Source organism: Gavia stellata, chromosome 28 (genome assembly GCF_030936135.1).
Source record: "Gavia stellata isolate bGavSte3 chromosome 28, bGavSte3.hap2, whole genome shotgun sequence".
Classification (NCBI taxonomy): domain Eukaryota; kingdom Metazoa; phylum Chordata; class Aves; order Gaviiformes; family Gaviidae; genus Gavia; species Gavia stellata.
In genome coordinates this window covers 8,811,304-8,883,240 of record NC_082621.1, presented here as the reverse complement: position 1 = coordinate 8,883,240, position 71,937 = coordinate 8,811,304, and the positions used below count along the sequence as shown (strand labels likewise).

General features: G+C 45.7%; 4 protein-coding genes and 1 pseudogene across 4 annotated transcripts; 3 read left to right on the top strand and 2 right to left on the bottom strand.

Moving 5' to 3' along the window:
• Positions 1–14,764: 14,764 nt before the first annotated feature.
• LOC104251785 (olfactory receptor 11A1-like) lies at positions 14,765–15,726 on the bottom strand (annotated as a pseudogene).
• Positions 15,727–20,964: 5,238 nt separating this feature from the next.
• Positions 20,965–30,661, top strand: LOC104253303 (von Willebrand factor A domain-containing protein 5A). The gene is given in 20 exon segments (XM_059830239.1): positions 20,965–21,201; positions 23,284–23,359; positions 23,721–23,924; positions 23,927–23,964; positions 24,070–24,292; positions 24,654–24,796; positions 24,936–25,050; positions 25,492–25,619; positions 25,892–25,980; positions 26,432–26,576; positions 26,892–26,971; positions 27,486–27,594; positions 27,945–28,109; positions 28,255–28,358; positions 28,718–28,899; positions 29,079–29,194; positions 29,196–29,289; positions 29,789–30,012; positions 30,221–30,347; positions 30,552–30,661. Coding segments are annotated over 20 exon segments (2,709 nt in total).
• Positions 30,662–42,318: 11,657 nt separating this feature from the next.
• LOC132319450 (olfactory receptor 6X1-like) lies at positions 42,319–43,229 on the top strand. The gene is given in 3 exon segments (XM_059830238.1): positions 42,319–42,455; positions 42,457–42,726; positions 42,728–43,229. Coding segments are annotated over 3 exon segments (909 nt in total).
• Positions 43,230–53,182: 9,953 nt separating this feature from the next.
• LOC104263636 (olfactory receptor 6E1-like) lies at positions 53,183–54,145 on the top strand. Its single transcript, XM_009820413.2, has one exon. It carries the CDS (start codon positions 53,183–53,185, stop codon positions 54,143–54,145), a length of 963 nt encoding a protein of 320 aa, XP_009818715.2.
• A 12,606-nt stretch (positions 54,146–66,751) lies between these two features.
• Positions 66,752–67,727, bottom strand: LOC132319449 (olfactory receptor 10A4-like). The gene is given in 2 exon segments (XM_059830236.1): positions 66,752–66,871; positions 66,873–67,727. Coding segments are annotated over 2 exon segments (975 nt in total).
• Positions 67,728–71,937: the final 4,210 nt, after the last annotated feature.

Below are 71,937 nucleotides of genomic sequence, written 5' to 3'. Positions count from 1 at the left end.
AACAGGCAGACAACAAAGTAAGGATACCTGATAGGAATAATAAAAGACATTGATTCATTTATTTGCCTTATCTTTAAAGATGAGAGTAAGAGCACCAAACTGTCACCTTCATCCACCCAAGGGTGCTGAGGGAGCTGGCGGAGGAGCTTGCCAAGCCGCTCTCCATCATTTATCAACAGTCCTGGTCAACGGGTGAAGTCCCGGACGACTGGAAGATTGCCAGTGTGACACCCATCTACAAGAAGGGCCGGAAGGAGGATCCGGGGAACTCCAGGCCTGTCAGCCTGACCTCGGTGCCGGGGAAGGTTATGGAGAGGCTCATCTTGAGGGCGCTCACAGGACACGTGCAGGATAACCAAGGGATCAGGCCCAGCCAGCACGGGTTCATGAAGGGCAGGTCCTGCTTGACCAACCTGATATCTTTCTATGACCAGGTGACCCGCCTAGTGGATGAGGGAAAGGCTGTTGATGTTGTCTACCTGGACTTCAGCAAAGCCTTTGACACTGTTCCCCACAGTATTCTCCTGGAGACGCTGGCGACTTGTGGTTTAGACAGGTGCACTCTTCGCTGGGTTAAAAACTGGCTGGATGGCCGAGCCCAGGGAGTTGTAGTGAATGGGGTGAAATCCAGCTGGCGGCCGGTCACAAGCGGAGTCCCCCAGGGCTCAGTTTTGGGGCCGGTCTTGTTTAATATCTTTATCGATGACCTGGGTGAGGGGATCGAGTGCACCCTCAGCAAGTTTGCAGATGACACCAAGTTGGGCGGGAGTGTCGATCTGCTGGAGGGTAGGAAGGCTCTGCAGAGGGATCTGGACAGGCTGGATCGATGGGCTGAGGCCAATTGTATGAGGTTCAATAAGGCCAAGTGCCGCGTTCTACACTTTGGCCACAACAACCCCAGACAACGCTACAGGCTTGGGGACGAGTGGCTGGAAAGCTCCCCTGCAGAAAAGGACCTGGGGCTGTTGATTGACAGCCGGCTGAATATGAGCCAGCAGTGTGCCCAGGTGGCCAAGAAGGCTAACAGCATCCTGGCCTGTATCAGAAACAGTCTGGCCAGCAGGAGTAGGGAGGTGATCGTGCCCCTGTACTCAGTGCTGGTGAGGCCGCACCTCGAGTACTGTGTTCAGTTTTGGGCCCCTCACTACAAGAAGGACATTGAGGTGCTGGAGCGTGTCCAGAGAAGGGCGATGAAGCTGGTGAGGGGTCTGGAGCACAAGTCTTATGAGGAGCAGCTGAGGGAGCTGGGGTTGTTCAGTCTGGAGAAGAGGAAGCTGAGGGGAGACTCTCTATAACTACCTGAAAGGAGGATGCAGAGAGGTGGGTGTTGGCCTCTTCTCCCAAGTGGCTAGTGACAGGACTAGAGGAAATGGCCTCAAGTTGCGTCAGGGGAGGTTCAGGTTGGATATTAGGAAAAAGTTCTTTACTGAGAGAGTAGTGAAACATTGGAACAGGCTGCCCAGGGAGGTGGTAGAGTCACCCTCTCTGGAGGAGCGTGTGGATGTGGCATTGTGGGATGTGGCTTGGTGGGCATGGTGCTGTGTGGTGTGGGTGGGTTGTTTTGGTGTGGGTTGTGGTGTATTTTGTGGTTTGTGGGTGGGTTGTTGTTTGGGTTTTTTTTGTTGTTGTTGTTGGTTTTTTTTTCTTTTATGGTTGGACTTGATGATCTTACAGGTCTTTTCCAACCTTAGTGATTCTGTGATTCTGTGATTCTGTTGTTGTTTCCAGCACTTCTTCAAGAGCTTCTTGGCTCTGTCCTAGGATTCTGAAGAGTGGCCAGCTTTTCACAGAATCACAGAGTCACAGAATCATTAAGGTTGGAAAAGACCTGTAAGATCATCAAGTCCAACCATCAACTAACACCACCATACCCATTAAACCATATCCCACAATGCCTCGTCCACACGTTCCTTGAACACCTCCAGTGAGGATGACTCCACCACTTCCCTGGGCAGCCTGTTCCAGTGTCTCACCACTCTCTCAGAAAAGAAATTTTTCCTAATATCCAGCCTAAACCTTCCCTGGCGTAACTTGAGGCCATTTGCTCTTGTTCTGTCACTCGTCACTTGGGAAAACAGACCAACACCCGCCTCCATGCAACCTCCTTTCAGGTCGTTGTAGAGAGCAATGAGGTCTCCCCTCAGCCTCCTCTTCTCCAGGCTAAACAACCCCAGTTCCCTCAGCCGCTCCTCATCAGACTTGTGCTCCAGACCCCTCACCAGCTTCATCGCCCTTCTCTGGACATGCTCCAGCACCACAATGTCCTTCTTATAGTGAGGGGCCCAAAACTGAACACAGTATTCGAGGTGTGGCCTCACCAGCACTGAGTACAGGGGCACGATCACCTCCCAACACCTGCTGGCCAGACTGTTTCTGATACAGGCCAGGATGCTGTTAGCCTTCTTGGCCACCTGGGCACACTGCTGGCTCATATTCAGCCGGCTGTCAATCAACACTCCCAGGTCCTTTTCTACTGGGCAGCTTTCCAGCCACTCTTCCCCAAGCCTGTAGCATTGCACAGGGTTGTTGTGACCCCAGTGCAGGACCCGGCACTTGGCCTTGCTGAATCTCATACAATTGGCCTCAGCCCATCGATCCAGCCTGTCCAGATCCCTCTGCAGAGCCTTCCGACCCTCCAGCAGATCGACACTCCCGCCCAACTTGGTGTCGTCTGCAAACTTGCTGAGGGAGCACTCTATCCCCTCATCCAGATCATCAATAAATGTATTAAAGAAGACCAGCCCCAAAACTGAGCCCTGGGGGACTCCATTTGTGACCAGCCACCAACTGGATTTCGCTCCATTCACCACGACTCTCTGGGCTCGGCCATCCAGCCAGTTTTTTACCCAGCGAAGAGTGTACCTGTCTAAGCCACGATTTGCCAGCTTCTCCAGGAGAATTCTGTGGGAGACAGTGTCAAAGGCTTTACTGAAGTCCAGGTAGACAACGTCAACAGCCTTTCCCTCATCCACTAGGCGAGTCACCTGGTTATAGAAGGAGATTAGGTTGGTCAAGCAGGACCTGCCCTTCATGAATCCGTGCTGGCTGGGCCTGATCCCTTGGTTGTCCTGCATGTGCCCTGTGAGCACCCTCAAGATGAACTTCTCCATAATCTTCCCCGGCACCGAGGTCAGGCTGACAGGCCTGTAGTTCCCTGGATCCTCCTTCCGGCCCTTCTTGTAGATGGGCGTCATGTTGGCAATCCTCCAGTCGTCCAGGACCTCCCCCATTAACCAGGACTGTTGATAAATGATGGAGAGCAGCTTGGCGAGCTTCTCCACCACCTCCCTCAGCACCCTTGGGTGGATGCCATCAGGCCCCATAGACTTGCGAGTGTCCAGGTGGCATAGCAGGTCGTTAACTGCTTCCTCCTGGATCATGGGGAGTTTATTTTATATCCTTGTCTCCCAGCTCAGGGAGCTGGTCACCTTGAGGATACCTGGTCTGGCTATTAAAGACTGAGGCAAAGAAGGCATTAAGTCACTCCTTCGTGACAATGTTCCACCCACCCCCCCCCTCCCCAGCATCCAGTAAAGAATGGAGATTCTCCTTGGCTCTCTTTTTGATGTTAATGTATTTGTAAAAACATTTTTTGTTATCCCTTATGCCCGTGGCCAGATTGAGCTCCAGCTGGGCTTTTGCCTTTCTAATTCCCTCTCTGCATGACCTAACGAGATCCTTGTACTCTTCTTCAGTTGCCTGCCCCTTCTTCCAAAGGTGATAAACTCTCCTTTTTTTCCTGAGTCTCAGCAAAAGCTCCTTGTCAGCCAGGCCGGTCGTCTTCCCCACCGGCTCTTCTTACGGTACATGGGGGCTGCCTGCTCCTGCACCTTTAAGATTTCCTTCTTGAAGAAGGTCCAGCCTTCCTGGACCCCTTTGCCCTTCAGGACCATCTCCCAAGGGACCCTCTCAACCAGTGTCCTGAACAGGCCAAAGTCTGCCCTCCGGAAGTCCATTGTAGTGGTATTGCTGGCCCCCCTCCTTACTTCACCAAGAATTGAGAATTCTATCATTTCATGGTCACTAAGCCCAAGACGGCCTCCGACCATCACTTCTCCCACCAGACCCTCTCTGTTTGTAAACAGCAGGTCAAGCAGGGCACCTCCCCTGGTAGGCTCGCTTACCAGCTGCGTCAGGAATTTACCTTCCACACATTCCAGGAACCTCCGGGACTGTTTCCTCTCAGCTGTGTTATACTTCCAGCAGACGTCTCATAAGTTGAAGTCCCCCACAAGAACTTTGAGACTTCTGCCAGTCGCTTGTAGAATGCTTTGTCGGCTTCTTTGTCCTGGTTGGGTGGTCTATAACAGACACCCAGCAGGATATCCGCCTTGTTAGCCTTCCCCCTCATCGTTTCCCATAAGCATTCAACCTTGTCATCACAATCATTGAGCTCTATACAATCAAAACAATCCGTAACATATAGAGCCACCCCACTGCCTCTCCTTCCTTGCCCTCCTGAAGAGCTTATAGCCCTCCATTGCAGCACTCTAGTCATGTGAGTCATCCCACTGTGCTTCTGTGATGGCGACTACGCCATAACTGTCCTGCTGCACAATGGCTTCCAGCTCGTCCTGTTTGATGCCCATGCTGCATGCATTGGAATAGACGCACTTGAGCTGGGCTATCAATTTCGCCCCCAACATTGGCATGCCACCCCTAGGCTCATCTCTAGGGAGCCTGGTTTCATGCCCTTCCCCCTTCAAATCTAGTTTAAAGCCCTCTCCATGAGGCTCGCCAACTCATGAGCGAGAATCTTTTTCCCCCTTGACAATTTTGCTTTGACATCATTTGGTGTCCCCTAACTCTACATCTATTTTTCTCCAGAATGGATTAGCTAGTTTCTACTCTGCCTTTTCAAAGTCAGTATTCTTTTTCAGATTAAGAAAATTCCGAGAGCAGAACCAACAAGCTCGTTAGAAGTTAAGCTGTTCAACCACCAGGCTGGGAGCAATATAAGTGCCCAAACAGAGTCATCTGGCGACATTTTAATGCCTATGGCCGTCCCATTTGGCCTACAGCCACCACTCCAGAAGGGCACGTTTCTGCTAGATCATAGGTCATAACTGCCAGCCCTATGCAGATGTTTTCAATACCCTAAAATATTGTTCAAGACCTATGTTTAGGGACTAAAATGTCACTCCAGCCATGCCTAATGTGGTGTGGGTGCCTAAACTCCCCTTCTGGTCATGGGAGAGCTTCAAAACATAGTCACTGCAGCTGAGAGTTGTTCAGCACTGCCCAAGCAGACAACGTCTGGCTGGATGGACTGTTCTCTGAACTCGGCCATGGCAGTGACTAAATCCCCACTGATGACATTGTGAATTCAGATTCGGTGGCCCCCATGGAGAGTCTCTCACGAAATGTGCGCATTTGGATGTCCTCACCCAGTGCTAAATGCTACCGAAGACACTGCAGTGTCTTTGTTGGAATGAACTTTGGGATTGTGACTCACTCAATAGTTATGAGATGGAAAAGACTTTCTGCTGAGGGCAACTGGGTGACCTCTGGTACTCTTAGGTTCTCTGGGTGTTGGAGAGATGGTCCTGATTCTTGACGCAGAGTTGTAGGGCTCTTTCCCAAAGTCTTTCGGGAACTCTCAGTACCCCCCAATGTTCTTAAGTGCCCCTCGATATAGGATTGTGTAGGAAATACCTTGTTGATGAGTAGTCCATTCCAATTGCACTGCCATTTTCTGATTTGCTGTCACCATTTTTGGCACTCCCAAGGAGCTTGATACAGACAGGCAACATCATTGAATTATGCCGCTTCTTGTGGCATTTTAGACACAGGGAGTGTCCTGCCTAGCCTTCAGCCGCTGTTCTGTATGGGTACAATTTTACTCTGAACCCTGCGATGTATGTGCCAGCTCCATGCTGTTAACCATGGCCATCTCAAATGGTTCCAGTTATTTGTGTTTCAGCAAATGACATTTACCTGGCCAGACTAGTGCAGAAGAGTTCAGAGACTGTAGAAACATGCCACCCAGTACCCAAGGGCTAGCCAGAGATTGCTCTCTGGAATTGATGCTTTTGTCTGTGTAGACAGAGGTTACAGTGTAGGCATCAGACTGGTGAGGCCACACCTGGAGTGCTGTGTCCAGTTCTGGGCTCCCCAGTACAAGAGACACATAGACATATGAGACAGAGAGAATCCAATGAAGGGTCATGGCGATGATCAAGGACTGGAGCAGCCTTCATCGTCTCTGAGGAAAGGCTGAGAGAGCTGGGGTCATTTAGCCTGGAGAAGAGAAGGCTCAGGGGGGGATCTTATCAATGTGTATAAACACCTGATGGGAGAAAATGAAAAAGACAGAGTGAGACTCTTATCAGTGGTGCCCAGCGACAGGACAAGAGGCAATGGGCACAAACTGAAACACAGGAGGTTCTCTCTGAACATCAGGAACATGTTCTTCAGCATGAAATTCCCTCAGCATGGCTGGCACAAGGCCTATGTCACATGCCCTTCTCATCTCAGTGTGATCTTCTTGTTCATTTCCACTAGAATCACTGTCTGTCATACCTATGTCCCCCCCACCCCATCACTTCTGGAACTCACTGTGAATGTTCTCTATTCTGTGCTACCTCCAGTGATGAATCCAGTCATTTACAGCATGAGAAACAAAGAGATGAAGGGTGCCACAAGGAAACTGATTGTCTAGGAGTTTTTTCTCCAAAACAAGTGTTCAGCTTTTTGTTATGACTATGACTTAATGAAAATTTTCTGCATAATAATAGAAATCTGATGGCATTTTGTCTTTGAAAATAATGTGTAGAAATTCCTCCCACCAGTATGAGTTTACACCAGTTAAAAATCATTACGCTTATAATCAGAAGTCAATAGCAGTCCTCCCAGTTAGCACCATTAAAGTAAAATTAAAATCTGCCTCTTTAAATATCATGCTTTTACCCAACCAGTCATTTGCAAACTAGCTAAGGCTAATTTCGTATAAAACATCTACAGCACCACAGGATAATGAGTGTTGGAAAGGACCTCCAGGAGTTCTAGTCCAGCTGCCTGCTCAAAGTGGGGTCAGCTATGAGATCTGGTCGCTCAGGACTTTATCCAGTTGGAACTTAAAACTCTCAAAGGATGGAGATTTGCACAACCTCTCCGGGAAAACAGCTCCGATGCTTCAGTCTCCACAGGGTGAAAATACTACCTTGTAATCATTCAGAACCTCTTTAATTTCAGCTATGCTCATTGTCTTTCATCCTCCCACCATGCACCACTGTAAAGAACCTGGCTATATTTTCTTCATTGCAACTCTCTGGGTACTGCAAAGCTACTATCAGACTTCTCCTCTCCAGGCTGAACAATCCCAGTTTCCTCAATTTCTCCTCATAGCACATGTGCTCAAGCTCCCTGATCTTCTTGATGGCACTGTGCTCAACTCAGCCTAGTTTCTTGGTGTCTTTACTGATTTTGGGACCCAAAACTGGATGCAGTAGTCTGGAAGTGGTCTAATGACTGCCAACTAGAGGGAGACAACCTCTTTCTTTCATCTACTGACTATGCTCCTGTTAACACAACCCAGAATGCTGTTGGCTTTCTTTGCTACCAGTGCACACTGCTGATTCATGTTCAGCTTGCTGTCTGCAAGGTCTCCAGGCACTGTGCTGCAGAGCTGCTCCCAAGACAATCAGTGTCCACTCTGTATTTTTGCCAAGGGTTATTCCTTGTTACATTTTGTGCGGCTCCTGTTGTCCCCATTCCTTCTGCCTGCCAAAACCCTAGCCTGATCTTCAAAGCTATCAACTGGTCTCCCCAGTTTTGTGTCATCTGCAAACTTTCCGGAAAAGTATTCTGCAACATCCTCCAGGTCAAGATGTTAAATAGGACGGGTCCTAGTGTAGATTCCTCCAGTACTCCACTTGTTATCAGCCTCCAGGTAGAGTATGACCAGTTAATTATTACCCTCCAAACCCAACCATCCAGCCAGACTTTTAGCAACCTAATTGTCCACCCACCCAGACCGTAACATCCTAATGCATATAGCAATGCTTTGGGAGACAATGTTGAAAGCCTTACTAAAGTTGAGGTAAATTACATCAATGTCCCTTGAAGGGATTAAAGAAATTCTGACTCTTATTATGTTTAAAGTCCATTTATTGTTACTTTTCTGTAGAGGCAGAAAAATTACAAATCAGAGCATGAAAGGTTTATGGATCTTGTTTTCTCTAGCAATGGGTTATTTTATTTCATATTTTTGCTTAGGTCTTGTTCTGATGGGAACCAGGGCTGGTGAGTGTTTTTTAGATGAATAGACAGTGTTGATAGGCATGGTGAGTGACTTTTCAGCTGTTGAACTTTTGTTTCTCAGCTGGCCTTTTGATGACATATGCACTATATTTTAAACTACTTAGGAGAGTCTCACCCTCTGGAAGAACATCTTTCCCCACTGATTTAAGGAAGATGTAGACAGGCTGTTAAAAAACAATTTAGGTGATGCGCACCAGGCTACACTTTGTGATATCTAAGATAGCTATCGTCTGAGTAAATGGAGACAGTCATAATACAGACACCTCCATATCTTCACTTCCCTCCTTGCTTCTTAGGAACTAAGGGAAAGGAACAGGGAGTGATGCATCTCACCCTAAACTAGATCTTTACAGTTAGTCAGGTGCCCTTGAAGTGCCTGTTTCTCCCCACTTACTACAAAGGGAGCTAGCAGATGTCAACACAAGCTGAGTCTATAGCATAGAAACGTCGACTTGTCAGAGGAATCCCATCTCTAAAGTTTGCATCAGGTTGTTGAAAATGAAAAGTTTGGTAGTCCCCTAAAATACTAGAAAGACAAGAATCAGTTGCTCTATTCCACATCGAGCTGATATATATGACATAGTGTGGAATAATTGCTGGAGGTAATTTAGGAATTAAATTTATATTAAAGGTACAGCATTGAAGAAATCTTCAGGGTGGAGTGTGGTGAATATGCAAGGGATCCATCCCACAGAAGTTCCCTAGGCAACCTTAGATGTTGGCAACACCAGGGGAGCTTGGTGCACTGACTCTAAGATAAGCTACACGGAGGGTGGAGCGGAGTGAAGACACCATGGCCAGGCTCTGTGATAAGACGGGAACTGGAAGGCACTATGGAAATGACAAGCTGCATATTTACTACCCTGAGCTGCATATTTACCACCCTGAGCCAACAATCTGTCATTTTTTGACAAAATACTATCCTTTGGGTGAACTTTGCTCATTATAATCTCATTATAATACCAAAAAACACACCTCCATCCCAAAGCTGCCCACCTCCAAGGTGCGACCACCCCTCGCCAAGCTTACGCTCTGGATTTTTCTTAGTCTATACCTTGAAAAGCAGAACGAGAAGCTTTTACACCAATTACAATAGAGGTATGTATGACTAGAGTCACTCAAGCTCCACCTGTAAGGACAAATAATATAAAAATGGCTTAAGAGAGGGGGGATGCCAGGGAAGATATCATCACAGACCACCTTGGACACCTGGGATCAGTCGATGGGCTGAGCCTCTCTTCCTCCCCCATAGGGATGCCTTTGGGTAAAATTCGAACACTTGGTTATACCGAGTGCTTCCCCGGGAAACTTAGAAATCTCTGTAGAGTTGCTTTATAACTTAACGCGTTTGTAGCTAGGCTGTATTACTCATATTCTTGGTATTTGCACATGCTTTGCAGGCAGTAATTTTATCACCAGCAATCCAAAAGAACTTGTGAATCTGTTGCTTCAATAAACTGCACTATTCACTAATCTAGCCGTGAGAGTTCTCATTGAACGCCACCAAATCCCTTAAGTGTGGCCGTGCTAGTTCATGGAACGCAACTAGACTGAAAGTGTATGTTGTTCTGAGTGTATCCGTAATTGTGAGAGTTCAATACATTGAACGCGACTGGACTTGTAACAGGGAGAACTAGGCATCACTCAGAATCTAAGCCTAGCCGCCCCCAGCCCCTCTGATATCTGAGGACAAGCTGGAACGCAAGGGGGTTTATTTTCTGCCAGATTGCCTTGCCCTTTAATGAGACACATAGAAACTAAAAAATGCTGTTATGGCATCTGAAAGTAAGGTGGGATTCCCAAGAGTAGCAGATATTTAGCACCAGATATTTATGTGTTTGCAGCTGTACCCCACATTCCTAGTCAACAAACCCATTGAGGTTGAGGTGACACAAGCATTATCTCTCCACATCTCCAGGAGGGTACTGTTTTCTTATGTTAATCTTCTTGCCCTGTGTGGTTGCCTCTGACATCCTCAGGCATCTTAGGTGGAATTAGATGCCTGTGTTTGGGTAACTTTCTACCCAGTGGAGGGTGGAGAGCTTTCACAGTTGCTCTGAAGTAGAAACTTCTAATTCATCAGATGAGTCAGTCTCCAGAGTGATTGTATTGTATTTAGGTCCTTTGGCTCAAAAAGAAAAAGGTTTAATTTCCCAGCACACAGGGAAATACCTCACATGGAAATACCTTCATTATAGACACCTACATTTATGCATTTATATGTTTGTTTGAACTTAAATCTGGGTTCAGAGCTGGTCAAATGAATCACAGCCTTTAACTGATCATTTATTTCCTCTGACTATAAAGGGAGGCTTCACAATCCCACATTATGAATTTCTAAAATAAGCTGAATCACTACCAAAAAGACCACAGGGAAGCGAAGAAAGCAAGTGAAAAAGACCTCACTGACACAGTTCAGAGGGGATTCTCAATATCAAGGAGACTACAGGGACATTACTCCTGAAACAAATGCAGAGGAGAAGATTTAACATTCACCATGTATCAACAGAAATACCAAGTCTAAGACATATTTTGGGATAAGGGACCTTTGCAGCCATGCAGAGATGAATATCCATGTTTCCTCTTTGAAGTCTTGTACAAGTGTGTAATGTTGAACTGAGAAGTGCGGGACATCACACAACCACTAGAAGGAAGCAAGCGATGCTGAACACCTCACCTACTTTTATACATCTACAGCAAGACTGGGATTGAGCTGCCTAAATACAGGCAGCCATGCCATTTGAGATGCACCAGGGTATACATCTATGTAATGTGGTTAGATAGGGTACAGGACCTACAGAAAAAATAGGGCCCTTTTGGATTAGCAGATGGAGGACATTTTAGATATCATAGGGCAGCTAAAAGGGTGCTTGATACCTAAGTCTGGACAACTGTTTACCTCCATAAGTACTAGCTGAGTCCCATCCTCCACTGACTGCACTGAACAGGAACCCAGTTCAGTTCAATACGTGTATGTAGCTAGCATATCCACAACATCTGCATAGGACTGCCACATATATGATAAAATGGGACCTATTGGATTCCCACAACCATGTGGTGTGGCAACTGCAAACTCATAGTGGATTTCATCTCACTTATCTCTAGCCATCTTTGGGAAGACATCAGATCAAAATTAAGATGTCTCTGTGCAAAATCAAGGTGTGGTTGTGTGCGATGGCCATCTGACTGAACTCTTCTGACTCTAAATTCATGTCCTACATAATTGTGACTGACCAACACACCTCCACAATGGAAGAAGGCTCACTGAAGATGGGCAAGAGTGATGAGCTAAGGAAAGTATGTAAGGAATGACCAACCACTATTGTAAAGTAAGCTGAACTTTTCTCAACACAAGGGAGACTTTGTTTTAGACATACAGCTGTACCAGTGTGTCATCAGGTTGTATACATAGCCTTTCCCGACATAATTGGTAGAGCGTAATGATCTAGCCAGACCAGCATGGTGGGGGGATAAAGGGACTGTATGCATGGCTCAGCCCAACATAAACTGCAACAACTTGACAGATAATAAAATGAACTTTGAAGACTGTGATGGGCTTCAGCTGGCTTTAAACCATGTACTCCTTCCTGGCAACTGGGGATGCCCAGTATCGTGATGGTGAGCATAGGGGATTGGTAATGGGTATCACGTTTGTATTGTCATTCAACTGTATATCACAATTGTTATATTACGCTTGTGCTGTGATTTCGTTATATAGCTGTATTGCTCCGCTAAATTACAATCCCATGTAATGCCAAATATCTTCAAATAGGTGAACTTTATACTAAAATTTAAAATCTTCTCATGTGGAATATCTGAAAGAACCTGGTCAGAGAAGTGGGACTTTGACAATAATACAGTCAGTCAGGTCTGAAGAGCCAGGCAACCAAAGAGCTGGGTTCAATTTCCTAAACATAAGCACCTAAAACAATTTACACATGGCGGGAAGATACGACACAGGACTTTCTGGAGTACTAAATACTTCTGGAGTAGCATCTGGAAGGCAGGTAGAATACCTCAGAGCACAGCAAATACTGCTAGGCACCTTTGTGTTGGCAACTGATTTCTGGCTCCTCATTTCCTCCAGTATCAAATTTATCTGTCGCAGCTATTTTAATCTAAATCCTCTCAAAACGTCAGGTTTGTAGTCAAGGATGGGCCTTGGAAATACCTGGTTATATCCTTTAACTACAAATGGATTATAGGATAAGGAGCTTTACCTGAGAAATGTGAATTTGTTGTGTTCAAAGGAAGGTGAAATAATTTCCTTCATTAGATTTGATCCTAAGTTCCAGATTTAGGATGATAACCAAATTTTACATGCCATGGCATGTAAGGGACCTAATTATTCCATTTTATGTATTATAATTAATAAGGGCCCATGTATTTCTGTTGCAGGTGGTAGACTGTTGTGCAGAGCTCTGCAGAACAGTTACTCCTCAGTCTAATAGACTAATGAGCTATTCAGGTGTGCTGGTTTTGGCTGGGATAGAGTTAATTTTCTTCATAGTAGCTAGTATGGGGCCATGTTTTGGATTTGTGCTGAAAACAGTGTTGATACACAGGGATATTTTAGTTACTGCTGAGCAGGGCTTACAGAGAGTCAAGGCCTTTTCTGTTTCTCACACCACGCCACCAGCGAGTAGGCTGGGGATGCACAAGAAGTTGGGAGGGGACACAGCTGGGACAGCTGACCACAACTGACCAAAGGGATATTCCATACCATATGATGTCATGCTCACTATATAAACTAGGGGGAAAGCTGGCCAGGGGACCGCTGCTTGGGCTGGGCATCGGTCGGCGGTAAGCAATTGTTTTCATTTGCATCACTTGCCTTTTTTGTTTGTTGATGTTGTTATTTTCCTTTTCATTACGATTTTTATTATTATTATCATTATTATTATTTTTATTTTATTTCATTTCACTTATTAAACTGTTCTTATCTCAACCCGTGAGCTTTCTTACTTTTACTTTTCCTAGTCTCTCCCCCATCCCACTGGGGCAGGGGGGGAGTGAGCGAGTGACTGTGTGGTGCTTAGTTGCTAGCTGGGCTTAAACCACAACATCAGGTAAGAAGAAACAAAGGAACAATTCAAATGTACACAGACAGGCATCTGGTATCATTTTGGATCTTCTAGAGGATTTGAGATATACACAAAGGTACGTCTAAAGCTGGGCAGTCTTTTGGATATACAGTTGGAAGCCACACAGAATGACACAAACAATCTGAAAAGGTGCTAAGGAGAGACTCTGTTTCCTAAACATAGATGCCTAGTATCATTAGGTGCTGGGTGGTACCTTACCGGGCCTTCAGCTGTCAGTTCGTAAGGGTGTAGGCTTCCCTTATGTTCTGTGTTACATACGTAAGCTTCAGGCAGTTGACTTGGATACCCCAGGGTACCTGCAAAAGCAGTGGTTGTTTATGTTCAGGCAGTTAATTTACATACTAGATGATTTTGGTTATGCTTGTGGATTGTACCTTCAATGTCTGAAAGAGGTTAGCTGAGCCACGCCAACCATGTTTTTCTCCTCACCAACTCAAAGCAGAATCTCAGGGTGACTAGCTTCAGTGCAGGCTCTATTGGAGACACTTAGATTGCTTAGATGAGTCCTAGCCGCCAGGTAAAAAAAGCTTCAAGAAGATGACTACCCTAAGCCTTATGGGGTCTAAAAACCAATTCGAAGCACAAATTGTGGCAAAGTGGAAATTTCGACATTTTTAGAAATGTCAGCTTTGGAAAATCAGCAGAGGTCCTGTTACATGGAAAGACTGACTTCCCCACAGAACTTTGTAGACTCCTATGGTCATATTTTTCAGTGCATCAGGAAATATATGAAGGGAGTTACCCCAGCAATGCATCCTCCTTAAACATCTAAAGAAAATTGCTGCAGCAAATGTCTTTAAATAGTGATCTCAGGAAGAGTGAGTCAGCCCATCCTGCAATGAACTTCCAAGAATGGTCAAAGAAATCACCAGTTTGTGTAGATTTCTCTCTATTGATTCTTGAAGACTTCTAGGGTGACAAGCTGTGGCTTAGGCATCTAAACCATAGACATAAAATGTTAGAGGAATGTTAAAATCTTATGCTAAGTGCTGAAAAGCATTTGTAGTTACTGACATGAAAAGGTATGGGTGTCTTTCTGAGGAAAAAAGTTTAAGACAGTTCTTTCTTCAGCCATTTTTGCATTCCAAGTTATTCATGAAGAACTGACTCTATGGTTGTGGTTCACCTGCATCTCTGTAGAATGCGTGTTTACATTTGCCATCAGTGTTGAGTCTAGTAGAAAAAGCTTACGAAGTAAAATTACATAATAGCAGAAAACAGCTGAGATGACAATTACATATAAATATGAATACGAACTGTCTAAAAACGTATAACCAACTAAGAGTTACTAGTGTGTCTTTTTTTTTTTTTTTTAACATGCAAACTTACATGAAGAGACTCTTCCCTCAAATATCACAAGTTATTCTCTGTCATTGTCTTCTAGGGGAATAAAATGGTTAAAACTTTCTAACCTTTAGGAAATATTCACATTTCTTGACGACTTTACTCAGAGCGTCTTTCACCTCTCTATTTCTCAGACTGTAGATGAGGGGGTTGAGTAGAGGAGTCACAACAGTGTAGAAAACTGAAAAGACTTTATTCAGTGGTCTAAGACTCTTAGGTTTTGGCAGGACATAAACAATTATTAAGCTTCCATAAAAAACTGTAATAACAGTGAGGTGGGAAAAGCAAGTGGAAAAAGCCTTTTGCATCCCAGTGGTGGAAGACATTCTCAGGACAGTAGTGATGATACACGTGTAGGATGCCACGGTTAGTACGAAAGGGGGTAGTGTGCATACTGATGAGAGGATGAACACCAGCATTTCAGTCAGGCTGGTGTCACAGCAGGACAGTTTTATTACTGGAGTGAAATCACAAAAGAAATGATCGATAAACTTGGGACCACACATGGAATGTTGTGAAATCAGGAAGCAGCTTATGGCCATAACAAGGAAACCATTCATCCAAGACCAAGCTACAAGCTGCAGGCAATATCTGCTATTCATAACAGCTCTGTAGTGAAAGGGTTTGCATACTGCTAAATATCGATCATAGGACATCACCGGTAAAAGAAAATTTCCATGACAGCTAAGGAACCAAAGACATAAAATTGTGTGATGCAGCTACCAATCAAAATGCTCTTGTCCCCAGTCAGAAAGCTGGACAACATCCTAGGCAGGATGGTAGAGCTGTAGCAGGTCTCCAAGCAGGACAAGTTGCACAGGAAGAAGTACACGGCTTTGTGGAGGCGCCGATCAGCCACCACCAAAACAAAAATGAGAACATTGCCAATCACAGTCACAATGTAGATCACCGAGAAAAGGAAGAAGAGAAAAGATTGCATTTCTGGGATATCCCCAAATTCCAGGAGCAGAAATGTTGTGATGACTGTTTTATTTTTACATTCCCCATTTGCCATGTATCAAGCCAAGAGGAAATGCATCACAGCCTGGAAGAAAGCATCAAAAACTACATTTAATTATTGATCCATCATCACCAAGTAATTACAGAAGAAAGACGTTAATGTTGTATGGTTGTATTGTTTATTTTCTTTCTAAGCAGTTCTTGAACATTCGCCAGATAATAATTTATGAGAGAGATTATTGCATATTTTTAATTTTGTCTTATGCAAATTTTTTAACAAAATTTATTCCTTAGGTTTGGAAAGCATCACAGAGAACTGCAGCAGGATGTTTCGATGACCTAGACTATACCAGACCAATACAACCAGTGGACAACTGTCTAAGAACTGGACAGATTGGTGATTGTTTGTGGATACTGAACTTGATAAAAAAAATGAAATATCCAGAAAAATGTTAAGAAAATGTTGACAGGTATTGCTTATCCCACTTGGCAATATTTTTTGAAACCTGCAGGGTCAGAAAGTGATATTCCAGCCAACAGAAAAAAGCTATGATTTAGAAACCTTCTGTCAAAAGGAAAAAGGAAAAGAGGCATTCTTGGGTGGGTAACCATTTCATCACCCAAGACGACAAATACCATACCTAGGAAATATAACATACTGAAGGAAACCATGAGAAGAAATTTATTTTTTTATTTTAATGCACTGATATTTATTCAAACTGTCAGTTTAAAACTAGCATTAATACTATCAGATAGTTCTTCAAACTATCAGTTTCTCTTCTTTCTCTCCCTCTCTTCTCTCATCTCTCCTTTTTTTACTTTCTGTTTTTAGGTGTTGGGGGAATTTGTTAATTTTTTGGGTTCGGGTTTTTTGCGGGTTCTTTCTGTTAAAAAGTTCCTTCAGAAGCTAAAAGAACACAAGGCTGAGGAACAAGAAAGTGATCTGCCAGGGACCTGGTGTTACTTGTTAAATTAAATATTGTTGCACACACAATTAACTTCAGTGTAGACCCACATATCTGGACATAACAATCCCACAGTCACTGTTCAAAGTAATTGAGATGAACTATACTGTAAGAGGATTTCTCTCTCTCTCTCTGTCTCTTGACCACAGACTACTGTCTTAGTTCTGGACAATTATATTGAAATACCTTCATTTCATTCTGATAGAATATCCAGAAGAGTAACACTTTAAAAGAGAATAAAAAATATTCCTGTTTCACAAACCATATTTCAATAGAAAAGAACACAGGAAATTTTCCCACCTACCTTGCTGCAGGACAGTTTGCATCTGTAATTCTTACAGGCAGGCTGCTGAGGCTATCAGTAGAATTTCTGCCCTTCTTATCCCAAAATATATTGTACGAATGGAAAGCAAAAAAATACCTAAGGAAAATTGGTTACACCATGGTGAATATCTAGCAGATTGACAGATTGACACTTGGTTTTCTACCTATTCATCTTTCCTGCTGTAATTTTTCTTCCCATTCTGCGCAATAATGTCCACCCTAATATTTTCATCCTGGACCAATCTTAGAGGATAGAAGAGAGTTATGAAACAATCTTTCCTAATTTAATCAAAATTAATCTGATTTACCTCTTAGAGATGTGATTTCAGCCTAGTCTGATATGATGCACCCCCAATTGAAGCGCTTTCGCTCTGTAGCTGATTCAGGTCTTCCAGTGCATAAACCTTCTCCAGATGGCTGTGGCTCGGCTCTACCTGCCCATCTACTGCTGAAACATGAACCTCCATCTGGAACTGATATGAGATGGGTCAGTTGTCCCACTGCTTATTTTTCCTGCCGGAATAACAAGTGTCCCTTGGCATTACTGCATTTGGGAATTTACCATTAACAACCCAAAATACCTCATATGTTTTGCAGATTTTTCAGGCAATGACACAACTAGAACAGGGTGAAAACAGAATTTTCAGTCTGAAATAAGAACTTTCCATAGTAGTTCTCCTATTTGTCTTTATCATTTATTTTCTCTGATACTTTGTTTCCCACTATCAGTCAAAATTGCAAGAAAATGCTTATTTTTGTGCGACTATTATTAACACTAAAAGAATATATTTTTCCTAAACTGTGTTCTACAGATGCTGTATTGGGTCTGGCTGGGATGGAGGTATCTTTCCCCATACCAGCCCTCACAATGCTGTGCTTTGTACCCGTAGCTAGAAGGGCGTTGATCTGAATCTCCAACACCTACACCTCCCCACTGTCAAAGGCCAGTAGGCTGGTGGTGGGCAAGAGGTTGGGAGAGGACATAGCAAGGCCAGCTGACCCAAACTGACCAAAGAGATATTCTGTACAATATGACATCATGCTCAGCAATAAAAGCTAAAAGAAAAGAGGGGGAAAGGGACACATTTGTTATTAAGGTGTTTGTCTCCCACAGTATTCTCCTGGAGAAGCTGGTGAATCGTGGCTTAGACAGGTGCACTCTTCACTGGGTAAAAAACTGGCTGGATGGCCGAGCCCAGAGAGTCGTGGTGAATGGAGCGAAATCCAGTTGGTGGCTGGTCACAAATGGAGTCCCCCAGGGCTCAGTTTTGGGGCTGGTCTTCTTTAATACATTTATTGATGATCTGGATGAGGGGATCGAGTGCTCCCTCAGCAAGTTTGCAGACGACACCAAGTTGGGTGGGAATGTTGATCTGCTGAAGGGTAGGAAGGCTCTGCAGAGGGATCTGGGCAGGCTGGATCGATGGGCCCAGGCCAATTGTATGAGGTTCAATAAGGCCAAGTGCCGGGTTCTGCACTTGGGTCACAACAACCCCATGCAATGCTACAGGCTTGGGGACGAGTGGCTGGAAAGCTGCCCCACAGAAAAGGACCTGGGGGTGTTGACTGACAGCCAGCTGAATATGAGCCAGTAGTGTGCCCAGGTGACCAAGAAGGCCAACGGCATCCTGGCCTGTATCAGAAACAGTCTGGCCAGCAGGAGTAGGGAGGTGATCGTGCCCCTGTACTCGTCGCTGGTGAGGCCGCACCTCGAGTACTGTGTTCAGTTTTGGGCCCCTCACTCCAAGAAGGACATTGAGGTGCTGGAGCGTGTCCAGAGAAGGGCAACGAAGCTGGTGAGGGGTCTGGAGCACAAGTCTTATGAGGAGTGGTTGAGGGAGCTGGGGTTGTTTAGCCTGGAGAAGAGGAGGCTGAGGGGAGACCTTATTGCTCTCTACAGTTACCTGAAAGGGGGTTGCAGAGAGGTGAGTGTTGGTCTCTTCTCCCAAGTGACTAGCAACAGGACAAGAGGAAACGGCCTCAAGTTGCGCCAGGGGAGGTTCAGGCTGGATATTAGGAAAAATTTCTTTACTGAGAGAGTGGTGAGACACTGGAACAGGCTGCCCAAGGAGGTGGTGTAGTCACCATCACTGGAGGTGTTCAAGGAACTTGTTGAAGTGGCATTGTGGGACATGGTTTAGTGGGCATGGTGGTGCTGGGTTGACGGTTGGACTTGATGATCTTACAGGTCTTTTCCAACCTTAGTGCTTCTGTGATTCTGTGATTCTGTGAACTGCTATGTGTGCTGAGGTCCTGCTTCCCAGGAAGGGGCTGGACATCGCCTACTGATGGGAAGTAGGGAAGATATCTTTTCTTTTTCCTTTGTCTTCTGCACGCAACATTTCCTTTTTCTTTATTAAACTGCCTTTATCTTGACCCACAAGTTTTTCATCTTATTTTCTCCCCCTGTCCCGCTGAGGATGGAGAGTGATAGAGCGGCTTGGTGGGCACCTGACAACCAGCCAAGGTCAACCCATCACAGATGTCTATGTTTTGACTGTATATATCCATGTATTTTACACATTGCCAACTGAATTTTACCTCTTAAAACAGACCGAAACAGACCAGAGGCTTAAAACTCACATCAGTCATGTTTAATCTTTAGTTAATTATTGAAACTCCATGTGTGCCTTTACTTCATGAATATTTCTGTGCATTGTTATTGAAAGCAGAAAAAATAAGAATGGTCATGGACAGAATAAAATCATAAAAAGAACCTTTTAGAAAGAAAGTATGTAGAAAGTGGGACTTCTTAAAGAAAATGAGCCTGTTCCAGTTCAGCTGGCTAAGTCAAGCAGTTTAGATGGCTGAGTCCAAGGTCAGCTCCCCTGCTGATAAGAGCTGTTGTGGAGAAAGCAAGAAGCAAGGGCCTGTCCTCCCTGTTACCCAACCCGCTGGGTGACCGCTGACTGTGCCTGATCCTGACCACTGTCTCTGGACCCAGTCCTGACCCTCAGTATCCTGGCTCATTGCTGGTGGAGGTCACTGCTCCCACCCACCTTACTGTTGCATTTGGCTCCCAACTCACCCTTCCTTATGGAGCAGCTTGGCCTTTGCTGCTCCCTGACTGGGCCCTCCACATTCAAATCTGCTGGGCCCACTCAGGCTTAAGAAACCAGTGGAAACGTAGTACCTCAAATGCTTCCATGGATTTGTACCCAGGGCCACAAACTCTCCACAGCTCAGCTCCCCTCCTTTCTGAGCAGTGCTGTCTACCAGGGATGAATTCACAAATGAAAGCATAGGGTGAACGCTGGAGAACTTCAGAGCATGTATGTGTGAGAGGTGGAGGGGTAGCTACAATAATCCCCTCAGCAGCAGCACACAGCTGCCCTCCAGCCCTGTGGCAACGCCTTGTAACCACTGCCACCAGCTGGGTTGTTCAACTGGCTGCTTTCTATTCTGAATGCAACAGACTCTGCTGTCCTGTCTGGACAGAAAATACGCAAGCATCTGAGCAGACGACCTTTATGCCACACTAAGACCGGGTATTATTTCTTTGCACTTCAAAAGAGGCCCAGATTTGAGGGGGCTGACAACCTCCAGGGATGCTCAGAAGAGACAAACTGGGGGTCCAGCACCCTAAAACCATTCACAGCCACCAAGTGGTCTCCATCAAGAGTCAGTGACAACCTTCGGGTATGCATCCCAGCTGGACAGAAATTTTGGGAAGGTGAAGCTAGGTTAAGGGGTCAGTGGTTCAGTATTTGTGACACTTTTTGACCAAGCGTGCTGCTTCCTCATCACCTGTGGTGTGGAAAGGAAGGTCCAAGAGACAGGAAAGTGTTCCCTAGCTGCTCAAATACAGCATGTAGCATCTACACCTGGGACTCATTTGCCTACTCATAAGCATCAGGACTATTGGAGACAACATGGGGTGCACCACCAGTTCTTGAAGGTAGTCATGGGCCACATCAACCAGCAGCACGTGAATGTTGGTTCACCCACTTCCTCAGAGAACTTGATCTCCATGGGTGTAATGAGACTGGACGCACTCTGGCAGAATGCGAACAAAGACAGCTAGAACTGCCTGTGCTGGTCGAGGCTATCGCACTGTCAGCACAGCCCTTGGAGTGGGCTTGTCTGAGGCTCACACCAACCCTGAGAGGCGGATTGAAGGAAGCTGCTCAGGTTTGCTGGAGAAGCGAGAGTTCAGTAAGAGACAGACAGGTGTGCTCTGGAAGCAACACTCTGAAGTCAAATGCAATTTGGCCCCTGAGTGTCTAGAGACCACCAATGAGGTGGGTTGTCTCAACCAGGGGCTGGCTGCCAGGGTCATATGAGCACGGGTCTGGCTCATGTGAGGAAGGTGGAGACTGAGCATCGCAATCCAGCTGGTGAGAGGAAACTCCCATGTCAAAAGTAGGTATGTAAGTTTGAGCCGGTCTGCCAACTGTCCCCATTCCTCAGCTGGCCAGAATGTTGGTTTTGCTTCTTTGCCATCCACCATCCAATTAACAGCCTGGCACTAACCATTGTATGGACCTGAGCCCAGCCTCCAAAGCTGCAGCCAGTGCTGCAGGCCTGGCAGGGGGACAGCTTCATGGAGGGACGAGTGCCACCTCCTCAGGCACACAGAAGACACTGCCCTGGTTGCAGGGGGCCCTTGGCAGCTGCTGCCCATTGCACGAGGTGCGAGGACAGAGCGGAAGTGTTGAGCGGTGGGGGGAGCTTCGGCAGACCCCCTTGGGCCGGGAGCAGTCCCGCGGCGGGATTTGCCGGCCCTTCCTCGGCTGTCTCCGGAGCACCTTGCGGCGGCGAGAGACGCTGCTCCCCGCCCGGGCGCTGGCGGGGCAGGGGGCGCAGACGCTCGCGTGGCCGCAGCAGCTCATGCCGTGCGGCGTCCCGCAGCGCAGTTTGCAGCCGCTCCCGCCCACTCGCCACGTTCGCCTCGGGGCGAGGAGGGGGGTCCAGGGACACCGGCCAGATCCCCTCCGCCGGGCATGGCCCTTCTGCCTTCCCCCTCCCACAGCCTCCCAGGCTACCTGGCATCCAGTATCCCCGCTGCCCCGCAGCCCCCAGGGAACCAGGCGCCCGGCTGCTCGGGTGGTGATCGCAACAACACCAGCGTGGGGTGCGGGGTGTCTCCGCCCCCCTGGCCCTGCCTCCCCGCTCTCCCGTCCGTCTGTCCGTCCGCCTCCCCCTCCGCCTCTCTCTCCATCGCAGCCATCCCCCTCCTTACGTCGCCCTGCATCTTCCTGTCTGCCCGAACATCTCTTGCTCTGTCTCTCCATCCCTCCCGCTTCTGTCCCTGTATGTCATCCATCTGCCCCGTACTGTCTCTGCCCCTTCCCCTTCCACCTCTCCCTCTCTCCATCTGATTGCCAGTCCCTCCCCACTGACTCTGGCCTTGATTTGGCTGAGTGTCTGCTTGTTTGTGCTTCACTTTGTCATTCTGTCCTTATTCTCTGTCCACTGTTCCTGTTCACTGGGGAGAGCTTGCCCCTATTCAACCCCTCCCTCTCTCCATCCCTCACCCCTACTCCCCCGAGGACTTACACCCTATTTGCTCTGTCTGCCTACCCTGGCAGCACAACGGTGGGGTGGGGATTTTTCTGCTGCTCCCCACCCTGTCACCCCAGAGTGGGAACTGGGGAAACTGAGGCAAGTGGGTCTGAACCAGAGAGATGTATGTGGATGGGTTTGGGGTGGAGGACGGTCCCTTTCACCTCCTGGCACTTGGCCGGAAGACAGCCAGATATCACTTGAACTACACCTACCTTTCCCTGGCCTCATTTCTCTCTCCATTATGTTCCCCCTTATTGTCTGGACTTTCAGCCTGCACTCGCAGGTGCTATCTCTTGTGCAGCTACATTCACACAATACTGTTTGTGACAGCTATCTGCTCATCTCTTCTAAAATGGACCCCTCCGCCTGTCCATCCATCCATTTCAACAAAAATGCTGATGTCTCTCTGTTTGTCCACCTATGCATCCATCTGTCCCAAAACGGACCTCATCTGCCAGTCTAACCATCCAGCCATGGATGGATAGCCATGTATTGTTCATCCCAATACAGTCCTATCCATCCATCCATCCACTCTTGCTTTCACAACTTCTTCCCTCCACCTCCCCTTGCTATCCCTCAGTTCTCTTCAAGATACTCCCATGGTGGGGGTGGAGTGCAGACCTCCTCAATGCAGAGATACTCCTGGTGACATCCCAGTGCTCATAAACAGGGATTTCTGAATCCCTGCGTCTGCTCTGGCTGTACATGGTGGGTTGGGGCTTCTGGGTATGTGTGTGGAACTGGGGAAATGGCAAGGAATCTTCACCAAATAGGGGCTGCCTGGTGGTTTCTGTGGATCTCTCCTCTTACGGGAGACCCTTCTTGTCTGCAGGTCTCCAGAAATTTGGCATCAGAGCTTTGGACTTCTAGGAAAATCCTACACCCATGACAGTGAGCTGGGGATGGGACAGCTGAGGAACATTCAGGGGAGGGGGGATGCTCCCAAAGGGGGACAAAGAAAGGAGAGGGATAGGCAGCTGTAGGGGGAAATACCTGGAGTGGATCTTCCCAGAATGAAACAAGGATGGGAATCGTCAAGAGCTCTACAGGAAATGGGTGGTATGGGGAAAAAGGGAAGCTGGGGGGTGGGGGGCAGACACTGTTCTATGGCAGGCTCACACTAGGCCCTCTATAATGTTGGTAACCTAGTCTTGGTTTCCAGGGAGGGAACAGCCACATACTTGAAGCAGCCCCAATCACCTCCTTGTGTCATTAATGTGTGCTGACGGACAGGTTGCATCTCTCCCAACAGCAACAGGATCCTTTTTGCTGGGAAAGTGGCTCCACATACCTCTGTATACAGTGCCTCTATGTAGCGCTGTGGTGGATGTTGCGATCCAGGATTATGTGGCTGACGTGGCCTCCGAACTCATCTACCTGAACAAGAGTCAGATCTCCAGAGAAGTCCTCTTCGTCTTCCCCCTGGGGCCCCGCATGGCCATCTACTCCTTTCAGGCTGTGAGGATGTCAAGGTCCAGGCCATGCTGCGGGATGAGGTACCAGCATCCAGGGACGAAGGGGCGAACCACCACAGGGGCACGGGATGAGCAGCCCATGGCCTGCCTGGTGATCAGCTCTCTGTCCCTCCCCTTCCCACCCAGACCCAACAGCTGCACAAGGCTACAGGGGGCTGGGAGAATCTGGAATACCTTCAGGATTAGTCTCGGTATCCGGGCGAGGTACTTGCCTGCTTCCTGGGCACCCTGTCCCCTGGCAGGGAGGTGGTCATGACCTTGCACTATGTCCAAGAGCTGTCACAGGAGCCAGACGGAGCAGCCCATTTTGTGCTGCCACTCACACTGCATCCCTACACAGAACTCTACGGTGAGTGACCCCACAAGGAACTTGCCCTCCCAGTCACACACCCCACCGAAGGGCCACAGACTCCCCATGTACTTTATGAACAGACCCGGAGCAACTTCCCTTTGCACCCACAGGGGGACACACATTTTTCCACCATGCAGCCCCTGGACAGATCCACATATTCTTCCTTGTGCCCCATGAGGGGATCCACAACTCCCACACACATTTCCCATAAACAGACTCATGGACCCCTCTATATGCCTTATTGACAACGCCCAGTTCTCTCCATATGTCCTATAGATGGATGCCAAATCCTGACACACACCCCCCAACGCCACAGGGAAAGCCTTTGCCCTCCCCAGTGCCATGTTTCTCCTTGCAGCCTGGAATTGTCTCACCAGCAAGCTGCCCTACAGCCTGCTGCTCACCGCTAGCCTGCAGTCATCACGTGGAGTGGCTGATGTCCAGGCCAACTTCACCCTCACCCCTTTGATCTACACTGCCCAGGAGCACAGCACCGCACAGGTATGCCCTCCTGAGTGCCAGGATCTCAGGGTGTCATCACTAAGAAAAAGGGGATGCACTGGGATCAGTGCCTGTTGTCCTGGCCCAATGCTGGGTTTGGTCCCCTCCTCCTGCGTATGAGCAGGCACCCCTTCTCCAGGTCTCACTGGCTGGCAGCCCCCCAAGTCAGCATGATTTGGAGCTGCTGGTGTATTTCGGAGACCCTGCTGCAGTCACTGCTGTGGTGGAGAAGGGAGACCCTGGGGCCCCTCCGGGTGAGTGCAGCTGCGAAGGGAACATGGGGGCACCTCTAGGTTGCAGCAGGCATTGGGGCACGGGGAGACACTGGGGACTCTCGGGGGTGAGATATCATTGGACACTGGGATGGGAACGGGAGGCATTCACCTGGGATAGTTTGGGTCCTGGGGCTCCAGGGTGGGGTGTTGGGGACACTGTGGTGAGGTATCAGGTACAGCAGGGTGCATACGGGGAGTTCTATGTTAGGGTTCACTGGGTAGCTGTATTGGAGGCACTGGGTCGGAATACATGGGGCACTGTGCTGTGCAACTGGTGGACGGTACAGTAGGGTACTGAGGTACCAGTGTGGGGCATCACGGGCTCTGGGATGGTGGAAGCTGAAAGCACAATGAGAATCAGAACCAGGAGGAGGAGGGGGGTCCCTATCTGGCCTTCATCCCACCTCATACCTCCTTCAGGCTCCCTGCTTGGTGACCCCACGGTGTTGGTGACACTGGCACCCAGCATCCCTGAGGCAGTGCCTGGGCAGCGCCAGTCTGGAGAGTTCATCTTCCTCCTGACCACCACTTTCCTTGAGCATGCACAGGTACCCCCGCAGAGCAGGGACCAGGATGGGGTTGAGGAGCAGACTGAGGGGGAGCGGGCCAGGGCAAGCATTTACAGAGTGAAAGAGATGTGAAAGGGGACTGGTGGGGCCTGAAATGGTCCCAAAACATCTCAGGTGCCCAGCAGAGTTCAGGGCACTGGCTTGGGTCATCCAGGAGAGTCCAGAGGCTTTAGGAACACCAGACTATGGGCAAAGGCATCTGTACCCCCCACCAGTGCCTCCCAAGACCTGCCTGCTGTGTTTTTCCACAGGACTCCCTGCTCTTCCTTCTCAAAAGCCTGCCCCTGGGCTGCTACTTCAACATCTACTGCTATGGAGAAACCTCTGTGGGCATCTACCTGTGAGCACACACAGGGCAGGCTGGGTGCTATGGGGCTGCATTAGGTGCTGGTGGGTAGGGCTGGATACTGTGGGGCACGTCTGGGTGCTGTGGGGCTGGAATGGGTGCTATGAGGCAGGGTTAGACGCTGGAGGGCAGGTGTGCATGCTCTAAAATCGGCTGGTTGGTATGGGGCTAGGTTGGGTGCTGGAGGGCACGATTGCCTACTCTAGGGGAGGGCTGGATTCTGGGGACAGGATCTTTGTGCATTATGGGACAGCATCTCTTGGGGTTCTGCTGAGCAGAGTCTTGTGGGAACTATGAAGGCAGGTCTCTTCAAGAACTTCTATGGGGCAGGGACTTGCAGAGGACCCTAGGGCATAGCTGTGGGAAGTGCTATGGGGCAGGGTCTCAGGGAGCACTAGGGCCATCATAGAGCAAGGTGCTCTCCAAACATGCTGTGCCCAAGCAGGAAAAGTGTTGAATATACTCAGATCAACCTGACTGAGGCCATGCGGTGCATCCTCTCCACCCGCTCCAGTCTGGGTGATACTGATCTGCTGGGAATCCTCCGCTCAATCTACAATACCCCCTGTCCCTGCGGGCATATGCACCAGGTCTGGGTGCAGGGCCATGGAGGGGTGGAGGGACAGGTGTCCCAGCGGGAGTGAGGACACAGGAGTGTGGCTGGAAGGAGCCACCCAAAGTACATGGTGGTCACAAGGGAACAAAAAGAATACTGTGGGGTGTGGGGGAATGAAGAGGTGGGTCTATATCTTTGCGGGTTTCTGTCCCTGAGTGGGTATCTCTCCGTGGGGTAGTCTCTCACAGTGGGTCTCTCTCCTGGGCCCCCCTCTCCATTTCAGGGGCCTGCTCTCCCCATTCTTGGGTGCCTGTGCAGAGCCCCGCCACTCATGTCCCCTGTCTCCCAGCTCTTCATCTTAATGGCCAGGCCACCCTCTGACAAGGAAGCCATCGCAGCTGAGGTCTGCCGTCACCGCAACAGCCACCAGTAATGGAGACTCTCTGCCCCCAGTCCTCCAGCCACCCTTTGGCTGTCCAGTCATTTCCATCCCTGATGAGGGCCCCTGTTCACCAGTGCCTGTCCCAATCCTTGGGCCCCTTGGGGGCCAGTGTCCCAAAAACCCTTCCCACCCTGCACAGCTCTCCTGCGCCAAGCCCCCATGTGGGAGTCTTTGCTTACACCTCCCACAACAAGGCACCCTTCACCAAGTGAGCAGGGAGACAGGCACAGGGCTTGTACATCCTGATGTGCCCCCAAGCTCTGCACCAGCCCCACTAGACTGACTCTGCCCCAAGTCTCAGCTCTCCTCTGTCAGCTCCCTGTCGAACCCCAGCTCCAACCCCAGTCCCTCATTCCCTGCTCTTCCTCCTGCACCCTTGTTCTGCACCCCAGCTTTGTTCCCTCAGCTTTAACTCCAGCCTGTGGTCTCCAGCTCTATCCCAGCATCCTTGCACCCACCTCTGGCTCTCATTTCTGACACCTTTCCCTGCTTCCCCCACAGGTGTTTCTCCTTCTGCTTCTCTGAGGACAGCACTGCCCTGGCTACGGCCCTGGACAGGGAGACAGGAGGTGAAGCTACCTACGTCTCCTCTGACAATAGAATGACAGTTGTGGTAGGAACCCAGGAGCCCTGGCATGTCCCCTTCTATTCCACAGACACACTGACTTCCAAGTATCCCAGCACGTGGACCGCCCACACACAGTAGTTGAGACCCAGCTGCCCCAGGAACGCAGGCACTCAGGCTTCCCCTAACTCTACCCCACCGCCCCACACCACTGAGAACTCAGGTGCCCAGGCTTTGGCCCCGCTATAACCCACAGACCTGACTGCGCCCAGGGAACCCAGCTGGTGCAGGTTACTCCACACATTCCACTGTCCCCCAAGGAACCCCGACACCGGGGGCCATGGGCTGAACCCTGGTGGAGCTGCGAACTGTGGTGTCCTGCCTTCTGTCCCCAGGTGTTGAAGTGCCTGAAGCAGGCCCTCAAGCCAGCAGGTGAGGGAGTGTCTCTGAGCTGGACCCTGCCCTGTGGCCTGGAGGTTGAGGTGCTGGGGGCCACCCCTCAGTTCATCTTTCAGGGTCAACACAGCCGCCTCTACGCCCAGATCCATGGACAGGCACAGGTGAGAGAGCTGGGACTACAGTCAACCCAGTTACTGCCCAACAGCCTCCCAGTAACCACCATTAATCTTTCAGCAACTTCCCAATATCCCCCAGTAACCATCCTGTGTCCCCCGTAACCTCCAGTAGCTTCCCATGTGTTCCCAGGATACAAGGGTGGCCAAGGGACTCTTGACCTTGCAGTACAGCCTGAATGGCCAGGACGTCACTCACACAATTGAATTCCCACTGTGCCCACAGGGAGATGGCCGGTGAGAGCCTGTCCTAAGGGAAGATGCATGCATGCCCCTTATTTCTAACAGGGACTCCAGCTGAGAGGGGGCCCAGGTAGCTTATGCATTCTCACCTTCCACACACAATCCCAAACTGGCAAAGAACCCAGCTATCCAAGCATGCCCCCCTTCCCTGCTTTGACCCAACAGGGGTAGGACCCAGGAACCTGGGCATCACTTCCCTCCAGACAGACGAGGACCCAGGCATCCAAGTTTTCCCTCTGTCCATCCTCACCCCTGGAGGGAGAGAACCCAGGTGTTCAGGCTCTCTCTCTGTCCACCTTTCCCCAGCATGGAGATGAGCCAGGTGGTCAGGCCTCACCCCACTCTGTCCCCAGGCTGGCTGGGCATCGTCTGGCCATGAGATGCTTGCTGAAGAGGTTATTGCAAGAGGCTGCCAGTGGGTCAGGCAATGAACCAAGGCATCGCGCAGTTGAGATCAGCCTCACTTCAGGGATCATCTGCCCCTTTACCAGCTATGTGGGGGTTCGCACATCACAGAGGCTCACCTGGTACCAAGGTAAGGAAATACACTTGCAGGAAAGAGCTGATGGGGCAGCTCCATGGGATGTCGTCATTCCACTGGTGCTGGAACCCCAGCCACTGGGCACCCCCAGTCTCATGGGCAAGGCCCCATCACCACCAGGTGTTTCTTTCCCATGGGCTTAGTTCAGCCCCTTTCCCTGTTTGCCCTCGAAGGGCCCCTGGCACTGTTGCCACCCCGCCAGTCACTCATCCCCTGCCAGATCGTTGAGCTTTGTTACTCCCATAATGTCTCTTCCTGCTATCCTGTGAGCATCGGGGTCCCACCTGGCTGGCTGGCTGACAGCAGTGTGTGCCTCGTGGCTTGCCCTCTGTCAACTCACCCGTGGCATTGCTGCCCTGCCCCAGCGGGGCGCTTGCTCAAAAGGTATGGGGCCTTGACCCAGATGGGACATGTAGGGATAATCTAGTGTCTTATAGGAGGGTTATCCTGCCATGTCTTGCCCGTGGCGTGGAAACCAATGAATTTTGCCTTTAACCCTTCCCTTAGTTACCCTTAAACATGAAAGTCCTTCAGCAGATATGAGACCCAGCTCAGGGACACCCAGGGAGGGGACAGGGACGGTGCTGGATCATAGATACGTATTTGGATAAAATGTGTTGGGGGGTTATCAAGAGAGGTCTCGGGACATAGTTGGGCAGGAATGCCAGGAGAAGAGGCAATGGTCAAAGCTGGGCATGATTTAGGGGTGTCCAGAAAGGGCTGTGGATGGGACTGCTTTGGGGACATGCAGGAAGGAGCTTAGACTGCAGGTAGCTGCCCAAAGAAGAGCAGAGATAATGTTCTGGAGCATTGCACAGGAGAGTAGAGAGGGGTCAGATTCCTGTGATTCTCCCAACCCTCCTGTTCACATCTTCTCCCACAGCATGTAAACCACCACCACCATCTATTTCTTCTCTCAAGTATGTGGATCCCATGGAATTTGTTTTGTGCTCTCCAATTTTTGGGCCTTGGTTCACTGAAGCCATTGCTGAGTGCCAGGAGCTGGTGGCACTGCAGAATGCAGATGGCTCCTGGGCCCTCAGCTCAGGCTTGGCCTCTGTGCTGGAAATCGATGAGGCTGAAATCAAGGGAAAGATGTCTGGTGAGGTAAGGAGAGAACCTCTTATGGTGGCAGCATGTGATCCTGGGACAGTGGGAACCCCTTGGCTGGTGGCAACACTGGCATCCACAGGGCAGCCAGAGACGAATGAAGGGATCAGAAACCAGAAGTCACAAAGGAAGGGGTGGGAAGCAGTGAGGGGACAGGGGGGATGCTCAGCACTGCGCGCTGGTCTGAGTCATTGTTCTCCTACAGGTCATAGAGCCAAGCATCTGGGCCACAGTGCTGGCTGTGACCTGGCTGCACAGACACGACAAGTGTTACCAAGACCTCTGTGAGCTGCTGGAGGCCAAGGCTGTGACCTGGCTGTGCAGCCAAGCTGGTGAGTCTTGAGGGTCCTTTTCCTGCTGATCCCCACAACACAGCCTCCTCCCTTCTCTCTCCAGTGGGACATGCCTCACCCCTTCACAGGACCACAATTTCCTGGCGGCAGGTGAAGGAGTCCTGTGTCCCCTTTCTCCTTTCTGTCTGTGGACTCTCCCTCCTGCCTGACTCCCCTAGTGCCCCTGTCTCTCCCTGATTGCAGTGTCCCAGCTGGACAGGTGCCTGGAGGCAGCCAACACCCTCCTTGGGAGCAGCATGAAGTCAAGCATCTTCAGGCTCTGTGATACAGACTGGGAGCACCTGCAGAGCTAAAAAGGGCCGGAAAGTATAGCGTAAATTCACCTACCGTGCTGGGATACCACTGTTGTTACCAGCTGGGGTCTTACATTACAGATTAGTTCTCACTGCTTATGCTTCTACTAGCTGGGCTGAACCTGTATCATGCTGAACTCCTCAAGAGAAACCTTCCAGCTCAGAGCCTCCAGTGTGTTTGGCTTGGGCGGAGGTGGGAGTGGGAAGGAAGCACCACATTCCCAGTGGTTTCCCTTCCCAAATTTGGCTTTGGCAAAATGGGCTACTGGTTTCCACAAAGATGGCGCTTAGGAACATGGTTTAGTGGTGGACTTGGTAGTGTTAGGTTAACAGTTGGACTCAATGATCTTAAGGGTCTTTTCCCACATAAATAATTCTATGATTCTATGGTTTCTGTCTTGAAAAGAGAGTGCTGTGCACACTAGAAAAGATGAATGTTTAGAGGTGTCAACAGCAGGCACAATAGCAGAGGCTCCCAATGAAGGACTCCTGCTGCACCCCACTTGCTGACCTCTTCGCTTTACCCCAGAAGACCAGGCTGTGTCAGGAACTCCCATATCTGCATTGCCATGTAAAACAATCGTTTTGGAAAGAAAACTCTCATCTACATCAGACCCAGCCCACCATAATATCCAAGAGAGCTCATGTGGGGCAAGATCGATTTGAAAACTATCAGCATGTTGGAGGTGGAACTGCAGGAACTTTTGATTGGCAAACCAGTCATGCAATGTACTCCCTCCTGCCCCAGGGCCCTGAATCCATGGGTCTCACTCCATGGTGGCAAAGTCTCTGATTAATTTTCCAATAAACGGTGAATATTTTGTAAGCCAAAAGGTGTGACATAGCCTTTACTGCAGTTGGGCCTACGATCCTTCCTTCCAGGGGCCATCTACAAGTCACGAGGAGGGGCATGAAAGTGTTGTAAATATTCTGATTTTTTTTTTAATCAAAATACGATTTTATATATATATATAGAAAAGGTTAAATTTGATTAATAAATAAATAAGTTAGGATTGTTAAGTTAGAAACAATAACCATAGGAACCTCACCAGGGAGTCGCCATTCCATACTGAAGAACTAACAGTAACGAGATGGAACGATGAAGAATTGAATAGAAAAGTTTTGTTTGAGTCCTGTGACAGTGTGACCTTACCCTCCCCATCTTGATATGAATATCAAGAATGCCAATCAATAGATATTAATAGAAATAAACATTGATTATTCATAGGCATGGAAATTGACAGAAACTTATAAGCTAGAAAGTGATTAATAAAAGATTAAAAATTATATATATATATATTTTCTGTATAAGGATAACTAGGTATGATCTATCCCTGATTTAATCATAAACTAGCTATGAACAATGTAGCATTGTGAAGAGGTAGAATTTGCTTGTCAAGAGAATGATAAGTTGTAGGCCTGGTCAGTAAACCAGGGAAAACTTAAGAAGATTCCAAGAATGGGATTTTGCAACCAACCTGAGCATGCGCAAAGATTGAGTTCAACTGAAGGACACCATGAGGAAGACTATGGACGACCACCAGAGGACCTTAGACGACCACCCCTGTACCTGAAGGCGCATGCGTCACGAGCATTTACATATATTAATGAGTTCTCGGAAATCGGATGACTATGTTAATTGTTTCTTGGAAAATATGATGAATATGTATACTTTGATTGTATATAACTTTGGTAGCGGAGAAGCTAGGCACGCACACTAGGTGGAGCGATCCCCTGTGCGTCCAGCGCTGCAATAAAGAAGTGCCTGCTCACCTACATACATTGTGTAGATGAGTTTTTATATTACAGATTTGTAACAAAAGGACATTGCTTCTCAGAGAGCTGTGTATTGTAATACAGTAAATAAGGTGCTGTCATTGCTCTTGGAAAGAAAGGCACAGACTTGTTCTAGGTTAGCAAGACAAGAGCTGAGGACTTGCCAGGCTTTTTCTAGACTACTTTTGGCTTGAACTTATTTCAGCTTGATCTTAGCAGTAGCGGCTGTAGCAGCACTTTGCTCAACAGATAGATGACTGATGTCTAACTTATCCCAGCTGTTACACAAGAGTTGTCAAGTGATTAATGTCCAGCTTGGTTTTAGCTTTAACTTTTTAACTCCACTGGAGCATGTGACTGAAAATAAATGCTGGTCTCCCTTTAAGCTTCACCTCTGCTGTCTGGAGCAGACACAGTGCAAAGGTCTGTGTGCACTGGCAACCCTCTCCTGCCCTGGAGGTCAGTGAGGAGACAGAGGAGTCACCTTCCCCACAGATGCAAGCAGTGTGGGAGGGCTGAGACGAATGTGCCCTCCCACACTCCTTGGAGTGTAGAAGGAGGACAGAAGGGCATTGGGGACCTCACATTTTGGAGAGCTGAATCATGACTGTGAAGAAATACTGGTAGCTCAGCTTACTTCAGTCAGCAACAAATGCATTGATGATCCAGAGAGAGGTTTTGGCTTCTTCCCCCCTAGACACACCCCAAGGGTGACTCATCTGATCACACTCAGTTGGTCTCCATGGCCTGGAGGGAATACCAGACTCTGCTTCTTTCTCCCCGTTGACAATTGGCAGAGGCTGAAAAGGCATCCTCAGTCATCCATGGCTGCTTATATGTGAAGGAATCAATCCCATTATAGTCTTCTGCAGGATGTGAGCTGAATCCCCTTTCTGGAGCCTCACGGGGCTCTGCTGCATCAGTCTGGAAAAGCCTGTGCTTGTTGCCCCACCTCAGTCTCTCTTTTTCTCAGAGTGGGCTGAAATGCTTTGGCGGTCTGGGGAGGGACAGTCATTGCCTGAGGTGTTGAAACAGTTTGCACCAGCTCAGAGCTGTCACCCTCCACAGGGATGCACTTATGCAGTGCTCCTTCCCTGAAATCCCAAGGGAGGCACCCTCCAGGACACTGTTTTTTTCCATAACACTAGGAAATGGCATTCAGGTGCTTCAGGCCCAGAGCTTCATCTATGGAAGGAAGGGTGAAAGAGCTGAACGGTTTCTGTTGGCCTTCCTGTGCGATAAGGGTTTTCAGAGAGAATAGGGAGGGAAGTGACATGAGGCAGAACAGGTGACACCCAGACCTGAGTCTTCCTTCCCAGGCCCCATCACAGGAAAGGTCCTCACTTTAGGCTGAAGATTACAGGAAAGTGCCATGTTTGCTGAGGCACATCTTGGGCTGTTCTGACTTAGCCCATGGGTCTTTATGTAGTGAAAATGAGAGGCAAAGATGTGTGGTTTAGTTCTGCCCTTTCCTGGATGTCTTTCTCCTGCTTACCCCTTCTGAAATTCTAGAGAGCATGGTTACAGGTGTTGAGTTACAGCTGTGCTGTTGCAGTGTTGGACCCAGTCCTGGGACGCTTACCCACCTCAGCTGAGATGCTGGAGAAGCTTGGGAGGAGTATAGGTCAAGGTGGCCAATACTTCTCACTTCATCTCCCACTGGGCTGTTCCATAAAACGCTCCCTCTCTCTTTGTAACCTGGGTTTTCATCTCACTCCTTCAGGTTTTTAACACTTAACTCTCATCCATTTGCCCAGGAAGTTTGGAAACTCTTCATTGACAGTGTTCAGTGCGGGAATCTCTCCTAATTCCACCTGTCTTCAGCATTTCCAGACACAATTCATCCCAGCCTGGGAGAAAGGTGTATTAGAGTTTGGGTGCATCACCTTTTTGAGCAGCCTATCCATCCCAGGATTTCTATGGACCACCTAGGTGCTGCCCTTCAGCATCTCCAGCTCCCTGTAAAGGCTCAAAAGTCATGGGGAGGAAATCAGCAGGGACATCATTGTGCTTATCCACAGTGCTAGGAAAACCCTAGGATGCAGTCTGGGCAGAGGGTTCCGTTCCTCAAGTGTGGACTTCCCCTGGGCACGCACTCAGGCTCGTAACAGGTGTTTACCACAAGCATGCACTAGATGATGCTCCTTCTGCACTTCACCCGCTGTTCACTCAGCCTGGCCACACTGAGCACAGAGCCCTGAAACCACAGCTGAAAGCTGAGAGGTGCTCAATACCTGCCGTGCCAATTCTTCTACTGACAGGAGAAAGGGCATCTGATATGACATCAGTTGTGTGTTTTCCTCGGTCATTGGGGTTATTGGGGGTAAAGTGTAAAGCTGTATTAGCCAGTGAGGAAAGAAACCATGACTGTAAGATGCATACGTGTAGCGATCTGTAGTACCTTACCCAGACTGTGTATTATGCATGTGGTTATGATAATCACAGCAACAGCGGGCGCATTTATGTCAGTTATGTTTGTTTAAATTTGCCAGTGTGTGTCTATAGTATAGCTGTGATATGGTTAACTCTGACAACTGGCAGTGGATACCTATCAAAAATGCAGCCACACAGCCACAGCCACTAGTAGCAGCGTAGCGTTACAGTTACGCAGGCACTTCCAGGTGCCTTGGGACAAGCACTCTCAGATCCCTGAGAGCTGCCAACCTTCTGAGGTCCACAAGACCTGCGTACGGGCCCTTAGAGCCCTTAGAGTCCACACTCGGGCACGGGGGTTTCAAGATCATCCCCCCCGCTATGCTGAGGTGGCCTGGAGAAGACCTTCACCTCCTGTTCTGCATGCGGAGGTGCTGGATCCCTATGACCCCAGTAAGAAAAGCACTCAGACCCTGTAAACTATCACTGAAAATGCTATTTATTCAGGCTAACTCTGTAAAGAAAGAGAGGAAAATATAGCTAATGTCATGTCCCTTCAGAAGCTGGGAACGCCAAGCTGTAAAGCATCAGCGGGTCTCCAAGCAGGGTGCAGCACGCCGCACAGATCCCGCCGTGGAAGGGTCGCTCGAGCTACTGGAGGATTTTCTGAAAGGAAAACAACTGCATTCACCGTTTCTGCCGTCGATCAGAAAGCATGTTCACACGAGAACGTCTTGCTGCCCCTTTAGACACAGGCAAGGACAGGCAGGTGCCGCCATCGCCGGCACCCAGCACGCGCTGCCTGCGGGCTCCTCCGTTACAAGGAGCTGCTGAGCTTGCCCTGCGGCCGGGGGATTTGTGCAGCCCGGCCCGGCCTGACGGCCACGCTCTGCGTGCGACACGGCACGGCACGGCCCGGCACGGCACAGCCCGGCACGGCCCGGCACAGCCCGGCACGGCACAGCCCGGCTCAGCCCAGCACGACCCGGCCCAGCCCGCCACAGGCCTCAGCCTCCCCAGTGAACTGTTATGTGGAGCACTAACTCCTCGACATGCAGCGGTCTTCGGTCAGGATCGCTACACCTCCACAGCAGTGTATTAGGTGGTGGGGTCTTCACTGAGGATTCTCCTGCTAATCTCGCCCCACGACCGTTGAGCTGGCCTTTTACCCCCTCTGCTTTCAATGGCCTGTGGCTTTCTGTGCTTCCCCAGTTTCCCCAGACAGGTTGCTGTTTCCTGTCCCTGTTACGTCAGTTCTGCTTTCCTGAAGCTCTGAGACTGACCCAGACGCAATCGGCCACTTTGCCCTTGCGCTGAAGTTGTCCTGTCAGTGATCTTGTTGTAGTGTCCACCCTACGACGTAATAATGAGCTAGACACACTCATGCAGCAATTCAGCAAGCAACGTGAGCTTCTGTCTCGCCATACACAAAGCTAAGCATATGCGTGCTGGTCCCTCTTTCACTTACGGTGGAGCTGAGATTTAAATCTCCTCTTACACACTGAGCTGGCTTTCTCATGCTGAGAGCAAAAGGAACTCTGTCCTTTACACCTGTGAAGAGCATACTTGGAGTAACTTCAGGCGTAGAAATTGGGCTGTTGAAGTCTGAGCAAACGCCCATTCCCTTTTTATTCCATAGAGAGTAATACATACCTTCATGGCGCAACTCTCCTGTTTGGTGGAAAGGAGTTCTCCTAGGATGAGCTCTCGCCAAGAACCCGTTCCTCTTCTTGCACGAAGCGTGGAGCCCCTAAAGGGAATGTGAATACAGCCTGATGTGTGCAAAACACTGCTTTCTCCCTGGTAATGTTTTCTTTCACAAACATTCCCTCTCTCACAGGTGCCCTTTCTGACAAGAGGAGGAAAGAAAGACCAAGAGCACTGCATGGAGAAAGGGGAATGGGAAAAACGAATGTCACCAAGAGAGTTTCTGCTGCGGGGATTCGGGAAAGCACCTGACTCCAGGTGCCTCTCTTGCTCCTCTCTCTCTCCTTGTCTGTGCAGAGTCTGCGCTTGGGAACATCTTCATTGTTGTGCTGGTGGTGACACACCAGTGTCTCCACAGCCCAATGTGTTTCTTTCTGGTGAATTTGTCCAGCTTGGAGATCAGCTAGACTTCCATCAACCTGCCCAGGCTGCTGGCCAACTTCCTGGCTGGGAACAGGACCACCTCTGCTCAGGATTGTATGGCTCAGCTTTATTTCTTTGGATCTCTTGCAGTCTCCAAGTGTTACCTGCTGGCCAACGTGTCCCACAATCAGCGCCTGGCCATATGTCACCCCATGCTCTATACAAGCATGATGAACTGGAAGGTATTTTTGGAGCTGGCAGCTGGCTCTTGGCTTGGGGGAATGGCTAGTTCCACGATCATCACATACTTCTCAAGCCAGTTGAAGTTTTGTGGCCCCAGCCCAACTGACCACTTCTGTGATTTGATCTCTTTGCTGGAGCTCTCCTGCAGTGACACCAGGCTGCTGTAATGTCCGGCCCAGATGTAGGCTTGCCATTTTTGTTCACTCTGGCATCCTGTGTCTGCATTACAGACGCCATCCTGAGGATCCCACTGAGCAAGGGGAGGCAGAAGGCCTTCTCCACCATGTGTGAGAAGCAAAAGCCTTCTCACACATCACTCTGGTCAGCATTTTCTAAGGGACACTTCTTACTGTCTGTTTGCTGCCTGGGACACCTCCACTGAGAAACCTGAACAAAACCTTCTCCTTTTCCTACACCACCCTCACACCCCTGGTCAACCTACTCATCTACAGCCTGAGGAACAGAGACATCAAGCAAGTCTTGAGAAAAACTATCAGGAAAGCTGTGGCCTGCACTGAGGGTGCGCACAAGCTGTGCACCACTGGCTACAAAACATTCCTGTTTCTTCTCAGAACTGTAGGGATGATCTGGAGGGAACATATTGTGTACCAGGTGTATCCCTGGAGGTGCCTGGCTTTCAGAACACTTTCAGAAAGGCGGGGCGGGGGGTGGGGGTGGGTGGAGAGGGACGGATTCTTTTCAGAAATGTGAGTCTTCACTAAAAGGTAGTGGAAGAAAATGTCTTTGCCTTATTCCTTTGAGGTAAAGAGAACATTCTTGCATGTGGGAACTGTATACACAAGAAATATAATCTTCCTGTATAAGATGCCAAGAAAGACCATCCAGAAAGCTACTAGGGTAATCAGGCACGTGCATCTTGAAAACTAGCAGTTTCAGCAATCTGGCAGTGCTGCTTGTACAGACTGCTGCTCCAGACGTGTGCTCTGAATTGTTTTGGGGATTGTGCTGGCTGTGGTGGGGCTAGCCAGGACAAAGGAGCTAGACAGGAGATGAAGGGCTTAGAAAAAGAAAAGGCTACTTGGAAAAGATTTCACCCTCCCCCAAGTAGAAGTTCACAGTTCAGTTGCTAAAACTTCTTCATCTCATCTGTTCTTTTTGTTTCGGTTGGTTCTGTTGTTTGGTTTGGGTTGGTTTTTTTTTTTTTTTTACAGTCATTAACCTTTACTGTTCTTGTTTGCTTAGCATTTGCAAAACCACCACATCTATTTGCAAATTTGTGCCTTCTGGGTGTTTAACAACTTTCTTTGAAAACCAGCCTATTCAGCGAAGGAAAGATACCTGCTCATGTGCCTGCCTGGAATCAGAACCTGCGAGGAGCTCTGGCTGCAGGGAGATCTCTCTGGAGCACTGGCTTTGTAGTGCGAGTGAGGTCTGATTCATTGCCAGAAGGCTTATGGACGGTGGTGAACAGCATGTTTCTCAGGTGTCTGGCAAAGCGATGAGTAACACTTTCTTCTGGCCTCAGGTTATTCGGCCTCAGGTTATTTGGTTGCAAATGAGATCTGCTGATATTACCATTCATGCTCGCTGTGATCCTCCTTTTAAGACTTTCAGGGCAGGATCTTTTTAAATGATCGCCACAATGCATGCAGTGCACTGCAACTGATTCCCAGGAGGCTGTCAATCCCAGTACCACGGGATAACTCATGCATGGGCCTTTTTCCTTTCACTTCAGACAGGACAAACCAGATTTCAGATCATATGCCTGTTGAAAAACTGAATGCCCTAAGGGCCCAGAGAAATGGGACAGGGATCACCTTCCAAGAGACAAGGGTCTTCTCTGATGCACCGAAAAACCTGATACCCAAGGTAACAACAACGTCCCTCTGAGCTGGCTAGCAGGAAGAGAAAGCTGAAGACAGAACTGGTGATGGGTCTCATCAAATGCCAACTCCCTCTCTAGCTTGACGTACTTTCAGGAGTACCTAGTACTGGAAGGGCACATTCACCATTTGCATACAGATAACGCGGTACTGTTAAAGGTCCTTCAGGCGGGAAGGAGATGCTGCATTTGTCACTGTTCTGCTGTCTACCACACTCTCTGTTTTACTGACATGTTCCTATGGATGGGAAGATTGTTGATAATGGATCTATTTCGGTCTGAGACCTGACCGAAACTAAACCATTAGTGGGAGCAGCAGGAAGAAACAAAAAGGCTGATTAATCCTCCCAGAGTGCTTATGTGTTCTGCTGGCAATCCAAATATCAGCTGCTCGTTCTCCCTGGTACTAATAACAATACTCATAAAAAACATCTGTTAGGCTATGATTGTCTTTACGCATCTTGCATATAAGAGGAGAGGAAAAGCACCATCCTTAATATAGGTGCAGCTAGTAGGAGTAGGGCTTCATCATCCCACCCTTTGTCTGAGGTAAATGTTGAGTCTCTGTTGGTGTTTTCGAGGGCTGTCTCTCTGCTGTGGGCTGGCTGTGGTCAGAGCTGGGGGCTTTCTCTTGTGTAAAGAAGAAAAAGGGGCTGCTTTAAGTCCCTGGGAGTTTGGGATAGATGGGAAAAAATGCTTTCAAGCATGTGACCCAAGGGTAGTGAGACAAATATCTGAGAAAAACCTGACTAATGGTTTGTGAAACTCTGTGACAACAGAATTAATGGGAGTTGGGTTGGGGGTGGGAGGGAAACAACTGTAGGAGCCAAAACTCTTTGGGGTTCTGTTCTTGCAGATGTAAATTTTTGGAACTTCAGTTGGAAGCTGCTGTAGCTGAGCAAGAGCAAAACCAAAATGAGAAAAACTTCTGCATGAAGGCTCTTATTTCAGTTTGCATATCTGTGCAGTTGTGTACACAAAATACACTCCTGGCCCATCCTTCCTGTCTGCTCCTCAGCTGTGTTGCATGTTCGTAATCACTCATCAACCTCCACTCTTCCCCAGTGAAAATATCTTCATTATTTTCTTTCTCTCAGCAGTTAAGGAACGTAATTTTTTAACTCCCAGTGGAAGCTTTCAACTTTGGTGTCAAACAAGTTTCAGAACATTGGCAGAGCCCGTCACCTGTGCCCTCCCACTCAGATCAAGTGGATGTGCTCCTTCTGTGTCAAAGGACTTCCTTGTGAGAGTGAAGGTGAGGTAGAGGGCATGTGGGACAGAGAGCTTCACTTGTGATAATAACAGCCTAAGGTTTGTTGAGTTAATTCAGGAATGAAGCTGCCGTTATGGTATGGCAGTATACTTCAGAAGGAGTTCTCAGAACAGGCAGGTGTGTATCTTCTGGTCCCACAATCCTTTTGCACTCACTTTACTGTCTTAGCAGCAGCTGTTACCAAAGCCATCTTACCCAGAGGAGGCTGTGTAGACTTGCTCACAAATTTTATTCATCATGACCACCGGAAATGAAAAGAAGCGCAGGGAAAGGAAATATAGATCCTTATATTCATTGAATCCATAGAGCTGACATACTCTGCAACAGCTGATTCATCAGGTCTGTCTGAGAATTTGGGTCTCTTTTCATGACTCTTTACAAGATTCTCATTTCTGTTACTAGTTAAGGTGCTCTGTGGTTTTCCATGCTGATTTATCAGGCTGCTTTTTAGAGTTCTGCAGACCTTTTATGCCTTTTAAGTGACCCGTTTTTCCCCTAAAGATTTCACGTTGGATGAGCTGAGTTAATTGCTCCTTCCTAGCTACTAGTCTTTGCACAGTAATGGGCTTTATTAAATGCCTGTGAGCGTGCAGTGGAGCTACCTGAATATCTTCCCTGTCTGGAGCCACTCAGTTTGCTTAACAACAGCACATAGAGAGGTTTAATTATATGCTGAGTACAGACATTGCTGACAGGTATTTACCTCCCTTCCCTCCTCAGAATATATTTGTTATTGGGGATGACAATTTTAACATTGATGGCTTGTTCACGAATGTGAATATATTCTTTCCATTTTTGACTTTTCATTATTCAGAGAACCATTGGTGGCTACTGAATGTAATCCAGGCCCTAAAGAGACTGAGACATGTGGGTATTCTACTCTGTTTTAGGACAAGAAAAAGAAAATATTTCAGAGAAATCTGTTGTCCAAGAAATTTAGACTGTTTGCTCGTATGTGTAATTAGATTGGATGATAGAAGTAAGGGTGAATAGAGAAACAATGTGTTGACAATAACATATTAGTAAGGTATTCTCATCCTAAAGCAAGAAGGGACAGAAACTTGAATGATTTTTAAGATATACTTAGCAAGGGAAGATCATGATTTCTACTCCCAAGTCAACTTAATGCTTATTTTGATAAGTACAAATGAAAGGACAACCCCAACATTTGTACTTTTGTTTTTTTTTTTTTGTAGTAAAACTAAATGCATGAGCATTTGCAATAGCATTTAGCAACAGGTTCAAGATGTGACTCATATGCTCTTTCTCTCATTTAGAACCGCTTGACAACAACCTGTGAGGATGAAAAAGACTAAGGTAACAAAACCCAAGTGATATAAAGTTTAATAAAGCAGAGCTTTAAAATGTTGTCTACATGGTCTATTTTTTAGCATGAAATAATTCCTTGGAAAGAGAGTGAATTCTTAGATAAAGCTACGTCCAGGACAGATTTAAGAAGGCTTTGTACATACAGAAGGTGATATACATTTCACCTGTGTTTAAATCATAACATTTTTGGATAACTATTGCCATCTAGGTATCCTATTTTCTGCTACGGACAACATGTGGAGAAACACCTATAGTAAGGGGTAGTTCATGTTGCCTACGTCCAGATGCGGTTAATCACTTTTTGGTGGTACTCTGGGCTTCAAAGCAGGAGCCTAGATTAATTTTGACTAGACGTCCATCTTTTAGAGGACATAAATTAGGGTAATGGCTCCTGTAGAAACGTAACTGGTAGAGGGAGCATTACCAGTATATATCACTGTTGATCATAAATTCTTCACTCTTCTAAACAGTCTTCTAGTCTAAGAAAGATCCCTTTTTCAACTCAAAGTAACTGAGAAATGAAACAGTAAAACTATTATAAGGATCTCAAACCTCCTGGTTTCTTTAAAATAACTGTTAAAATCAATTAAAAAATGTCTCCTACATACATATAGTTGTATACATACCTATATGCGCATACACATGTATATCTATATATTTCCTCTTTCCTACTCACATAACAAAAAACTGTGATCACCCCTTTACTTGCCATATTCATTAATGCAGAAATAAACAAAGTGGAAGCAGAGGATGGAAAACCATACTTCTGTGACTGAATTTATTCTTCTTGGTTTCCCCAGCCTTCAAAGTGTTCATGTTTTGCTCTTTGTGGGAGTCTTGGTTATCTACATTTTGACTGTCACTGGGAGTGTCATCATCATTGCCACAGTGGTGAATGACAACTCTCCACAAACCCATGTATTTCTTCTTTGGAAATCTGCCATTTTGGGGAATCATCTATGTCTCGGCCACTCTACCCAAGCTTTTGGCCAGTCTTCTGGATGTCAAGAAGTCTATCAGCACAGCTGGGTGTAAAGCCCAAGCCTTGTCCCACTTTTTCATTGGTGCTACTGAGTTTTTCCTCCTCACAGCCATGTCTTTTGACTAATACATAGCAATATGCAACCCTCTCCACTACATCACCATCATGAGTGGAAAACTGTGGTCAGCTCTCATTTAGATCTTGGATGGGTAGCTTTCTGATTGTCTTTGTGCAAACTGTTCTGGAGTTCACGCTGCCATTCTGTGGCCCCAATATGATCAATAACTTCTACTGTGATGTTGGGACACTGCTGAATCTGGCTTCCACTGAGACCCACCATATTGAATGGCTTATTTTCACTGTTGCTACCATGGTTCTGTTTAGCATTTGCTTTTTGACTGTCATCTCCTACTTCACCATCATTTTTACCATGTTGAGGATCCTACCTCCTTCTGGGAGACAGAACACTTTCTCTACCTGCATTGCTTACCTGACTGTAGTCTTCATGCTTTATGGGGCAGTTGTATTCATTTATGTCAGGCCAAGAGGGCATGCCTCGCTAAATATGAACAAAGTGGTATCCCTTCTGAACACCCTTGTAACGCCACTGCTAAACCCTTTCATTTATACTTTGAGAAACAAAGAAGTGAAGACCTCTTTGGGAAGTACATATCAATAACTTTTATAAAGAAGGCAGATGATTTAGATTATGATTAGGCAGGCAGAAATACTACCTCCTGATTGTGTGATCTGTGGACAGTATTTGACTTACACACTTGGTTGCCTATTCTTCCACTTGTTTATTCTGAGATTATGCTTCCAAGTCTTTTCCAAAGTTTCATTGTTTTCATTATTCATCAAAGCAAAAATTAAAAATAAAAGGGCTCTCTGCCATTTACGGTATTTATTTGTTACTATGAAAGAGATGTTTTATGATTACAAAATTTAATTCTTCTAAAATAAAGAGGTTGAGGGGTTTGTGTTCATGTTTGTTGTGGCTCCACTGACCTTTAACATAGCAAAATCAGCATAGATCAGCATAAGCAATCCTACTTGTTATTTATGTTCTGCATCATTTATGTGATTTATGTGATTGATATACAATGCCTCCCTAATTTCTGATATCATTATCCTAATCAAGAATATTGATTCTCTCAATGCTTCAACTGATTGTCTGTGTAATTTGAAACGTATGATTTCCTTTAATTAAATCATTGTTTGAACAAAAACAAAGATTTATAGAAAAAGTTTCCTGTATGGTTAGATTAATCTCAGGTAAAGGGTAGGTATCCTCATTTAGGTAGCCACCTTGTCTCGCCTGTTCATCTTTGAATGAAAAACTCAGCAGGTATTCACTGGCAAATGGCTTCTCATAAGGAAGTAATTTTAGGGAATTCTGACCTTTTATACTCAAGTAAATCAGAATTCGTTTGAGAAGAAAAAAAACCCACAACAATACCCTTTAAAATTATGGCTGGAGCTTTTATACCTCCCTAAGGATTTTTAAATGCATTTCTGTCCTTGGAAACCTCCCACTCAGTAGGTAGCAACCATGAAGAGTCATTGAAAGTGTCAACCTTACCATATGTGTTAGAAACTTAGACATCGCTGCAAATGCTGACCTCAGACCTTGCCTCTCTCAGTGTAATAAAGTAATTGCTACTAGGTTAGCTGCTTTAAGAGGGCATGCAGAAGAGAGTAAGTGTGGGCTTATAGACGAGAGTATGTACTGTTTGCAACACATAAAAGTAAAGGAATGGAGGAATGGGTTTACTTGTATGGTTATTTTTATTTTGAGGAATAATAATCTGAAATAAAAATGTCCTTTTAAAGTAGTGGTAAAACAGATGGAAAGCTGTTATAGGAACAGGCAGTGAATCAGACTTATGTGAATGCATAGACCTGTTCAGAGACATCAGCATAAACCTACCAGATTTGGGTTTAGTGGCCCTATTTATCTCATTTACAATGTTTGCCCAGAAAAACTATGATGATAAGATGGAAAACCAGACCGCCCTGAGGGAATTAACCCTTTTGCAGTTCATAGGCATGTGAGAACTCCAGGCTTTCCTTTTAACAACCCTGCTGATCACTTCTGTTTTAACACTGGTATCATCTTCATCATCTGGACTGATGCATGTTAAGGGATGTTATAAGCAGCCACCACCTCCAGCAGCTCCACAGCCTGGTGATTCCTCCTGCCTAGCCGCTAAAGCCAAGCTTAGAGATCCGGGGTCTCCATCCCAGGTCAATGGCCATAGCTGTTGCTTTCCTGTTTGCAGGCTCAACCAGTAGTGAGGCTCATTGTGTATCCCAGAGTCACACAGACACCCTTGTACACATGCAAAAGGACACTGACACGACCAGTCACACAGACTGCCACATCCAAGGCACTGCTGTCAACAGCACTGACACACAGGATCCACATCACACACAAGTGCAGACATCCATGTCCCCATGTCCTCTGGGGCTGTCAGAGACAGAACACTAGTGCAGGTACACACACAACACTCTCAGGGTTCACAAGCCACATGGATATTTGCGTGTCCCCTCAGCATTGGCACAGCCCTTCTGTTCTCCTGATACCCGTGCCCAGATCCTGGCCCTCTGACCCCACACCACAGGTCCCTTACTTGCCGGCTGCTCCAGCATGATGCTCCCTGCAAACACGCAGCACTCACACAGTCATCCAACAGGCACACTGCACCCAGGAACCAGCACTAGGCTAGCCTCCTTGCTAGCTGACCCCCTGCACGGACCTGGGGCCTCCTACTAACTCACTGGTCCAGTTTATGTTTTCTGGTGAATACACACACACCCTCCACACACACAACAGTTTGGGGAAGATACAGATACTCACCCCCTGCAGCAGCCAGCAGAACTGGGCTGTGACCTGCGTTCCCGTTTGAGGTGGGTTGACCCTGCATGGATACCAGGCACCCACCAAAGCCACACTATCACTCCCCCTCCTCAGGGGAGAGAAAATATAACCAAAAGCTCGTGGGTTGAGATAAGAACAGGGAGAGATCACTCACCATTACCGTCATGGGCAAACCAAACTCAACTTGGGGAAATTAGTTTAATTTATTGCCAATCAAATCAGAGTAGGACAATAAGAAATAAAACAAAATCTTATAAAGCTTTCCCCCCACCCTTCCCTTCTTCCCAGGCTCAACTGTACTCCCGATTTCCTCTATCTCCTCCCGCCGAGAGGCACAGGGGGACAGGGAATGGGGGTTGCCATCAGTTCATCACACAGTGTTTCTGCCACTCCTTCCTCCTCAGGGGGAGGACTCCTCACACTCTTCCCCTGCTCCAGCGTGGGGTCCCTTCTACGGGAGACAGTTCTCCACAAACTTCTCCAATGTGAGTCCTTCCCATGGGCTGCAGGTCTTCACAAACTGCTCCAGCGTGGGTTATTTCCACAGGGTGCAGTCCTTCAGGAGCAGACTGCTCCAGCGTGGGTCCCCCGTGGGGTCACAAGTCCTGCTAGAAAACCTGCTCCAGGGTGGGCTCCTCTTTCTTGAGGGGTCCACAGATCCTGCCAGGAGCCTGCTCCAGCGCGGGCTTCCCACTGGGTCACAGTCTTCTTTGCGCATCCTCCTGCTCCAGCATGTGGTCCTCCACGGGCTGCAGGTGGATATCTGCTCCACCCTGGGCCTCCATGGGCTGCAAGGGGACAGCCTGCCTCACCATGGTCTTCACCAGGGGCTGCAGGGGAATCTCTGCTCCAGCACCTGGAGCACCTCCTCCCCTCCTTCTTCACTGACCTTGGTGTCTGCAGAGCTGTTTCTCTCACGTATTCTCACTCCTCTCTCCTGGCTGCAATTGCTGTTGTGCAGGGTTTTTTCTCCCTTCTTAAATATGTTTCTCCAGAGGTGCTACCACTGTCGCTGATGGGCTCGGCCTTCGCCAGCTGTGGGTCCATCTTGGAGCCGTCTGGCATTAGCTCTATTGGACATAGGGGAAGCTTCTAGCAGCTTCTCACAGAAGCCACCACTGTGGCCCCGCCACTACCAAAGCCTTGCCAAGGAAACCCCATACACCGCTCCAGCTGCCTGTGCTGAGCCCCTCACTCACTTCACTCATGCCAGTCCCCGCAGTAAATGGTTCTGGGGTACACACTGTTCCTGCCCCAGCAGCTGGAAGCTGAGAGCCCCACTGACTCCAGTAGCTGGCACCAAGACCCTGATTGCTCTGGTAGCTGCACTGGGATCCCACTGGCTGACACCAGAGGTCAGAGGTTCCCACAATCCCAGTCTGACTTCAGTAGCTGGCACCAAATACACTCACGCTGATCCCCCCAGTAGCTGGCGTTTAGTGCCTGCAGCACACAGACACACAGAAACCCCACGTCAGGGGTCTCTGCCCAGGATGAGGGATGCAGCGGCCACTTTTTCATCTGCAGGTTCAATTGGTACAGAGGCTGAGCAGGTATCCCAGACACACACATGCACAGACATAAAAGGACATTGGCAGACAAAGGTGCTGCCATCAAACAAGGTGCTGCTATTTACAGCACCTACACACAGGACTTGCATAACATATGCCCTCATCAGTTAGTGTGACGACCAGGTTTGGTTCAAATCACTGTGTCCCTTACCATTTTTTGGTCAGGGTTGTGTCCCTGCATGTCGTGTTTATGGCTCCCTCCTATTATTATTAATATCCTTTTTTTTTGCATTGAAAAGGTCTTTGACCAGATACCTTTAAAGGAGAAGACATTGTCCTTCTACATACCCTTACAGGAGGGACCTGCATGAGTGAGGAGCTCGGTGTCCATAGCTGGAGCAGGACCATGGGTCCTATGACACTTTGTCTCTGAAGGGAAGTGTGTTCCAGGCTCTTTCACTCTTCTTGCCTCAGCATGTTGACCACTGCTGGCTTCAGGCTGGTTTCTCTCATATTTTGTTATCCCGGTCGTAGTGTTCATTCCCAGGGCTTGTGGCCACGGTTTGAGAAACTCTGCTAATAAACAGCCTGTAACAACTCCCAGCTTCATTGTGGCCACTGTGTCAGGGCAGTGGAGACACCTGTGTACCTCTGACTACCACCTGTAGACCTCTGAACAACCATCAAAGGTAGCCCAGAGGCAAGACCCTCTCAGAGGTCAATGATTTAAGCACTTCCCTGAATTCCAGACTCTATAGCAAAGAAGAGAGGGTATTCTGGGACCCCACATCATGGACCCTTAAACAAATGGGGAGCACCTGTGCAACTGATTTGTTTCAAAGGAACACACTCTTCCTCCAAAGATCCCAGGTCAGCTATGGCCCTTGCACCTAGGCCTGGGAGAGCGTTGCTGGTTCTGAACCCCAGCGCTGAATTTCACTCACTTGTTTATCTGCAGGAGCATGGGTTGCCTAAGCCAGTCACCTGGGAGGAAGTCCTCTCCTCTGTTTTCACACACTACAGAACATTTGTCTACATCTGAGCTTGTCAGCATAATGCCTTTAAATCAGGCTGGAGAAATAAGGCCTTTGGGAACCTTCCACTTCTGACCCTCCCTTAGACTGTTGCTTCAGGAAGAGAGGACTCCTGCCTGCTACTCCCGTGATGAGCTCTCCTCTGGTTGAAGTGCAATACCAAGGGATGAGCTTAAAAATACAATTCAGTATCCTCAGCCTAGGCAGCTGTTGCCTTACTTGTGTTGTGGGACGCACACCTGGCCACCAACTGTGGCCCCAGCTGATTGTGTCTCTGGATGGCCCTATGCCATGTCTGCCAGCCCAGTGCAGTCATCTGGGATACCCTAGAGAGAAGCAACCCTTGAAGCGCACCTGAAGTGGGACAGGCACCTCACAAAGGTAGGTTCTTCTCGGGTGAACCGCCCACCAATGTTGTCTGCTTCTCTCCATTGACTACAGAGTGAGCTGAGATAACTAGTTAAGACCTGACTAAATATTACCAGCCTCAAGTCATGGGGCTGTGCTCCGCTTACAATATAAACAGTCTCAGCTACTTCTTTTTCCTACAAAGAAAATCCCCATCTTAGTTCTGCTCCAGTTATCACGAGGTTCCTGCATCTGCATGTAGTCCTGCTCCACGCAAACGAAGTGAAGCACTCCAGCACTTCAAGAACTTTTTAATTAGCCCCGTGGTGACAGAATCTCAAATCTGCTAATTACTGTTATTCTTTTTTGAATGACCAGAAGATCAAGGTGATTTGAGATTTTGTTTTCCTCTTGAATCCCAGCACTGGCCTTGACACAGGCATCAGGAATCCTGTAAGGGAAGGTTGCTGGAGTCGTCTTGGAGGTAGGTTTGCACGCCCTGCTCCTCTGAGTAGAGCTTCACGCTATTATCTTGTAACTTGACAATGACATCTAGGAGCTTTTGTGAAGTTGGATCACAGAAACAGCAGGTTGCTGGAGGTATTTACTCTTTCTGACAAAAATACTGAAAAGACGACTAATTCCATGCACTGCCAATGACAGTGTATATGCAGAGGAAAGAGAGTGTCACTAGGAAAGAGAAAATGACCTGAAAATGCTTGCTTACCACTTGTAATATATCCTCCTTAATGGAGACAGCTTCAGAGACACTACCCACAGGTTGGGACAGGTCTGAAGGCGGACAGTCTATGCTGCACCACTGATAGCTGTCTTAACAGCATTTCTGTCTTTCAGATTTTTACCAGAGCTTGATCTTAGTCCTATGCTAGGGAGATTAGTGAGGCAAAAGAGAAAGGTTGGGTTTGAATTGAAAGCAGACTGCCTTCTTTTCTGTCCTCCCATACTTGTGCAAAAATACTGTTTCTACAGACAACAAAAACAAGTCTCTATACAGTATTAGCTGTGGATTGTTACAAAACAGGATTTCATACCAAAAGTGGCTTTCCTTTTTGGACCATGTGGAAAAAAAATGCTATATGCAAGCAAAAAATAGGAATGTGTTTATACGGATTTAGAAGGCAGTTCTCCACTGACACTAAGGAGCTAATTGTGGTGGGAAAAAAATTACAGAATCCCTGCAGAGTGTTCACCAAAGACAATGGAAAAGTGCAGGAAGTTCTGGTCTCTACAGTTCTCTGAAATTCCATTTTGGGAGTAAATTACCAGTTTATAGGGGAAAAGAAAAAAGTCCTGGTTTATTCTGCATGTGACTTTTCCTTGTAAGAAATAAGATTTTTTTTCCTGCTGAATCAAATAAAGGCAGTAAGTGTCCATCAAGGAAATGTTGGAGATAGGATTGCATCCCCTGCTGCTCAGAGTAGAGCTCTGCTGTATCATCGTGACGTCTAGACTCAGGTGCAATCTCATCAATGTATACCTGAAGGGAGGGTGCAAATGGGACAGAGCCAGTCTCCTCTCAGTGGTGCCTAGTGACAGGACCACAGGCAATTGTCACAAGCAGAAACACGAGATTCCGTCTGAACGTGAGAACCCTTTTTCTTCTGAGGGTGACGAGCACTGGAACAGATTTCCAAGAAGGGTTGTAAAGTCTCTCTCTGTGGAGATATTAAAAACTCAACTGGACATGGTTCGGGGCAACATGTTGTAGGTGACCAGCTTCATCAGAGGGGTTGGACCAGATGACCGCTAGAGGTCCCTTCCAACCTCAAGTGTTCTGTTTCTCTAGTTCCATAATTCTACGAACCAGCTCTCCCCAAAACCTGCCCATGAAAGCAATGTGTCCTAGCAGTGTCATCAGCAAAGTTCAGTGCCTAATTATTCCCTAAGCTGCAAAACAGATGTGAACTGTAGGACTAACTGGAAGTATAAAACGTAGAGTGGGAGAAAGAAGGCTCAACTGATGTATTCCATGTCAGAAACAGGTGATGTGGGACATAACATAATTTGCAGGATAGATGGCTGTGCTTCAGATATTTATGTTCCCCTGTTTGGGATGACTGATGACAAGAGAGACATCATCAATGGACAGGTGACCTTTCCAGTTAATGGAATGAACTTGCAGTGCAGGGTTCATCTCATGCTAAAACAAAGTCCTAAAAAGGTTCAGAAGGCATGCATAGTGATGGTGAATTAGTGGTTATATGCATGCTAATGGGAGTTTGAAGGCTTGAGATAATATCGAACCGGGATGATTTGCAGACTGCTTGTGAAATCCTTGCTATTTCTTCCACAGACCACTGTTGCTTTTTTTCCCCCTGCCTCCCCCCTGGAATATTTATTAAGGGGAATTAATAATTAAAAATTGAAATAAAGTAATTTACTAATATTTTCTCAGGGAACACCAACATTTGCTTTGTTTATGGACAAGAGTTACTCTACTGGTTTTCGTTGTGCGTCTAAAACTTGATGAAGAGACCTTGTACATCTTGCTGCCACCTGGAAACTGACACATACTGGTAACCTACAGGAATTTGGGAAGTTATGTTACCATAAATATAGGAAAATGGGATCAAAAGTAGAGCACTAGAACTTGTCTGCTAAGTCAGGAAGCCAGCCTAGAAAATAGAAATTAGTCAGAAATGTTAAGGTATGCTTGCAGATCCTGACTTGTGGTACCACAAATAAGACAGGAGAGGATTTAAATCCCATCTCGTTATTTAGGGCCAGTATCTCAACAGTGAACATGTATCAGTACTTTAGACACTCAGCTTAAGATCAGCAGAAAGTCTCTCTGGAGGTATTGAATCTCCATCTTTGACAACGCAGGGAGTACTGAGGAATACACTGGTACTTAGACAAGTGACAATCTGCAGTCAGGTGAGATGAATCACATTCAGGATTTCTATGGAAAAGGGTATGCCATCTCATTTGGAATCTGCCCTCAGAGGTACTATAATGCATGGGCTCTGGGGTTTGTAATGGATACTCATAAGAAAGGTACTCAAATTCTCTAAGATATTAATTGAAATAGTATTTTTTGGAGCTAATATGAAAAGGGAGAGGGAATAATATAGCTAATCTTATGTCCGTTCAGATGCTGGGAACCTGCAGTTGCGAAACATTGGATGGACTTGTAGCCAAGGCACAGATCCTGTCTGTGGAGTAATTCCCACACATTATGGTTTTTAGAGCTCTTACCAAATTTTCTTAAGAAGTGAAAAATGCTATTCATGGTTTCTACTGTCCAGCAAAAGGATGTCCACATGAGAACACGCTGCTTCACTTCAAGATGAGGACAAGAACATGCTGGTGGCATCATCACTGGTGTCGAGTGGGAGCTGCCTAAAGGCTGCTTCGTTACGATTTGCTAGCTGTTTGTCCTCTGGCCAAGTGACACGTGCAGCACAGGCAGGTGCCTACTCAGGTCAGCTGTTATGTAGATGACTCATTCTTTGGCTTACAATAGTCTTCCAGTTAGGACCACCTCATGTACCACCTGATTAGGCTTTCATTCCTACATTTCTACCCATGCCCAGCCAGCACGGGTTCATGAAGGGCAGGTCCTGCTTGACCAACCTGATCTCCTTCTATGACCAGGTGACCCGCCTAATGGATGAGGGAAAGGCTGTTGACGTTGTCTGCCTGGACTTCAGTAAAGCCTTCGACACTGTCTCCCACAGTATTCTCCTGGAGAAGCTGGCAAATCGTGGCTTAGACAGGTGCACTCTTCGCTGGATTAAAAACTGGCTGGACGGCCGAGTCCAGAGAGCCATGGTGAATGGAGTGAAGTCCAGCTGGCTGCCGGTCACAGGCGGAGTCCCCCAGGGCTCAGTTTTGGGACCGGTCTTGTTTAATATATTTATCGATGATCTGGATGAGGGGTTTGAGTGCTCCCTCAGCAAGTTTGCAGATGACACCAAGTTGGGAGGGAGTGTTGATCTGCTGCAGGGTCGGAAGGCTCTACAGAGGGATCTGGACAGGCTGGATGGATGGGCCCAGGCCAATTGTATGAGGTTCAGCAAGGCCAAGTGCCAGGTCCTGCACTTTGGCCACAACAACCCCATGCAATGCTACAGGCTTGGGGACGAGTGGCTGGAAAGCTCCCCTGCAGAAAAGAACCTGGGGGTGTTGGTCGACAGCTGGCTGAATATGAGCCAGCAGTGTGCCCAGGTGGCCAAGAAGGCCAATAGCACCGTGGCCTGTATTAGAAATAGTGTGGCCAGCAGGACCAGGGAAGTGACCGTGCTCTTGTACTCGGTGCTGGTGAGGCCACACCTCGAATACTGTGTTCAGTTTTGGGCCCCTCACTACAAGAAGGACGTTGAGGTGCTGCAGCGTGTCCAGAGAAGGGCGACAAAGCTGGTGAGGGGTCTGGAGCACAAGTGTTATGAGGAGTGGATGAGGGAACTGGGGTTTTTCAGCCTGGAGAAGAGAAGGCTGAGGGGAGACCTCATCGCTCTCTACAATTACCTGAAAGGGGGTTGTGGTGAGGTGGGTGTTGGTCTCTTCTCCCAAGTGATGAGTGACAGGACAAGAGGAAATGGCCTCAATTTGTGCCAGGGGAGGTTTAGACTGGATATTAGGAAAAATTTCTTTACTGAGAGAGTGGTGAAACACTGGAACAAGCTGCCCAGGGAAGTGGTGGAGTCACCCTCACTGGAGGCGTTCAAGGAACGTGTGGATGAGGCATTGTGGGACATGGTTTAATGGGCATGGTGGTGTTTGTTGGTTGATGGTTGGACTTGATGATCTTACAGGTCTTTTCCAACCTTAGTGATTCTGTGATTCTTGGACCATCTTTAACATCTTCTTTTTAACTATCTTTCAGCTCTCAGAGATGAATCAGACAACAGTGGTGGAGTTCGTTCTCTTGGGACTCACTAGCAATCACTTTTTGGAGATCATCCTATTTGCCATTCTTTTTGTTGCCTTCCTCCTGATCCTCCTTGGAAACATTGCTGTCATCACCATCACACTGGTGGACCACCGCCTTTACATCCCCATGTCTTTCTTTCTCAGGAATTTCTCCCTCATGGAAATCTGCTTCACATCTACCTTCATGCCGAGGACACTCTACAGCCTCCTCACAGGAGCAAAAACAATTTCCCTCTCTGGATGTTTCCTTCAGTTATCCCTCTTCTTCACCCTGGGTATCTGTACTTTCTTCCACGTAGCTCTCATGTCCTTTGACCGCTACATGGCCATCTGCCACCCTTTGCATTATGCCACCTTCATGAGCAATAGGTTTTGTCTCCAGCTGGTGCTGGGCTGCTGGGTGGTGAGTTTCTTCTTGGTGTTCTCTCCACTGACAATTATACTCCGTTTGCCATTCTGCGGGCCCAACATCATCAACCATTTCTACTGTGATATAGCACCACTGCTTCAGCTGTCCTGCACAAACACAGGCCTCATTGAGAAAGTAATGCTAGTGACAAGTGTTCTAATATTACCTGGCACCTTATCAGTAACTGCCTTTTCCTATGCCTACATTGTCTACACTGTCACACACATCCAGTCTTCAGCAAGCAGGAAAAAAGCCTTTTCCACATGCTCTGCTCATCTCATTGTGGTTGCTATTCTGTACAGCAGCTCCATCTTCAGGTACATCCGACCAAGCCAGAGGGGTGGGAGGGATTTTGACAAAGTTGTGTCTTTCCTCTACTGTGTGATTACTCAGCTGTGTAACCCTTACATCTACACCCTTCAAAATGAACAAGTCAAACAGGCCTTGAAAGATCTAGTGGCGAGGTGTTTTGTAGGCTCTGATGATATTTTGAAATTCAGAGCCATAAAGCAGTGAGTGCACGCGAATGACTTCCTAGCAGAGTTCCCAGTACCCTGGGGGGTGGGTGGGGGATAAAGATGATGCATGGGGTGGATTAGGTGGCATTCACCTCACCAAAGTGTATAAAGACTCTGGGATGATGCCTGTTTCTCTGCCCTGACTACATACAATGTCTCTTTGACTTAAATCAGTTGGAAGTAGCCACAATTGATCCATTTGAAATGAGGTGTGGTGAAATCCAAGCCAGGCAACATAGACATGTTAATCAACTCTTTAGACTTCTATAGGAAATTAAAATCAATACTGTATATCCCTCAAACAGAGATGCCTAACCTTCAGAGCAGACGACACATCACCACACAGAAAGTTCCTGTTGTGGTGCCTATCATTTCCTCTACAGAAAGGTACGTGGAGGTGTGTGATGGATTCCTCCCTGATTTCTGCAAGCAAATGTTTTGAATGGTGGAAGCTGGACGTTCATGCCCCACTAAACTGTTTTCCAATGCAATGATCAATTTCATGTGTATGTTAACAAACTGTCAGGACCCTAAGTGCACTAATAGGCCCTTATGTCCCTGACCAGCCTCACCTGGGGCCTCCACCCACACCCTTTGAACATGGATGCAGGAGCCTCATTTAAGCACAGGCCTGGGTGTTCAGTCCTTACTTGACCTATGTTGTAGCAGTGCCAGTCTCCATTTCAATCAGTCATGCCCGTGTGTTGTCAAGTTCTTCCAATAAATTGTTTCTGTCTCCATGTCTGCTTCAGTAGAATGGAGCTTAGGGGTTCTCAAGATGGCCTGGGTGCAGTTTTGATTTCCTTGTGTTGTTCCATACATCATCATCCCCTGCCTTTGGTCTTCTACTCAGCTGCTTAGGAAAGAAACTTTATTTCTCTTCTCTGCTTGCAGGGGGCTGACCAGCAGGCTGATTGTCTTTAATACTTGCTTCTTTAAACAAGTGTGTTTTACTAACCATGTCGTTTGTCACGAAGAAGAGATCCTTTTAATGAGCACAAAACAAGGCAGGTTTTTTTAATGTTTCCTTTAAAAACATTTAAAATTTTGCAGGTAAGACGCTGTCATTGCAGATATCGGAATAGACATAGGGAAAAAAACCAACCAACCAACCAAATGAAAAGAACTGAGAGAGGAGAAGAAAGAGATAGAGACAGAGGAAGCAAGTCGTAGAAGTGACATGCAAGCCATCTACAGAAATAGTTTCTGGCTAATAAAAACTCCTCTAAAGTAACAAAGAATGTTTGCAATAATAGTAGGTGGCATAACCCAATGCTCTGACAAAGATCTTTCTAATGATTCTGCAACACAGAAAATCATGCTCTTGTGCCCAGGGCTGTTCCTTGGCATTGTTTAATTACATAGCATGGGTATATTCTCAGAAGCTCAAGGAAATTTTAAATGAAGGCTATATAGTCTGTGTCCGGGTAGAACCAATCCCCATATCTGGAATAAAAGTGGATATGAAGGCCTGGATGTAGTCTTTGTAAAAACATCAAAGTAGACGCATCGAAATTAGCATCTTGGTTATGTGGGTCCTTTCTAAGTGTCCATCTCTAAGATGAATGAACTCTTAAGTCTCAGATGGGTTTTTGGAGGTGCCCGTCACTTACTTATGACTATTAAAGGAGACTCAGATGGTGAAATTCCTCATACAGATTTCTGAAATTGAGTGGAACAAATAATAATTCCAGTAATTCCACCTAATTCTCAGAGAAACAGACAACAGTGGTTTCTGTGATGTCCAGATTTTACAAATGCAGGAAGTGGAGCTGCAAGGCAAGAAAGTCTATGATACAGCTGGAGATTAAATCCATGACTCCCAGGTCCACACTTTGTCCATAATTTTCTGTAATATGTGCTTCAACCATAATTTTCTGTAATATGTGCTTCAACCTCACTCATATCTCCAAGATAAACTCAGTATTTAAAGGGCCACAGAAATACAATGTGCTAATCATATACGTAGGTATGGTTATGGAGAAGAAAACACAAAACCATGATCCAAAGACAAGTTGAGTTAAAAGGGTGCGATTCATGATGGAGTTATAATGTAAGGGGAAACAGATTGCCAAACAACGGTCAGATGCCATGGCAGCCAGGAGAAAATACTCTGTGCAGCCCAAAGAGAAAACAAAGTACATCTGTAGAAGGCAATTGTCAAAGGAAATGGTTGTGTCTCCACCCAAGAGGACTGCTAGTGCTTTGGGGACACAAGCTGTGGTGTACCAGATCTCCAGGAAGGAAAGGTTGCAGAGGAAAAAGTACATGGGGATATGAAGTTGTGGATGGCTTCTCACTAAGACCATGATGGAAAAGTTTCCCAAGAGTGCCAAGATGTACATGATGGAAAAAAGCATGAACAAAGACATTTTCAGGTACTGATGGCCAGGAAAACCCAGGAGGATGAATAGGTGTGTGCCACTATGGTTTCCTCTTTGGACATCAGATGAAAGACTCATCTAAGTAACAAAAGACAATAAAAAACCAGAGCTTTGTTCACTTCATTGCTACATATTTTCTGCTTTACATACCAGAATTCATAACCCAGGTTGCCCAAAAATATACTGAAAAAAAAATTCCTAAAAATGTGCAAGGAAGGTCAAGCTTTTTTTCTTTTTTCTTTTTTTTCTTTTTTTCTTATTTTTCTTTTTAAACCATTGCAAGGAAAAATAGGTTTTGCCTCTTATAAATAGACTGCTATGAGCATGGCCACTGACACTCAGAGTACTAAAAAAGAAGAGAAGTCCAAAAGAATGAAGGGCCATCCTGTCACTTCATTCTTTGAGACAATTAACTTGATACGTGTTAAAAAAAGTCTGATTTTTGAAAAATGTTCAATAATTTAACTGGGATTTATCTGCACCCACTTTAGACTTCTGAAAATAAGGCATCTGATGTTTTATTCAGTTGTCTATACTTAGATAACTTTTTTTTTCCCCCTGGCATAATTTTAAGTCTGGCATATTTCAATATGACACAGAAAACAAGCAAGATCTGTATGTTTCTGACAGATGGAGGCCTGGCTGGACAGATGAATCCCACCCTGTGTCCTTGGACAGGCAAGGCAGTGAATAATGGCAGAAAGATTGACATACAGAAATTGAGTCAATGAACTGAGTGGAGAATAATATGATAATGAACTATATACAGAAGAGGGAAGAAGAAAGAGAGGTGCTGCAGTATATACAGGAATGGATGAATAGTTATATAGACAGAGTAGACAGAAAAGCTCAGAAATAAATGGAGAACAGATAGCAAAGATTAAAGATGGGTGTAATGTACACACACACAAAAAAACCCTTGCATCAGTATGAAGGGATAGATAGAAAAGTAAAAAGGTAGTATATACACATAAAATCAGAATAATTCAGATTGGAAGAGATCTCAGGAGGACCTTCTGCTTGAAGAATGGTCAGCTACAATTTCAGGGCTTTACATGCACAGGAATGGATAAAGGAAGAGAAAAATATATGTATATACAGTGACAGAGAGACGAAACAGAGGCAAACAGAATTAGAGAGAATTTAGCTCTCACTTTCGTAGTATTACAAATCTCTACATCATGCTGAGAGAAAACAGTAAGTGCAAAACCAGTATTTTTCTTCTGAAATCACAAATATCTCTGTGAAAATGCAGCACATTTCTGAAGCCCACTTTTCTGCCACTTAACTTGGGGAAAAAAACATGGCTCTAGAATAGCTCCAAGATACAAATATTTTCTGGACTGGCCCCTCCCCAAGGAATTAAAGTCTCCAGGGTTTTCACAGTCAGTTGCTGTGAAAACATGCGATTAACCTTCAATTAAGAAAGGAACCATTTCCACTCAACTTTGAATCATGAAAGCAAATTTGATTTTGTACATTTTTTTTGCTCTTGTTTGCCATAATCAGAGAGCTGTTGAATATCCAGATGAACCTTTCACCAACTTTTTTGAGGAACTAAAATATAATTTTAGGATATTTTCAATAAAAATGCAAAATGTATTTTTGGTACAGAGGAAAAAAAAAGAAAGATAAAATAATCTCTAGTATTGTACATAAGTAGAACATATATTCAAAAATAGTGCTGACCAAATTAGATTTAGTATTTATCTTCAGGATTTAACATTATTTCTACTGTAAGTTCTGATTTGCAGCAAATATGACTAAAGAAATAATCAGTATGTGATCGGTTATAAATTTGTACAGTTGACCTGGATTTGGTAATATCCCTAAATGTGAGGGTTTAAATTATTCTCACCGATTTTTAGCCATCTAAAACTTGCTTGCCCATATCTGATACAGTTACATGTGGTTCTCCAGAATTATTGGAAAAACCAAGAACTTTGAGAACATGTTTCATTTGACCTCTTTAGAAATCTACCATGGTAGATTAATCATTCTCCAGAACAATCTGGGGAAATACTTCATTGATTAGAAGTGGAGCCAATACCTAACATGATACATCTGAACTCTAGCTAGCAAAAATTAAATGGGATGAATCCCAGCTCTGGTTTGAATTTTGAGCACTTGTTGAAGAAAATTGATGTAAATACATTTCAGCTTGACTGAAAATCCTGTAATGTACCTAGCTGGTACATATAGTTTGGTGCTTGTTTATCTTGGGCTCTTTTGAACATCATAACCTCCTCTGAAGACTTCTATTGAACCAACACAAAACACTTCTTAGTAAGAAATGTCATCTATGCTTATTGTTAAAATCTTGGTATCTTAAGTCCCATAAGCCCATTGTTTTTAGCTGAAAGTTGCAAGTTTATAGAGCAATAAGACTTCTGAGAGTAAAACATGTGCCTGTCTGAGGCAGAATCAAAGCTGTGTGAAATGGTCAGGCCATCTAACTCCTGTCCCTGTGCAACTTGTCCTTGTTGTCCTTGTAAGGACAACATTCTGTGAGATTAAAGCCCATCTAGATTGTAGTGGATTTTAATGTTTCAGAGGTTTCGTAGCTGGCTACTTTCTTTCCATTGATTTGACTTTATTTCAGCATCTTGAGATGCACTGTCATTTCCCCTATTCTCTTGCCTAGCTGTGAGGCCTACTTTCTAGCACATTCATTCTGGTTCCATTCATAAAATCATTGTTTTTTAATAGATTTTTATGTATTGTTTAATATGTATTGCTTAATACTGATGAGGCATCTACTAATTCTTCAGACATGTTTCAGTCCTCTTTTTTGTCCTCTTTGCAATGCTCAAGTCATAGTATCATATAGTGGATCAACTATTGTTCAGAATCGATGCAGCTGTTATATCCATTAATCTGAGCTACAGAGTTCTTTCTCTGCTAGAGTCCTCAATAAAGTATTGACATAAATTTTGTTCATAGATGAAACGTGAAACTGCAATTTCCACTCTTTTTATCAATTGTGTTTTTTCAATATAGAACACCTAATATTTCCAAAGTGAAAACAAGGTTTGATGAAATAAAGGTATTTTTTTCTTTTCTCTGTTGTTTGTTTACCATATTTCGAGTTCGTTCACCTTAATAGCTCCATGAAATGCAATCTGTAAAAAATAAGACAAGTGGAAAAATTATTATGGTAGGAAAGTGAATTAATTCTTCTTTAATTATCTGAATAATTGCATTCATTTTCAACAGTTCTTAGAATTTTTGAGCAAATAAACTTGAGTCAGCAGTGGTTTACTCAATACACAAGCACAAGGGAACCAATTAATCTAACTAAAAAGAAAGGCATTCTCATATGGGCTATCTAAAATCTGAATTTATTAATAATTTAGCTCAACAAACAAATTGTCTAACTATTCCAACCCAGTTTTCTCATGACTGGCTTCCCAAATGTTTAAGCCTTCAAACACTACAAATCACCTCGGGGCATCTCCTGGACAACTCATAATAAAATCATAATTTGGCACACTTACATCAAGTAAATTCCTCTATCCCAGATTGTGCCATAATCTTTATTAACCCAGACTGCTCTTGAATCTACTCAATGAGTGACAAAACATCTTCAGAAAATAGGTGGTTTTGCCAGCTCTCTTAGCTTTACTCTTCTAAAGGCTACTTTGCCGCTAAGTATTTTGAGGTATTTTCATTAATCACTTTAGTGATTGGTAACCCTAAGGGAGTGGTATGTGACGCACTAAGATGGGTATCTAAACAGTTAGTACAAGTTGTCCATTAAATGGGAAGACTTCCGTTCCACTAAAAATAGAAGCAGCTAAATAGATATATTTTATTATAGACATTTAAATTTTGTATGGCTGAAGTAAGGTGCAGTGTTTCCCTCTTAGAGCAATCAGGACCACCAAGACTTTGGGTAAATTATGTCTTTTTTCCTGACCATTATCATCCCAACAGTGGGACCTGTTTTTGACAACAAGCACTGTCATCATCTGCCTTTGAAATATTGGTGCTGGCTACTAGCTGTTAGATAGAGAAAACCAAACAAGGACAACAAAAAAGTCTCAGAGAATAAAACATAATTTTCTGAAGGACTTTCAGTGAAGAGAAGAATGAGGTGGAGATTAGAGAGGCTGGGATAGTGACACCCAGGAGCCAAAGGCCATCTGTGTGCACAAGGTGTTGCACATGAAGGGACTGTAGTGTAAAGGGTAGCATATGGCCAGATAGCGATGATAAGCATGACAGCCAAGACAGCACATTCCATATAGCCCAGGGGGAAGATGAAGTAAATCTACAGGGTACAGCTGATGAAGGACATGGTTTGACTCTTTCCAAGGAATACTCCAAGGGTTTTGAGCACACAAGCTGTAGTGTACCAGATGTCCAGAAAGGAGAGGTTGCCAGAGAAGCAGTACATTGGAGTCTGCAGGAATGGATTGACCCACACTAGTACTATGATGGCCATATTTACCAGTACTGTTAGTATGCATGTTAGAGAAAAGAGCAGAAAGAGGGTGATCTGCAAACACTGGTTGCCAGGAAATCCCAGAAGAATGAATTCTTCTACCATAGATTGGTTTTCTCTGTTTTTTTTCAGCCATGACCCATCTGTCAACATACACAGAACGTATCGATGTATCAATGTATTGAACTATTCTCTACTTATACGATGTATCAATGTATTGAACTATTCTCTACTTATATCTCAGACAGGACAGGTTCACAGGTTTACTGTGGTAAAAATAAGGAGTTTCTCTTTCATTTTATACACTGGGAATGAAGTGAAATTAATCTGGCTATATTCAGATGCCTATACTTGAGCAAACTGTCTAAACTTTCACATTCAGTGGGGAGAAACAAGCGCTTCTAGGGCATAATTATCTGATTGTATGAGGATGACGTTTGAACTGTCAAATGACACACATTCTTGAGATGACAATTTATTTTCATGAACTACCCCTGTTCATGGTGTAAGCAGACTAGTACAGATATACATGCACACATTGCTGACATCTGGTTTATGTTAGATTAACACTCTTCCCTCTGACAAGTGTGTAAATAAAATCTAAGAAACTCATTTTACACGGTACTTCTTTGATAGTCACTAATCAGCCAGTGGAACAAACTGCACAGATCTATTGACAGAAACAGACAATGTAGTATTCCCTGTTTGCACAACGTTTTTCCCACTAGACATTAATTAATTAAACAAACAAATAAAACTGTGTCAAAAAGAGATAATATACATGATTTTCAAAACATAAATACATCTAAATAGAGATTTTTTTCATTTTATTTTACCAACTTTGAATCATTTATGCAAATGTGAGCTCCCTTTCTCATCAGTGGAGATACACAGGCAGCCCAATAGGACTTCTCTTAGAAGTCTGTTTCAGGAAGTGAATTTCAGTGAGTGAATTCACCACCTGTGTGTGATTCAGCAGCCACAGGGTTTATTTTAAACAACTGAGAGGAATTCAGGCGCATAACTTGTATTTATATGTGTAAGTTCCTGCTGAAATCATTGGTCATTTGGCTTCAAACAGAGAAAATTCTGTAACACAGATTCATGGATTTGTTTCTCCTGTTCTGACACTCATTTTGTTGAAATGGCATGTCTTGCCACCCTCCCCACATCTACACTTGGCTCTTTAGTGGTAACATTCACATCCTACACCTATATCATTTCCACTATGTTGGGAATCCCATGAGCCCAAGGTTGGCAAAGAGCTTTTTGCACAAGCTTGGCTCATCTTACTGTTGTAATTTTGTGGTTTGACTCCACCATCTTCCTGTACATCAGGTGCTATCATCAGACTTCTCTGATTTGAACAAAATTCTGAATACCCTCAATACTGTTGTGACTTCCATATTGAATCCTTTCATTTACACTCTCGAGGAACACAGATGTGAAGAAAGCCTTGATAAAAGCATTAGGCAGACATGACAATGCCTTCCTTTCATTTACACTCTCGAGGAACACAGATGTGAAGAAAGCCTTGATAAAAGCATTAGGCAGACATGACAATGCCTTAAACTGACTGCAGAGAAAAGTAGATGGAATAACCATAAACATATAATGCACTGTTTTACTGCATGCCTTCGTCAGTGGTATTCCTCTTCCCTATCTTTACATGTTGGAGCAGACATCTACCTCTGAGTTAACTACTCAGGTTCTCTTTACAGTCACTGCAAAGAAAGACCATTAGTGTGTGTAGTTAATTAGGTGTGGTTTAGATACTATTCTTCTGACAAGTATCAGTCAAATGATGTCCTAGAAGTTCTTTTTCCCTCTGCTGTCTATGAGGAGATTTTAACTCAGCTGCAAATCTCTGCCTATAGGTAGTTGCATTTGATCAGATTAATGCCATCCATTTAATATTCTTATCTGGTTGACAATATTCCCTGCAAGGCAAAATGTCTGCATCAACTTTGATGGATAAGAAAAGAAAGATTTCTTCTCTGCCAAGGCTTAGTAGTTAGCATTCTGGAGTCCTGTCAAGTTCTCTTGGCCTTACAAGAATGAATCATTGTTCATCTGATGAAGAAGAATCACATGCATCATTTAGTCTGATGATTTTAAATATGTGTCATCTCCAAATACCACAATCAAAATGACAAAATTAATTGTTAATTTGAAAGTATCACTTTTGCTTATGAAATTGATATCCTGTTACAGAGTTTAATTAAAATTTCGGTTTACTGAAATTTTTTGTTTGCCTAGGAAATGGGCTCACCAGTGTCTTGACTGCAAGGAAGATGCAGAATTTTTACATAAAAAGCAGGATTCATGTAATCTAATATTGGATATCTACAATGTACATATTTCTCAAGTCTTCGTTTACAGTCAGCGAAGAGAGGCCCCTTCAGAGAGCCATTATTTTAATCCAAAAATTTTCAGTTAAGACAGGCCACATAACTAACTTTCTACATGTTCTTATTTCTGTATAATGGTTCTAGATAGATTTAGATTTCTAAATCTTAAATTAGATGTAGAGTTAGGCAGATGAGTGTCACACTCAGTTTCATATGGAGTCACAGCACAGTTAATAGGATAAATAGTTTTCACACAACCATAAGTCTGTCAGAATCCAAGGTCAAAAACATTACAAAATGTTTCCATGATATTTTACCATTTCTTTCTGTGTGCCGCCCCGCTTCCCTTTCCTGGAATTGTGTGACATGTCCTTTTTAAAGATGTAAAAACAGAGCAAAAGAGAACAGAGAATAAACATTTTTAAAAAAACCCCAACCCTATGTCATGGTGTCCCTGTCAGATGAGCCCTATAATGCTTGTCTATTGCGTTTTGGAAAAGAATAGCACATAACAAGACACAGTATATGTCAGATAAATAAAATAGATTAACACATTTTTACAATCCATATCAGAGAAGGAGAGCACAAGAATTATATTACTTATTCAGTAGAGAGTATTTCTTTCTCTGCATGTAGTATGTAGCCCAATTTTTCAACATACTTCGTATTTTGGAAAACCATTTCCTTAGTGTCTTCTGAAGAAAACCTACTGAAAATAATGGTACCCTACATAAGTTCTGTTCGTGATATATCACGAACTAGTTCTCTGCAGTCTTTGCAGATTACTGTTGGAGTCCATGCGTCAGTCTATAATTCTCTAGCATAAAGTGGGCACACATACTGCATAACACTTACCTCCAATATCTGGGGAAAAAAAGGGAGGTATGTTCTGTCTGTAACAGGAGTTCAGATTTTTAGTTCATGTAGAGTCACATTTCAGTGCCTGGATATAGGCATCTTAATCTCAAACTGAATTCCAGACAGATGTGATACTCCTGCAATTCAGACACAAATAAACAAGCAATAGCTGGGGTTTTATTTGTTTCTGTCTGAATTGCCCCACATAATCATACCTGTGCACCGCAGCCTGCCAGAACGCCAAAATTATAGTATGATGCTTCTAAGGGTAGGTGGAAGGTAAGACCATCTGCTTCATTAGGGTTATCTGATCAAGGACCTTTTCAATGCAAAAGGCAGTAATAAGTAGAGGGAAAAGTGAATAAACAAGAACACAGAGACACAAACCTGGTAGACAAGAGATAATGGAGACAATGGCAAAGACCAACTACTAATTAACGGGCCATTAAGAAACTCTAGGCACAGCTTTGGAGAGGCCCCCCCTAGACTTTTAGTGCATCAAGCTGGACCAGCTAGCGAGCAAGGGACTGTGGGGTGGGATCAGATGCCAGGATCCAGACAGGGGTACCAGGCAGACAGAGGTGCTGTGCTGATGCTTGGGGGATCCGCAAATGTGTGTGTGCTTGTGAACCCAAGAATGTCATGTGTGTGCCCGCACTAGTGACGTCCTGTCTCTGCCAGCCCCAGAGGAGGAGGAGACACGGCTGCTTGGGCTTGCGTGTGATGGCGGTCTGTGGGACTGGCTGTGTCAGTGTCCCCTGTGTGTGTCTGTCTGGGCATGTCCGTGTGTGCTCACCTTTGCTACTGGTTGAATCTGTAGACAGGAAAGTGACAGCTGCGTCCCTCAGACTGGTCAGAGATCCTGGGTTCCCAGGAACTGGGCTGGGTGCTGGAGTTGGCAGCCACTCCTAATATCCCTTTACAACCTCTGCACTCATCTTGACTGAAGACCATTGTACATCAAGGACTTAGCGCAGGCTGTAGCGCTGTGTTATGCTGCACTTCCAGTGTGGTCTTCAGGTCTGTGTTGTGCTGCACAAATCCCCTGGCTGCAGGATAAACTCAGAAGCTTATTGTAGCAGAGGAGCCTGCGGGCAGCTCCCACTTGGTACCAGCAATTACACCACCTGCATGGCCTTGCCTTTATCTAACAGTGCAGCAAGAAGTTCTTAGGTGAACATCCTTTCTGTTTGACAGTAGAAATGATGGTTATAATTGTTTTCTTTTTAAAAAATCCTATACTAACTGAAATGACCAAAATGGAGTAACCCTTCCATTGACAGAATGTACATGGTATGCTGTGTGTTAATCAGAGGCCCATGTGATGCTTCACAGCTTGGGGTTCCCAGTATCTGAAGTGATGCAGCTTTATCTATATTATGCTCTCCTCTACCGTGTTAGCTCTAATAAATAGCTTTTTAAAAGATACTTGACACAGTGTGTGTCTGTCTTATTGGGATCATAATGATCTAGCAACTCCTGATGCAAAACACCCTCCTATGCTTTTCCCATCTTAACGATTAATGTCACATTCACTGTCTTAACTTGGCAAAGAAAATGAGAAGAGTGAAGAGGTAAACTAGGATCCCATGAATCCTCCAGATGGGTACATACCACAACCAGAGGAAAAAAGGAAAAACAAATGAGGTTTTAACCTTCCGTTTTAAAATAATGGGTCTCAAACCAACTTCCCTATGACCACCTGTTTCCTTAACACTCAAGTAGTTTCTTTCATCCCACAATCAACCTTTTATTTGCACAAAAAGGGACATTGTTTTCATCTGCTCTCAATTCAGAAGCCTAAGATATAGATATGCTTACATAAACTTATCATTTTGACTTCACACACAAACAATATACAGCAGTGGAGATGTCTAAGTGATAGTTTGACTACAGCAGAAATCTAGTTTAGGACACATAAACTGTGTTTTTACTTTATCTGTTTCACTCCATTTAATACCAGTGGAGAACAGGGTTATCAGCCCAGCCATAGTTCTTTACATTCAAGATACTTGAAGTAAAGTGAATCACTACCCCTTCAGGCCTTCAAATAAACTTTCTTCACAGAATAGAGCTGAAGACCTCATCTGGGAAACATCTTAATCAGAACTCACCAGAGAGTAATGTCTTAGATATTTGTGGAGTGCTTCTCATTAGGTCTATTGTCCTCTTCTCTGATAATTTCTTTCCCTCATCACTGTGTAATTATTTTTAGATAAGCACCACAGAAATGTTTTCACAATATTCAGAGAATATTGTGAGTTTCATCTTACCACAGGTAAAGATTTCTGCAAAGTACAAAACTATTTCTGTATGGATGGACAGGACATAAATGATACAGTAGCATGCAATTCACTTGATCTGTATGCCCAACCTACCTTAAAATGACATGAAAAATAATCTGAAAAATACCTCTTAAAAAAACCCCAAATACCAAAATAAAAATGGAATTATCTGGAGGATTTAAAAGATAGATATGAATTTTTGGTAAGTGATGGCAAATCATTGTCCTTGCAGTAATGCACACAATATCAAAGCTACTGCTAGATTTAATTTAATATAATTCATAAATATGTCACACTTATATTTTTGGCTATCAGTCTTTTCAAGGCTTGTTTCACCTCTTTGTTCCTCAAGCTGTAAATCAAAGGGTTCATCATTGGAGACATCAGTGTGTAAGAGAGAGGAGAGCAGTTTGGTACTGCTGCTTGAATAAAAAGCTTTGGGTGTCAAGTAGGTCACAATGCCAGATCCATAAAACAGAGTGAACACGACCAGATGAGATGAGCAGGTAGAGAACTTTTTTCTCTTCCCCCCAGCTGATGGCATCTTGAAGATGGCGTGTAAAATCTGGACATATGACACAACTATGAGTAAGAAGGGTACCATGATGAAGAGGACAGCTATTATGTAGGTGGTGATTTCATTCTTGTAAGTATCCACACAAGCCAGCTTCAGCAGAGGTGACAGGTCACAGAAAAAGTGATTGATCCTGTTGGGCCCACAACAGGGAAGGGTAAAGATGAAAGTTGTCCGCCCTAAGGCCACCAAGACCCCAATAAGCCAAGATACAGCTGATAGCAGGAAGCACGTATTCCAGCTCATGATGGTCGTGTAGTGCAGGGGATGGCATACGGCCACATAGCGATCATAGGCCATGGCAGCCAGCACACAACATTCTGTGATCCCTAAGAGGGAGAAGGCATACATCTGTATGGCACAGCCCAGAAAGGATATGCCCTTCCTTTTTGTGAGGAAGTTCACCAGCATCTGGGGGATTGTGGATGTAGTGTAGCCAATCTCCAAGAAGAAGTTCTTGAGGAAAAAATACTTGGGGGAGTGAAGGGCAGCATCTACGATCGTGATCATAATGATGAGGCTGTTTCCCACCAAAGTACTGAGGTTCACAAGCAATACCAGACAAAAGAGAGAGCCTTGGATCTCTGGAATGCTGGAGAAAGGTAAAAATTGGAAATGGGTCACCACTGTGTGATTCCAGCTGGTCGTGTCCCTCAGGTTTTTTTTAAGTGCAGAAATCATTACATATCCATTTTGTAGTTAATCTAGAGAAATACAAAATAGTATATGAAGTATTTATATATATTGCTTTGTAATAGGACAAGATCCCAGAAGAGGAAGTGATATTTTACTTACGTGTTTTAGTATTTTTAGTGATAAAGATTGTTTAGAGGAGGAGGGAAGGTGGTTCCCTTCACATAGCTTTTGATAAGTAAGAACAACTTTTCCAAATGAGTGTACTTTGCGTCTAGTCAAAGGAAAGGAAGATATGTCTTCTTTATGATGGTAGAATATTTTACTCTTCCTGCCTTTTAGGATGAGGATTGTACTCTACTGCCCCAGTCTCTGAAGTCTTATCCTGCTGAGATCTGCTACCCTAACACCTACAGCCAGGTAAAGAAGGCTGGTCCTTAAAACCCAGAAATTATTAATTTGTTGATAGAGTAGTTTTTTTGGCAATGAGTCCCTCTTGCTATCATTCTGTGGATGGGGCTCATTCTAGAAAAGACTTGCCTATTGAACACACAGAATCCTGTATACGCTCCACAGTATCACACATAATAACTATCGATCATCAGTGTGTGTATTCACTTCTATCCCCTTCTTATCCAAACAGTAAAGGGAGGTTTTCTGAAGATTTTTTTTTCTTTTACACATACATTGAAGAGGGCAGGGAAGACTTTCTGTTCAAAATAGCTGCTCTGATTTCATTGACATAATTTGAATGGGATGGGGGACATAACTTTCAGTTAATAAGAAAAAAGCCAGACCCAAAGCACACACATGTGCAAACACACACAGAAAAGCCCAGACATTATAACCCCTTCCTGTTAATAATTAGAACAAAAAAAGTACTAAAGAATGTGGCGAGCTCTCCGGGAAATTACCTTTGTCCCAGGCACTCTTCAGGAGGATCAGTTGTTTTCAAGGATAAAAAGTGTCTTAGAATTTATTGTCTATTCCAATAATCCATTCACTTCATAGAGAGATGGGTCTCCCTTAAAGAGAAGCCCTGTGTAGGTGGCAGAAGAACAAGAACATACAGAAGAAGAGAAAGAAGTAAAATAAGGTAGCTCACCTGCCATTAGGAGAAGGCTGTGGTTAATATTTTTGGAAAAGCCACATCACAAACCTTGAGTATATCAATGTGTTTATGTTCCCAATGGGAAATAGTCTGTTGGGTATTGATTGCTTGCAATTGTAGGAGTCAGTTATTTTTTTGTTCATTGTTTAGGTACGACAAAACCTTCTCTCTGGTTCTCCTGTTAGCTCCTGCAACTAACTGTAAAGAAAGACCTGTAGAGCACTTGCATATCTATTTTAATCTGTTATTTTTTAACCAGTCATGGTCTTGGGGCTGATCCCACCTAAATTTAGGGATAAAAATTTGGTATCGATATAATCTACACAAACTAGGCACAGGAATAAGGCTTTGCAGGAGGAGAGGACATATGCATAGCTCATGTCTAACTCTGGCTTTAAGCTCCCTAATTAATGGTGAGGGACAGGCCCCTCCATGGGAGAACTCATCATGCCATCTCAGATAGGCCCTTCAGATTTTTCAGAAATTGTCCTCGATGGATAATAATTTTTGTCTTTATTTGGGTTATTCATACTATGCTTCCCTTTAATTAAACAAAGACACAGCACTTTTAAGCAGTCACTTACCTTATCATCCAGAATACACCTACATCACATTAGGTGATCACTTGCTCTCTGCTGTTCGCAGAAGATGATTACAATGCAGAGGCCACTCTACAGTCAATGACTAAAGAGAAGAGTGGGGAAAGACAGTCCCAAGGCCACGTGAAAGAAAGTCAGACTGAATGAGATGTCTTAACTCTGGCAGTGCAGATGTCAGTCAGCAATTCCACTTTTAATCAAATACAACCCCCAGATTTCTAGAACAAATTGCTCTAGTCTCTCTCTGCACTTTGGCCAAAATCCCCAGAACACCACAAGTGGAATTTTTCTGTATTGATTCAAATAAGCAACACCTAGTGAGAAAAATCTAAGTCCATCATCTGGGCCCTGTTCTGATCAGTGGGGCTGGGGAGGGGTCAGGAGGAGCAGGGGGAGCGGTTCTCCATTGTATGATTTATCTGAAAAGCTGCAATACATTTCTGTCAGAGTCAGGCCTGGAGATAGTCAAGTCTGGGTGCAGATTGACTCTCAACTGAGTTTAACTGGGGTCTGTCCCCGACTTTCCCAGGTGGAAAGATCAGCTGGCATATTGCAAACTAGAGCCAGCGCTAACTCACAGGCAGTGTGGACAATCAGGAAGTTTGGACCTCAATGTGAGCGTGAGCCTTGAATCTGCATGGTGCAAGCTTCAGTTGTACTCCCTGGCCACAGCAGCTACACAAGAGTGCGGTAACACCACCTTCCCAGAAGCCCGTTAGTAAAGCGCATCTGACATGAGGGAATCCCTCCAAAACATCAGGGTGGTTATTTTAGTTACATGTTCAAGATCTCTCAAACCACTACATATATGAGAGACAAGGAGGTCTGGATTTCTTTGTGCCTGGCTGACACTCCTGTCAGTCCCCTAAGGAAAATATGGAGCAAGCAGAAAAGAATGCTAAATTTAAAAAGATAATAAAAAACAACAACAAAGCAGCACAATAACCCACCAAGTCTACACGAGGACATGCCTTCAGGTGAGTGAACTCTTCTTTGTGAGAACAAGGCGAGACTCTCTTGGAAGAAAGAAAAGGATAATCAGAATAAGAATACCCCTTCCAATAAAATAGTCATTGTCTCCCAATGAAAGACAGCAGGAAAGCTAGCCCTGCACCTAAACATAGATGTACAGTGATGTTCCAGATTCCTTGGAGGATCTCACTCGCCTGGTGGCTGACACTCCATGAGAGTTCTAATCTCCTGCTGGTTCTGCTCATCACTCATAGCTCTGTGTTTGATGTCTCAGATACCTGACAGCATCTCATCCACCTCTATTATTCCCCCAGCAGTTTTAATAGCCTCCTACCTCGGAGTTTAAGAGATCATCTCTGATGCTTCCACATCACAAGGAATCTACTGTGAAGAAGATCAGTTCAGATTCATTGACATGATATTTAAACTTTCCCCTGTGCTACTGGCAGAGATTCATCTGACCAAAATTGGACTTCTACAGTCCACGCTCATGCTGCTGTAGATTCATATTCAACGGAGAGGCACTTCTAGGCAAAGTTTCATCACATCTTTAAGCATGTATCTAAATGTGTCTGTGCAGAGCACCCGTGAAGTTCTTCTTTCTCGCCTATGAAGACACCTTAAGGTTAGTAACCCAGAGGTTCATAACAATGTTGTAAATGTCTAAAATTATATTCAAGTAGCAGCGTTTTATTTTGGCCATTTTCAGAGAAATTCAGTTGAGGTTGGAAGGAACCTCCAACCCTGACGACCAACTAGGTGATCTGGAGATCACCTAGTCCACTTCCTGTGCTCAAAGCAGGGTGAGACGCAGCAAGTTGCTCAGGGCCATATCCCCCCTGGGTTTCTAAATAGCTCCAAGAATGCAGACTCCACAGTCTCTCTGGGAAGCGTGTTCCAGTGTTCAACCATCCTCACAGTAAAAATGTTTTTTCTTATGTTTAAATTTAATTTCTTGTATTTGAATTTGTGTTCATTGCCTCTTGTCCTTTCAGTAGATATTACTGACAAGAGTCTGATTCCATCTTCTTTGAATCTCCCATCTAGTATTTATATAAATTAACAGGATCCCCCAAGCCTTCTCTTCTCCAGGCTGAGCAGTCCCAGCTCTCTCAGTCTCTCCTCATATGAAAGACACTCCAGTCCCTGAATCATCTTTCTGGCCCCTTCCTGGACTCCCTTGAGTACGTCCGCATCTTCCGTGTACTGGGGTGCCCAGAACCGGACACAGTACTCCAGGTGTGGCATCGCCACTGCTGAGTAGAAGGGAAGGATCGCCTCCCTCGACCTGCTGGTGGTGCTCTTCCTAATGCAGCCCAGGATACCATTAGCCTTCTTTGCCACAAGCGAACACTGCTGGTTCATGTTCAACTTGGTGTTCACCAGGACCCCCAGGTCTTGACAGAAAACCTGCTTTCCAGCTGGTCAGTCCGCAGCCTGTCCTGGAGCCTGGGGTCATCCCTCTCCACGTGCAGGACTTTGCATTTCCTTTTGTTGAACTTCATGAGGTTCCTTTTCATGAGGTAAGTCCGTTTCTCCAGCCCGTCAAGACTTCTGTGGGTTACCCAACCAGTCC

Coding starts and splice junctions, on each gene's coding strand:
- LOC104263636 (XM_009820413.2), top strand. CDS start 53,183: ATGAATCAGACAACAGTGGTGGAGTTCGTTCTCTTGGGACTCACTAGC.